Raw genomic sequence first — 72,089 nt, 5'->3', positions numbered from 1 at the left:
TATATTCAAGGTAATTTTGATAAGAATGTATTTATTGCCATTCTGTTACGTGTTTTGTAGTTGTTTTCATAGTTTAATTCCATTCCTTTCTTCTCTTACTCTCTTCTCTCATGATTAGTTGCCTTTCTTAGTGATATACTTGGATTCTGGGTTATTTCTGCATATCACTGGTTTTTATTTTTGAATTACCATTTGGTTTGTATATTACATTTGTTGTATATAGCAATCTATATTAAATTGATGGCCACTTAAGTTAGAACCCATTCTTTATTCTTCTCCTCCCACATTTTAGGTATACGGTTTTATTTTGTGAGTCCCTTGGGTGATTTTTACAAATATGCTTATTTTTACTCTTTTTGTGCTTCCTACTTTCCTTATTCTTGCTTATGGTGTTTCCTTTCCACTCAAAGAATCCCCTTTAACATTTCTGGTAGGGCTGGTTTAGTGGTCATAAATTTCTTTAACTTTTGTTTGGGAAGCTCTTTATCTCTTCCTGACCATGTCTCCTTCTCCGACCCTCTTCAATGTGGTCTCTTCTCTACATTTAGCTGTGATGTTTATTCTGCAAGTCTTTGGTCATTTTCTGGGTTATTTATGTTGATATGAGTGTTATCTCGTTTTATCCATGAGATGAAGTGAGCCTAGGGTCTTCTTACTCCACCATCTATCTGTACTCTCCAATTTTTTAATACAAATAGAATTACCCATGGCTATTTTATTATGTAAACAGCCAACCTAAAAATCTAACTACTGTTTATAACACCATGCTTCACCTCTGCCATTTAAAAAATTTGTGATCTACTACTCAGAAGCTGGACTAGCCCTCATGTTCCTACTGCTTTTAGTGCATACCTCTACCAGCATCTGTAACACATTGAATCTAAATGATCTCTTCATTCATCTGTGTCCCATACTGAGGAAACTTTCACAGGAAAAAGAGCACACCATATCTGTTTTTTGTTAAATTCCCATCACTTATAGTAAGTCTGACAAATGATAGCTACTGTCTAAATGGAATTGATGATTAAATGAATTATTCATTTGCAAAACTGTGTACATTTATTCTAAGTTCATCTTAAATACATTTGTGAGAGTTATACCTACAATAATCAATGTTTGAATGTAGAAATCTGTAGAAAATTAACTATGAAAGAGATGAAATAAGTTTCTTGTTACAATTACAAATTTAGAGAATTTTGCCCATAGTGTAAAGAAATTTATTGCTTTTATCTCAATTACACTGGACTCAGTTTGCCAATTAATAGTAGATTATAGGCATTCCTTCATTATATGATAACTTTTTGAGAAGTGTAATAATTATAAATTTAAGAAAACAAATTCTCTCAATATGTCAAAAGCTCTCAATATTTACATATTCACGATATGATTATTCTAAAGTAAGGAATCAACACCTTTTATAATTGTCTCCAATAAGTGAGGCATACTTTTACCTCTTCAAAATAACCAAAAAGTTTTATTTCTAAGTCCTGCCTGCATGTGCATAAAATTCTGAATTGGCTATTACAAGTACACACTTCAGAGAGACCTGGAAAACATAGCCTGAGTGTGTTGGCAGAATAATGCCCCCCTCACCCCAAGTATGTCTGTGTCTTAACTTCCAGACCTGTAAATATTTTATCTCACATGGCAAGTGGAACTCTGAAAAATGGAGTTTAGGTGAAGAGCCTTAAATATAGGGAAGATATCTTGGATAATACAGGTGGGCCCAATGTAATCACGGTGGCCATTAAAAGTGGAAAAGGGAGGCTGGTGAGTTAATCAGAGATGTGATGCAAGGATGGCAGGAGAGATTCAAAGTATAAGAAAGACTTAGTCCACTATTGCTGACCTTGAGGATGGAGGGATGAATCCACAAACCAAGGAATACTGGTAATCTATGGAAGCAGGAATGTCTCTAGGCTGATAGCCAGTGAAGAAACAGAATACTCAATACTCAGTCTTATAACCACAATGAACTGCATTTACCAATAATCTGAATGAAATTGGAAGAGAATTCTCCCTTAGAATCTTCAGAAGAGAACATAACCTTATCAATGCCTTGATTTTAGCCCAGTGAGACCCATGTCAGACTATAGAATTATAAGTAAATAAACTTGTGTTACTTTAAGTCACCCAATTTGTGGTTATTTGGTATGGTAGCAATATGACACTAATACAGATAGACTTTGTTGAGGGAAGAATAACAATAGCTACTACTTATTGAGTAATTACTCTGAGCAATAAACATTATACATATTGTCTCATGTAGTAATAATAATAATAATATATTCATTTGTTTAAATGAGTAAATTAAAGCACAAAAAGTTTAAATAATTGTCCAAAGTCATCCAGCTAATAAATGATAAATCCTAGATTGTTTAAACTGGCTTTCTAACTCTGGGCCATATTTTAACTAGTATGCTACTCTACTTCTCAACAGAACTACAGGAACTATACAAGAAAGTCATGCTGAGTTAATGCTGAAATTATAAAAATAGTCATTTATTGAAATTATGATCTATAATTATCTATATGCATATGCTCAAATGATCTAGTATATTGCTCTTTACTGAAGCTTGTATATTTTATGGAAATTAGTTTAGAAATAATATTTCACATACAAGTTTTGGTAAAAATATAAAATATATTATTTTCAGGTATTGAGCACTTATTATGAGCAAAGTGCTACATTTAGTATGTTACATGCATCATTTCTTTTATTCCTGATAATTCTGTGGTGTAGGCTTTATTATATATCTCTATTTTACAGATTAAGAACCTGAGTTTCAGAAAAGTTTTTTTTTTTTTTAAATCAAACCACCCTTGGCTGCAATAAGCGGCAGAAGAAAGCCTACTGTTTAGAAACGTGATGCTCCAAAGTATACTACCTTCTCATGGGTGAGTCAGTGTGAAGTGTTACCTAGTAAAAGTTTACCTGTTCTATAGAATGGGATAATAATAAAATGTTTGCCTAGTGTAGTCGGATAGATGACTAATGAGATAGTGGACCATATATAATGTCCTTAATGTAGCAGTGCAATCTCCACTGAGCTCTCATCATTGTTAACTCCCTCAGGTGTTTTTGGGGTTTTTTTGGGTTTTTTTTTTGGTTGCCTTTATATAGCTTCTCTTGGCAATATTTCTACCTACTGATAGCTATTTCTAATATTTACCCTCTTGGCTTTGAGTGGCCAGTTGTTTCTAGTCATTCATAACTAATAAGCTGTATCTCTTCCCTTGGCTCATCACTAAACTCAAAATAAAATGTTAGTTCCCTTCCCTTCTCCAACTGCATTATATTAGTTTTAAAAAACAGGCAGATAATCTCATTATGTACAATTCAGTTATAGGGGAACTAAAAATGCAAGCTCCATGCAAATCATTTGTTTTTTAAGGTCATTGGGTGAGCTGCATATCTAAATTATTCAAAACACAGAATATTATAGTAACCATATGTGTTTCAAAGGTATTCTGAATAATTTTACTTGAAGTTAAGAATTCTTTTTTTTTTTTAATTTTTTTTTCAACGTTTATTTATTTTTGGGACAGAGAGAGACAGAGCATGAACGGGGGAGGGGCAGAGAGAGAGGGAGACACAGAATCCGAAGCAGGCTCCAGGCTCTGAGCCATCAGCCCAGAGACTGACGCAGGGCTTGAACTCACGGACCGCGAGACCATGACCTGGTTGAAGTCGGACACTTAACCGACTGCGCCACCCAGGCACCCCTTGAAGTTAAGAATTCTTAAAATTTTTAACACACACCTAGTCTCTTAAAAGCATATGCTTGACAAAGTAGAAAGTTTTAAGTGAGAAGTTTCCTTCATCATTAATACTTTTGTTAGGTTTGTTTAAGGAAATGTTCTATGAATTTCCTCAGGAAAATTAAAATAGCAACTAATTATCTTGCTTGTAACCTTGCTTACCCTAAAGTTTAAAAGACAGAAAGTTTTACATATCTCACGTGCAGTTTTTTAAATTAAGCTATATACTATGATCCTTTTTATTGCTTTAATATACAGATAACTCCTTGGTCTTCTTTGGAAAAAGCGGGATTCTGTCAGGGTGTACATTACTTTTCCTCATGAGAATAACTCTCATGTAACGCAGACAGAAAGAAGAGTAGATTTCAACAGTTTTCCTCATCTACAAAACTGACCTACATTTTCAAGGTCAGACATAGATAAAACAAAAACAATAATCAAAAAGCACAATAGCTTCTTTTGTAGTCAGAGTTACAAGATAAAGTTTTAGTTCATTTCCCGATATAGATCATGGTATAACATTAAACAGCATCTGTTAGTCTACAATATCAGCCATAATATTATACAGTATACAGTGTACAATATCAGCCATGATATTACACATTCTAATATTATAAACTTTCTTGGGTTTCATTTTCTTATGTTCTTCACTAATAATCCAAAATACATTGATTTTATTTTACTATTACTCTATTAGGCCAGTATGATCATTTGAAAAGTGAAAATGTGGGGTGCCTGGGTGGCTCAGTCCAACTTCGGCTCAGGTCATGATCTCATGTTTCGCAAGTTCCAGCCCCACATTGGGCTCTGTGCTGACAGCTCAGAGCCTGGACCCTGCTTCAGATTCTGTGTCTCCCTCTTTCTCTGCCCCTCCCCTGCTCATGCTGTCTCTGTCTCTCAAAAATAAATAAATGTTGAAGAAAATTGAAAAATTAAAATGTTAGCTATGTTAGCCTAGTATCAAGCAACTTAGTTAGCCAACCACATTTCCTATTCACCCACCCCTCAAGACCACTGCATTAGCTGATTACATTGGTATTATGTGGAAATTGTTCAGATTTTGGTCTATAATTAGACATTAAATATTTACTTCATTTCACCTAATCAGTTGGGCTAATTTTTTCTAGTCATTGTAGAAGAAAGCTTGTAGAAAGTGGTTCCCCAGGAGATTGGGAAACTATTTCTCAGTAAGTTTGTTATATGCATTCACTTTTTTAGCTATGAATTAAGATAAGTATCTGATGTACTGATTTAAAGCAAGAATGCAATTATCCTAAGTAGCTATTTCATATAATTTATGGAAACAGCTAGATATAAATAATAATTTTTGCTTATATCTAAAGAATCAATATTATTTTTTTGTAATAACTGTATTCAGTAAAATTTTGGTATAATTTAATAGGTTCATTTAATATTTTCCAGATTTACTCAAGTATTATGGGCAAATAAAAATTACATATATATGTTTAGAGGGTATAATGTGGTAATTTAATATACATACACAAAGTTCAATGATCACCAAAGTAAAGCTAATTAACATATCCATCATCTCACAGAGTTACCTCTTTTTGTATGTGTGTGTGTGTGTGGTGACAACACTTAAGATCTACACGCTCAGCAAATTTCAAGTATACAGAATGATATAATTAAGTATAGTCACACATTGATTCTAATGTGTGGATATGTGTCAGGGTAAGGGGGCTCCTCAGACCAGCAAACAATCCTTTGATACCAGCTGAGTATCCTACAATTTAACTCAGTCCTTACACTACCTAACTGGATATTATACCATATCCCATATGTTAAGGAGTCAGCTTTACAAGATTCCCCCCACCCTCTGCCCAACTCCAGATGTCAAATCCAAGTCCAGGTCATCACCTCTCTTTCTGACTGACCAGTTATAGATTGGAAGTTCCAATAACTCCCTCCTTGGGTTTGATTAGGTTGTTAGAGCACCTCACAGAACTCGGAAAACATACTTACTAGTCACTGATTTATTGCAAAAATATAACTCAGGAACAGCCAGATGGAAAAGATACACAGGGCAAGGCATGGGAAAAAGGTACAGAGTTTCCATGCCCTCTCCAGGCACTTTACTCTTCTAGCACCTCCGTGTGTTCACCAACCTGGAAGTTCTCCAAACCCAGTTCTTTGGGGTGTTTATGGAGGCATCATTACATAGGCATGATTATTAAATCTTGGTCCATTGGCTATCAGTTAAACCTCCAGCACCTCTCTCTTCCCTGGGGACCAAAGGGTGGGACTGAAAGTTCCAACCCTCCAATCAGAAGGTTGGTTCCCTTGGCAACCAACCCCCATCTTTAGATGACCTAGAGGCATTCCAAATGCCACCTCATTAACATAACAAAAACCTATATCACCATAAACCAGTGTTTCACAATGAGCAATTCATGGATCACTTATTAAAATAAATATTCTTTTTTACTTTTTAATTTTTTAATGTTTATTTATTTTTGAGAGAGAGGGAGAAAGAGCATGAACAGGGGAGGGACAGAAAGACAGCAATACAAAGAATTCGAAGCAGGCTCCAGGCTCTGAGCTGTCAGCACAGAGGCCGACACAGGGCTCGAACTCATGAACTGTGAGATCATGACCTGAGCCAAAGTTGGAAGCTTAACTGACTGAACCACCCAGGTGCCTCAAAATAAATGTTCTTTTTCTCTCTCACCACCTAGACTATTCCAAGGGTTTTAGAAGCTCTGTGTTATAAACAGGGACAAAGATCAAGTATATATTTCTTATTATAAATCATAACATCACCGTCACCATGCTATACATTAGATCCTCAGAACTCATAATTGAAAGCTTGTATCCTTTGACCAATATCTATTTTCCCCATTCCCAGGCTCTGGCAATCACCATGCTACTTTCTGCTTCTATGAGTTCTACCTTTTTAGATTCCACATTAAAGTGAAATCATACCATAATTGTCTTTGGCATATTTCACTTAGCATGATGTTCTCCAGGTTCATCCATTTTGTCACAAAAGGCAAGATTTCCTTCTTTTTTTATGGCTGAATAACATTCCATTGTGTATATATCCCACATTTTCTTTATTCATTTATTCAACAATGGACACTTACAGTTATAAGATATGTTACCATATCTTAGTTATCGTGAATAATGCTGCAATGAACATGATAATGGAGATACCTCTTTGAGATATTTATTTCATTTCCTTTGGATATATTTTCCTAGAAGTGAAATTGCTGGATCACATGGTAGTTCTATTTTTAATTTTTGAAGGAATCTCCATACTGTTTTCCATAATGGCTGTACCAAGTTACATCCCTACCAACAGTGCCCAAGGGTTCCCTTTTCTCCACATCCTCTAATTAACATTTGTTATCTTTTGTCTTTTAGGTAACAGTCATCCTAATAGGTGTAAGGTGGAATTGCCTTGTAGTTTTTATTTGAATTTCCTTGATAATTAGTGATTAAGGAACTCATTCACACAACTCAATAGCAAAACAAAACAAAAACAACTAAATAACTCACAAATGGGCAAAGGACTTGAATAGATGTTTTTCCAAAGAAGACATACATAAAAATGGTCAACAGGTATATAAAAGGTGATCAACAGCAGTAATAATAAATTCAATAATGTTAAGCATAGTAAGCCTGTTTATTCAATTTTATTTTTTTTTTTTTATTTTTTTTAATTTTTTTTTCAATGTTTATTTATTTTTGGGACAGAGAGAGACAGAGCATGAACGGGGGAGGGGCAGAGAGAGAGGGAGACACAGAATCGGAAACAGGCTCCAGGCTCTGAGCCATCAGCCCAGAGCCTGACGCCGGGCTCAAACTCACGGACCGCGAGATCGTGACCTGGCTGAAGTCGGACGCTTAACCGACTGCGCCACCCAGGCGCCCTGTTTATTCAATTTTAAAAAGCACACAGTGTATATATAGAAAATTATTAAAATGTGTTCTCTTTAGCATAATCTATGTGTCCTTCAAGAAAAACAGTACTTACACAAAACCCAGTATGTATAGAATTAATCAAATTCCTTATTTGATTTCTCTTTCATTAACTTGGCAGCATTATAAAGTGATGACATTACAAATACCTGAATAATTACATTATTAAAAATGAGTTACATATTACTGCAAATGTTTTGGCAAGCAGTTTAGTTTTGGGATAAGCAGTACCATTTAATGAGCTAGGCCAGCATTTCTTAAAGCATGCTGTCTGAATCACTAATTTTGTGGGATAACGGGCCTTACATGGGAAAAAGTAGCTATACAGGGTTATCTGCTGTTTTAAACAGATTTCATTCCTACAAGATTGTGCAAAGTTTTTATTATGCTAATGTTCATTGTGAATCTCTAAGAATGTGGTATACTATGTAGCATTTCTCAAACTTATTTGGTTATAGGACCCTTTGTTACTCAGAGCACTTTTAAAAAAAAATAAGTGATTCATGAATTGCTTGTTGTGAAATACTGGTTTATGCATAGTTGAAAGGAAAGCTGAAAGTGGGAAGAAAAAAACATGAGAGTACTAAGATAGATCTGGCAGTAAGCAACAAACAAGTATCCTCAAAACAACTTGGTGCCTAACAGGGTGCTTTATATATATAGAGTATGTGTTTGTTAAATATTCATGAATTGAATGGAAAGGTGATACATGACTGTAATTACAGCATTACATTTAAGAAATCAAAGTCCAGTGTTAACCGTGAAACAAAAAGCATTAGTTTTGTAGTTAGATATACACAAGCCTGACTCTACAACTAGATGCCTCAAGCAAATTATTGAATGACCTCAATTAATCATTCTCAGCCTTAGTTTATCTGTGAACTGTAAATAATATCTAATTTGCAACTTTTCATAAAACATTAAATTTACTATTATACCTTAAAGTTTTTTGGTGCAGAGTAGGTATTCAGCCAATGTTTTCTTCCTTCCTTCCCAAGGAATTGAACTTTGATTCCAAATTACCATGGAGGAAAATCTGACAGGTATGGGAGCCACAGTGAATCTGATACCAATCTCCCTTCATGTACTTGCCAGCAGCTGTATAGCCCTGTGTAGTCCTTAATTTCTCTAGGTCTTGGTTCTTTTTACATAAAATGAGATAAAAATACCAAGCTTAAAGGGTTATTGTGATGATGAAAATATAAAGTGCTTAGCAAGCATGTTGCAAAAAGTATGCTCTCATAATTAACAGCCATTATTCCTGGTTTCTGAGTGACTTGGCAGTGTAAACCCTACTTAATAAGCAGCCAACCCACTGTAAAAATCTTTGGGGACTTTTGTAGCTCATGGCTTGCAGACAACAGGCTTTCAACCCATAAAGTCTATTCAAAGAAACAATAATAATAAAAAGATTATGACCACATAACCAGAGAAATATCAAACTATTTTCTAGATCTTGGAAAAACTTCACTACCATTGAGAATGTAGTCAAATTAGAATCCATTTCTCTCTTTTACTAACCTAAAAAACAATATAAAGTTTTGAAAATATAGTAATCATGATTAGCTTATCTGAGATTAGTAATGAGGACAGTTGGGTAAAAGGCAAGCTCAGAAACGTGATGATGATTATAAAGCTATAACTGATTTAGATAGCATTTTACTCTGTCATTTTTCCTTTACTTCCTAAACTTTCATGTCTTTAAAAATATTCATTATTTTCAAAGTAGGTCTTATAAGATAAAATCACATCCTTCTGTGTACACACACACACACACACACACACACACAACACACACACACACAAAATGTTTTACTATAGCATAATAGCCAAATAGATTTTATTTAGTATCTATCAGGTTTAAAACAAAATCTTTGAAAGACTGACACTTTCTCAGCTACTCTATTGACTGTAAGGCAAATTTTCTCCGTTGAGTTATAAAGTACAGGAAATAGACGTTTATAATGGCAAAGATGACAGACTTTTAACTAGAATGGCACCAGCACACCACTATAATTTTATTTTTTGTCTAATTCCGACAAGAGCCTCCATAGATCATGGTTAATGGCACTCTGAGGGCTTCAACATTTCCAAGAGGGGCCATATAATTCAGTGAGCGTCTGGTGAGTAACCAGTATACATGTCAGAGAAGGAGGAAAGGAAGCAGTTGGCATTTTCTTCAAATGCCACCAGTCAGATCTGTACTGAGAACAAGACAGAAACACTGAGAACAAAACAATGGTCAGTGGCACAGCACTCCATATGGAAAATATTTCTGGCAGGCTTGTCTCTTTAGCTCTAATGTCAATTGTGGGTTGTGATTGATTTATCTGAAATTTTCTCCTATTGGGTGCTTCAACTATTTTGGTCACACAGTTTTCCTAAATGCAGAGGACAATGGGCTCTAAGGGACAAAAAGAAAATATGGACTATTGATATTTGAGTTGTTGGATTCATTAGCCTCATTCCTCAAAGCTGTCCTTACCTTATCAATATAGTGCTGCGTCATACTTCTCCAGGAGAGGTAAGTAATGAAGCATAGGATGAGGGAATTGAATAGTTATCGATGTTGTTTTTCTCTTGAGTATGTCCCAAAGTAGAAAATATCTTCAAGTGAATATGTAAGTTTACTTGGCATTTTGCCCCCAAGAGAGACCGGCAAAGCTTTGAAGGTAACAAGTCTGGAAGCTTGGTATCCAGAAAAAATGAAGTTTGTTGGTATTGAAAGAATTTTTTATTTTACCTTCTTCTCTAACGAATAATCGAAGAATGGGTATGTTAGGGTTCCCTAAAGCCAATCATAAAAGATTTTTGGATTTTTATCAGTGGCTTATAAAGTACAATACATAATTTTTTGAAAGAGTATTTCCTTTAATGAAATTCAGCTTTTATTCAAAGACATGAATTGATACTTTGAATTCTTATAGAAGAGAGTGATAAAGATTGGGAGAGAGTATGGGAGGATTGAGAGGCTGATAATGTTCTATTTCTTATTACTGGATGGTAATTACATGCATAGGCTCACTTTCTGATCATTAATTGAGCTGTACATGTGTGATTTAGGCACTTCTATGAATATGTATTAGATATCAAAAAAGCTAATAATCTAATTGTATTGTAGAAATAACAATGAAAATTTAGTCTATAAATTGTGCCAAGGGAAACAAAACCATAGCCAATTGATAATACAAAAAGAACTTTGTTTCTTATATGTTGGTAGAAAAATTAATTTTAATTGGAGTTTTACTATTATAGGATGAATGAAAGTCAGTTCTTTCCTGATAGACCATTGTTTAAAAAATTTTTTTTTTCAAACGTTTATTTATTTTTGGGACAGAGAGAGACAGAGCATGAACGGGGGAGGGGCAGAGAGAGAGGGAGACACAGAATCAGAAACAGGCTCCAGGCTCTGAGCCATCAGCCCAGAGCCTGACGCGGGGCTCGAACTCCCGGACCGCGAGATCGTGACCTGGTTGAAGTTGGACGCTTAACCGACTGCGCCACCCAGGCGCCCCATAGACCATTGTTAATATATCTTTAATAACTAGCTATGTTTAAATTTTGTAAGAGTCTCATGAGTTGTGTGAATTTTTCAAGTAAAGTGTGAATGCAAGTTTTGGCACTGCCATTCCCTATAACAGCTAGAGGGCATAGGACATATAATTTAGACTAGCATTTCATTTCTCAACTTCTACACCATGGCATAGTTGTATGTTACAAGTAATTTGTATTGAGCAAAGTTAAAATACAAAGTTTTACAAATGTTTACTTTATATATATATTAACGGGTATGCTATCTTCTTTATTGCATATTCCCTCATGCTTTCCTGAGTGGAAGAGAAAGAGCTAGAACACACACTAGAAATAGCACATGACTGACAGGCCATTTTATGTATTTCATCACCCAAAACTGAAATCAGAATCTGTCTATGGAAATGTGTTTGGTATGCAATATTTACCCATTCTGTGAGACACAGAGAACAACAACAAATTTTGACAATTATTGCTTTAAATCGCAACCAGAGAATGTATTTGGGACCTGGCCTTGGGAAGTAGAACTGAGAGTTAACTTGGAATGTTGGCTCCAACTATGGTTTCCTTATTCATACTATCATTAAAGCCAAGTCCCACATTTTGATAGAAAACCCAGCTATGTTCTCATGTCATTAGTGAAGGCATAGAGATCCATTCCATAGTGATCTCTCATCCAAAATCTTTGACATATCTGAAGAAAAAGAATCAAGGTTAATAGATTACAAGAATAAATTAAGACATTCTAAATAAGCATATGTGTATGCCCAATTAAAATAGATAAATTCAATTCATGTATGAAAAAGGAAATAACAGAACAGTCAGTATTATGTTTATATTTCTATCATGAAAAATAAAGTTTAGCTTATATAATATAAGTGTGACTTGCATCTGGAATTCATTATGTCTGGATGCCTGCTCTGAAATCTCATCTATGCAAAAATCAGACATACCCACAGACATTCAAATATATTTTGAGTTTTCACAGCCTTCACCAGTTTCTGAGAATAGATGAGGTAACCTATTAGTAAGAATTAAAATTCCACTGGCTCTTGTCTCCACCTGCTTTCAGGACCTCAGCCTTCTGTAGAGTCCCTTAAGTATTTCTGGGAATTCTTGGGAAATGTATCCCATGTAGTTACAGAAAAAAATCTGATCCTGCTGGACTAACTGGCTCAAAAGTGTCTGCTAGCTTCACTATCTCTCACTAAAGCAAAACAGACTCTTGATAGTTCTCACTGATGCTCCAGTATCTTGCTAACCCTGCCATTGCTTAGTCAGGAACCAGGTCCCTGCTAGAGTCACTACCACCAATTCACTGGCATTCTCAGCATGCCAAAGTTGACCATTATTTTGTGGTGAAGTATGGCAGAAAGCTTCCCCAAGTCCCCATATGTCATCTTTTAGAAGTAGAGTGTAAATTATATGGAGGCAGGGACAATTGCTCTCTTTTTTTAACAGAGATTTTAGCGGACAACAATTTCAAATTTTCATTATAATTATTACAGAGGACTCTGACACAGTCCAAAGTAAATGTGAAAGCATCATAAGGAAAGTAACTATATCTGTTTCATTTATCATGATGTTCATTAAATATTTGGTTAAAAATAAATAAGATCTAGAACAGGGAATGATGAAGTCAAGACTGCCCTGCACTCAGTGTGCACTGCTCTTCCCTAAGATGACCAAAGCTTTATTGCAATGCCAATTTCATGCTGGGTTCTCTTTTGCCTTACAGTAAGTTCTGTCCCAGAAAGATTTCTCAGTAGTCATGCCAATAAATTCTGTCAAGTCTGCCTCATATTTCATCACATATTTCTGATTACCACATAGACTCAAGCTGAGATGTCTTTATACCCATATAATTTTAAAATATCACAGTTATAGGAAACGGATGTTTACTTTTATTATTTTTTTTTCTTTTTTTTTCGGATGTTTACTTTTAGATCACTTCATATGTAGTGTAAGAATATTACATTAGTATGCTTCAATCTCTCTCTTTCTGGCCTTTAAGGTATAGTTTTCAGTCATTTGATTATGGTGTGTCTTTTTTTGTTTGTTTTGTTTTTGTTTTTAATTTTTTTTAACGTTTATTCATTTCTGAGAGACAGAGACAGAGCATGTGCAGGGTAGGGGCAGAGAGAGACGGAGACACAGAATCCGAACAGGCTCCAGGCTCTGAGCTGTCAGCACAGAGCCCGACATGGGGCTCAAACCTACGAACCATGAGATCATGACCTGAAGCCGGATCCTTAACTGACTGAGCCACCCAGGGGCCCCATGGTGTGTCTTGGAATTTCAAAAATTTATCCTTTTATAGTTCACTGACCAAATCCTGTCAATTTATGTCTTCCACTAAATTTGAGAAATTTTCAGACATTATTTTTACAAATATTTTTGTACCAATATGTTTCTCCTTCCTTTAGAGACTTCAGTGACAAAATGTCAGACTATTTGATATTTTTCAGAGGAACTGTTCATTTTTTTCATTCTTTTTATATCTGTTCTTCAAATTAGATAATTTATCTTGATCTGTGTTCTATTTGCTAACTCTTTATCAATTCCATTCTGATAAGGAGCTCATCCAGCCAGTATTTTTATTTAACGTATTGTATCAATCAGTTCTAAAATTTACAGTTGGTTCTTTTTTCAATTTATGTTTTATGCTAAGAATTCTATCTTGACATTAGTTTCAGAGGTATGTACATCATAGAGGATGATTTTATTAGCTGCTTTACTGTCTTGTCTGGTAATTCCAACATGTTGGGGTTGGTATCTGTTCATTATTTTGTTTGCTTTTTCCCCCCGTTTTTTATCTAATATTTTTTTTTAAAAATTTTATCACAGGCATTTAAATTAGCAAGTTGTGGGACTCTGGGTCACATTAAATTCCTCTAGAGAAATTTTATTTGTTTTTGTTTTAGCAAGCAATATCTTTTGCTATGTTCTTTGGGTTTATCCCTTATATAAGCCACTGGTAGGGTTAATCTGGGACCTAGGTGGTGGTTTATATTACACATCCAATGTCAAAGACTTTGCTATGATTCTTTGGGTGTGTTCCACACATCTGCAGCTTAAGGTTGAGCCTGGAATTTGTGTCAGTTCATTCGCAAATTTAGGGGATCCACTTCAACTCTGTGAACTCTCCACATTCTGTGAATCCCAGGGACCCTTTAAATCTGTCTCTCTGAGTAGAAGAACAGAATTCTCTCAGTTTCAGCCACCTGTGTAGGTTCATAGTTATGTGATCTGAGGGAGAAGCATCAAGAGAACAAAGAGAAAAAAATCATGGGGATGCCCTCCACATGCAGAAGAGAGGCTTTGTGGTCCCTTTATCCAGAGAGATGGGTTATTCTTGGAGTTTCAGATACCTCTGCCTCTGTTGCAGGAACAGTGTTCAGCAGCTGGTGCTGGCCTCACGATGGGTACCAGAGAAAGAAGAAGAAAATGGGATTTTCCCTCTACTCTGTGGCTTGAAGGGGTCCCTTTTACCGGTATGGTGGTCAGAAAGAGAGATGTCTTTTGAAATTTCAGTTGCCTGTACCCACCGCACAATTCCCCTATATGACTTTGTCTGCTGATCAAAGCCTGGAGTTAAAAAGGAGAAAAGAAACAAAAAAGGAAATTTCTCACCATTGGTTTGTCTTCAGATTTTGACATGTTACCCCAATCTGCCTGTTAGTATTTACATTTCAGAGACCTCATATCTTTGTTTTTTGTGTTCTGTCCAGAGTTTTTAGTTATAATCGGCTGGAAAGTTAGGTTGTAGCAGGCTTATTTCACCTCAGCCAGCACCAGAAGTCTCCTCACTCTCTTTTGAAAAAGAGGCAATCAGATAACATTTAAGAGCTAATGTTTACCAGATTCTTTTGCAAGAACCCTAGGGGCTGCTATTCCAGTTTTACATGCTCCTAGACATGAGCATATCAACAGTTGGTAAGGAAACTTACTAGGGTTTAAACACAGGTCATTTGAATTCAAAAGGCTCTCCAATTTGCTCTTGGAGAGAAAGAATACCTCATAATGGCCAGCAGAACAAAGTACATCAAACTCATAATTTTTTTATAATTTCTCAAGTGAGTGGAAATGTTTTATGAATTGCAAATGACACATCACAATACTCAGTATCTAGGTGCACTTCATCAATTTGAAAATATTCTAATACATAAGATGCCATTAAGTTCTGAGTTTCTTGTTTAGTAATTTCACCAACTCTCTTTCTGTCCTTACTCAAATTATGGTTGGAGGAAATCTGCTTTGAGTTTTCTCTCTTCATAAAATAAAAATTTTCTTCTCAGCCTCCTCTTCTCCCTCTTTTCCCTTCCCCCACTTTCTACTGACCGAAATTCAGCCCAAAGGGAAATATAAGAGTCCTTGAGCTTCTTTCCAACTTTTAGAGTACATTTTATTGGCAGAAAACTATAACTCTTGTTTATATGGAAAATCATTTAGCCAAATGAATATTCCTGACCCATTCTATAAAAACAGGATTTGTTTTTTGCTTATATTTTTTTAAAGACTAATTTCTATAAGGTAAAATTGAGGAACAATCCCTGAAAGGGTTTCACAATTATAAATTGCAATTTACATAATTACAATCTTAGTAAGTATCTTATTTTTTAAATGAAGTAAAAAAGACATAAAAAAGTACACAAAATATTGTACAGTTCAATGAATTATCGCATAACTGAGCTCCCGTGTCCCTGCTACTCAGGTTAAGAAATAGAATGTTGCCAGGACACCAAGTAATTTGACTTATGTTTCTTTAGAGATTGTTCTAGTGTTTCAGTAGCCACCTAGTAGCAGACCATCATTTAAATTAAGTGCAATGAATTTACACACTTTAAAACTATCTACAGAAGAAGATGGAGCATCTACATGTGATTGTCCTTCATAGCTTTTATAGTCCAAGTTAATGCATGGGTGACTTGCTTTATCCCATAAATGTCTTCCTAAATACTGTGTGTAAGTGAATTTTACCAAATATAAAGCATTTAAATGCAATAAGCAAGGAAATGGGATTATTTTAAAGCTGTTGCAAATCTTTTGTAATAGGGCAATTCTCTTTACAAAATAACCACCACTAATGTATCTGTTTTAAAACTGGATTTGTGTACTTTAAGTTTCCTTAAAGTGGAATATATATATTTCTAATAAGGCAAGTTTAACAAACCTTCAGTAGCTTTGATGGAACTGGATGTTCTATATTATTAAAACCTGAGCTTGTTGTGGGTCTAATAGAGCATAGAACAGATATACTGGATTTGTTTAAAATTCTTGTCTATGCCACGCAAGAAGTTATTGTAGGTTTCCTCACTTAAGCCCACCTAAACAAAATGTCAAATTTAAATCCTATAGCAACCCTATTTTTTTCTAAGTTTATATTTATACATCTTAGTTAAGATTTGAACATGTAGTGTAATTTTGAATAGAAATACTTTTGAGGATTTTGTTTTAATTAATCTAAGTCCCACAGTATCTTGAAGTTTGCCTCATGCTTATGATTCCTACTGAGAATGTGGTAAATCACTGTAGGAGAAATATATTTAATTGCCTTATGCTTTTGTAAGCTCACGTATAAATCTGAATAAACAAAATCCCTCTCTAAGAATTAGCTATAGTACCCTGTATGCTACAAAAACCTTATTTTAAACACCAAAAATTCTTATCTGGTCTGAAAATTCTAGGTATGAAATATCCATCAAAGTTTTCTATTGTGAAAAAAAATCCTAATTTCTCTCTCTAAAGTTACATACAGCTCCACATAATGTTTTTTCTTTAATGCTGTGAAGATTCCTTCCCCCACCCCCTGCCAAAGGATTTTTAATTAGGCATTTATCTAAGACAAGATAAGCATAATTTTACACATCCATTAGCTAATATGCATTAAGAAATCTGTGATTAACAGCTTGAAATTGTGCCAGTTCTCTGTGCACCAATTAAATATTCACAAGTAAATGTGCAATAGCTTTCTTTAATTTTGATAACTTTTCCTTGAAGTTAAATTGTTATGACCTACTGAAACTAAAAATAGATCACCCCTTTTTATTGAAAATGGCAATCACTCCATATTCTTTTTTTTGGTAAAAGTCTTAGTCTAGCTAGAGTTCTCATTAGTCTAGATTATAGGATGCAAATTCAGTTAGCGTTAAGTTAATGTCAGTATGTTTCATGTGGTTAAGATGATCTTAACAAAATTATAAAGGCTGTCTTAGCTTAAAACAAAAGGTATCTTATTATTTTTAAAATGTATATTTTTACCATGAATACTAAAATTTGTAAAATGCAATTTATAGTATGCATATATCAAAATTATGTGAAAATAAATTTTTGAAATATATCTCTGCTCATTCTGTGAAAGGTGTTTTGTCTCATGCAAGTAATTCAGTTGTCATTTTCTATCTTAATCTTCACAAAAATATCAAGTTATGCATTTTTCATGATTTAAAAATAATTTCTTATGGGATCCTTATAGCTTTTGCATTAATTGATTTGTGTTTTCTTGATATCTGAATGTACTATCCTGTGTCATGGTAACTTATATCAAATATATTAGTGTGCCAGATTTGGGGAGCAATAATACCTTACAGAAATATACTACTTTAAAATTGTCAAAGTGTCTTCACATCCATTATTCATTTGATACTCATAACAGTACTGTGAAGTAGTTATGGCACATGTTACTTCCCACATTTCAAAGATGAGTAAACAAAAACCTAAAATTACTTGACAAGTTATCGTCAGAGCTTAGGGTTTCCAATCCTCAGGGTCCACCATCGAAATGCCAGAGTTTGCCCAGTGACTTGGAGGAGGCAATAAAGACTTTTTTAGATTGTCGCTTGCCTCCCATCACCTTTTTTCGATGCATCTTATCTTTTAGATTAGGACCACACTTTGTTTTATATTCTGCTAAATCACTGTTCAGTAAAATTCAAGTCCTAATCTACAAACATAAAGTATGTATACACATAATTATTAGTAATGTCTCAATTATTGTTAAACAGTGATTGGAGTTTATAAACAATTTCTTAGATGAGCCATTTAACTCCCCATCATCATTTTCCAAATTAATATTATTTTATCAAACATGAATAACCAGTGTAAACAATTACTCAGCAAAGCTGTTAAGAACAAAATTACCTTACTAAAATAAGCTCTAAATTATCAAGAATGCCAAGTCAAATTTTCACAATCCTTTTCAAATTTATTTTTTAAACTGCTAATTTAATAAGCTCACGGGCTACTGTATTCAAAACACATCTATCAAGGGGAGCCTGGGTGGCTTTGTCAGTTGAGCGTCCTACTTCGGCTCAGGTCATGATCTCATGGTTGACAAGTTCGAGCCCCCTGTCGGGCTCTGTGCTGACAGCTCAGAGCCTGCAGCCTGCTTTGGATCTGTGTCTCCCTCTCTCTCTGCCCCTCCCCAACACACTCTGTCTCTCTCTTAAAAATAAACATTAAAAAATTAAAAAAAATAATAAAACACATTTATCAATGGAAATCTTCATTTTGTCCTTATAAATGCTTTGGGGGGGGTGGAAACTAAACCTTATAATTACACAAAGTAAGAACTAAAATATGTCAGAAATCATGTAGTATCTTAGTGGCCTGGGAGTAAGGACATTACAAAAATGTGATTGGGAATAAAAAGCAACTGAAATAATGGACTCTTTTTTTTTTTTTATGAAATTTATTGACAAATTGGTTTCCATACAACACCCAGTGCTCATCCCAAAAGGTGCCCTCCTCAATACCCATCACCCACCCTCCCCTCCCTCCCACCCCCCATCAACCCTCAGTTTGTTCTCAGTTTTTAACAGTCTCTTATGCTTTGGCTCTCTCCCACTCTAACGTCCTTTTTTTTTTTTTTTTTTTCCTTCCCCTCCCCCATGGGTTCCTGTTAAGTTTCTCAGGATCCACATAAGAGTGAAACCATATGGTATCTGTCTTTCTCTGTATGGCTTATTTCACTTAGCATCACACTCTCCAGTTCCATCCACGTTGCTACAAAAGGCCATATTTCATTTTTTCTCATTGCCACGTAGTATTCCATTGTGTATATAAACCACAATTTCTTTATCCATTCATCAGTTGATGGACATTTAGGCTCTTTCCATAATTTGGCTATTGTTGAGAGTGCTGCTATGAACATTGGGGTACAAGTGCCCCTATGCATCAGTACTCCTGTATCCCTTGGGTAAATTCCTAGCAGTGCTATTGCTGGGTCATAAGGTAGGTCTATTTTTAATTTTCTGAGGAACCTCCACACTGCTTTCCAGAGCGGCTGCACCAATTTGCATTCCCACCAACAGTGCAAGAGGGTTCCCGTTTCCCCACATCCTCTCCAGCATCTATAGTCTCCTGATTTGTTCATTTTGGCCACTCTGACTGGCGTGAGGTGATACCTGAGTGTGGTTTTGATTTGTATTTCCCTGATAAGGAGCGACGCTGAACATCTTTTCATGTGCCTGTTAGCCATCTGGATGTCTTCTTTAGAGAAGTGTCTATTCATGTTTTCTGCCCATTTCTTCACTGGGTTATTTGTTTTTCGGGTGTGGAGTTTGGTGAGCTCTTTATAGATTTTAGATACTAGCCCTTTGTCCGATATGTCATTTGCAAATATCTTTTCCCATTCCGTTGGTTGCCTTTTAGTTTTGTTGGTTGTTTCCTTTGCTGTGCAGAAGCTTTTTATCTTCATAAGGTCCCAGTAATTCACTTTTGCTTTTAATTCCCTTGCCTTTGGGGATGTGTCGAGTAAGAGATTGCTACGGCTGAGGTCAGAGAGGTCTTTTCCTGCTTTCTCCCCTAAGGTTTTGATGGTTTCCTGTCTCACATTTAGGTCCTTTATCCATTTTGAGTTTATTTTTGTAAATGGTGTGAGAAAGTGGTCTAGTTTCAACCTTCTGCATGTTGCTGAATGGACTCTTTTTAAATAAAATCCTTTCGGTTCTTTGTTCTTGCATACTATTGTTCTTACCATCTTTTCTTTACTCTTGCATCTTCCTTTGTTTCTATATTCATCTTGGCTTGGATCATTTAAAGTAACCTATAGCTCACACTATACATTGACTCAGTGCCAATGTGCATTTGTGATGACTGGATTTACCCTTAATACCTGACAGTATACTCTTTATTTACCATTTATCCTTGTTATCTATTACCGATCTCATTCATCCTGGCCTCCCAAGTTTTATTTCCTACTATTCTCCCAGGGCTGCAAAGTTGACTGAAGAGGTGCTTACTCCTTTTCGATACCCACAATCTCTAAAACACCCTGACCTACTTGTAAACTAAAATAATAGACACATTTAAATTTTCCTGCATTCTATTTTAGAAGATTATAAACCATGATGTTTTTTAATTTATTTATTTAAGTTCATTTAGCTAAAATACAGTGTAGAACCTTCAGTGTAGAATTCCTTCAGTAGTAGAACCTATTGATTTATCACTTGCATATGACACCCAGTACCCATCCTAACAAGTGCCCTTCCCAATGCCCATCACCCACCTAGCTTATACCCTCACTAACCCACCCTCCAGCAACCCCCAGTCTGCTCTCTGAATTCAAGAGTTTCTTATGGTTTGTGTCCCTCTCTGTTTTTATCTTATTTTTTCCCCTCCCTTCCCCTATGTTCATCTGTTTTTTGTTTCTTAAATTCCACATATGAGTAAAATCATCTATTATTTGTCTTTCTCTGACTGACTTATTTTGCATAGCATAATACACTCTAGTTCCACCCACATTGTTGCAAATGGCAAGATTTCATTCTTTTTGATCACCAAATAATATTCCATTGTATATATACACTACATTTTCTTTAGCCATTCATCTGTTGATGGACATTTGGGATCTTTCCATAATTTGGCTATTGTTGATAGTACTGCTATAAACATTGGGGTGCATGTGCCCCTTTGAATCAGCATTTTTGTATCCTTTGTGTAAATACCTAATACAGCAACTGCTAGGTCATAAGGTAGTTCTATTTTTAATTTTTTGAGGAACCTCCATACTGTTCTCCACAGTGACAGCACCAGTCTGCATTCCCACCAACAGTGCAAAAATGTTCCCCCTTTTCTGTATCTTCACCAACATTTGTTGTTTCCTGAGTTCATTTTAGCAATTCTAATAGGTGTGATGTGGTGCTTCAGTGTGGTTTTATATTTTTCTCTTATGATGAGTAATGTTGAGCATCTTTTCATGTGTCTGTTAGCCATCTGGATGTCTTCTTTGGAAAAGTGTCTATTGATGTCTTCTGCCCATTTCTTCCCTGGATTATTTGTTTTTTGGGTGTTGAGTTTGATAAGTTCTTTATAGATTTTGGATACTAACCTTTTATCTATATGTCATTTGCAAATATCTTCTCCCATTTTGTGGATACCTTTTAGTTTTCTTGATTGTTTCCTTGCCTGTGCAGAAGCTTTTTTTTTACCTTAAAGTCCTAGCCTCAGTAATCAGATAACAAAAAGAAATAAAAGTCATTCAAATTGGCAAAGAAGTCAAACTTTCACTCTTCACAGAAGATATGATAATGTATGTGGAAAACCCTAAAGTCTCCACAAAAAACTGCTAGAACTGATACATGAATTCGGCAAAGTCACAAGATATAAAATTAACATATAGAAATCAGTTGCATTTCTATACACCAATAATGAAACAGCTTATAGAGAAATCAAGCAATCGATCCCATTTACAATTGCACCAAAAAACATAAGATACCTAGGAATAAACCTAATCAAAGAGGTAAAAGATCTGTACACTGAAAATTATAGAAAGCTTATGAAAGAAACTGAGGAAGACACAAAGAAATGGAATAACATTCTATGCTCATAGATTGGAAGAACAAATGTTGTTAAAATGTCTATACCACTCAAAGCAATCTCTACATTCAATGCAATCCTTATCAAAATAACACCAGCATTCTTCACAGAGCTAAAACAAACAATTCTAAAAGTTGTATGGAACCAGAAAAGACCCCAACTAGCCAAAGCAATGTTGAAAAAGAAAACCAAAGCTGGAGGCATCACAATTCCAGACTTCAAGCTGTGTAACAATGTTGTAATCATCAAGACATTATGGTATTGGAACAAAACAGGCACATAGATCAATGAAACAGAAGAGAAAACCCAGAAATGGACCCACAAATGTATAGCCAACTAATCTTTGACAAAGCAGGAAGGAGTATCCAAAGGAAAAAAGGCAGTCTTTCTAGCAAATGGTGCTGGGAAAACTGAACAGTGACATGCAGAAGAATGACACTGGACCACTTTCCTATACCATACACAAAAATAAATTCGAAATCACTTAAAGACCTCAATGTGAGGCAGGAAACCATCAAAATCCTACAGGAGAAAACAGGCAGCAATCTCTTTGACTTCGGCCATAGCAACTTCCTACTAGACTTGTATCTGGAGGCAAGGGAAATAAAAGGAGAAGTTAACTATTAGGAACTAATCCACCATCTTTTTACCTGAATGTGGTTCATTTTGGTTAAAGCTAAGTTGCTGATGAGGTCTCAGTTGCAGGTGGAATCCTCAAAAACCTATCAATTTCACTATTGGAAAAAAATATTTATCTTTGTTTAGGTACCATTGATCCCAGTTTATATTTTTTCTATAGAAGGACAAACAGAATAAAATTGAATCAATAAGATCTATCTCAATTTATAGAATTCAAGGTGTCATCTTCATATTGTTTAATAAGAAATTTAGCATTTCAAGCTCAACTTCTAAGGTAGCATAAATTAGGTACTATTCAAACTGAACACTTATATAAAGGAATAAGAGGAAAGGTTACTAGGCTGATACTTACAAAACAGATAATTATAAGAAGATGAACCCTAAAAAGCACACCAAAATTTGATTGCCACAAAAGAGAGGCAGAATACTTTGGAAGCTACCAATGAGCAAGTGCACAAACCCAAAATATCTTAACTAGAGAGAGACATGAAACATCTATAGAGAGAAAAGAATATAGGACTTTTAAGCATTGCCATATTTTGTTAGTTGGGAATCTTTTTGGAAACACATTTGGCAGGAGACATAAAATATTAAAATGCTTTTATCCAATAATCACATTTTCAGAAATTTACCATGGGGAAATGATGCACAAATACACCAAGATGATCATTGTATTTTAATTTATGTTTATGAAAAAAGTAATCAACAAAAATCTTCAATATTATAGGAATGGTTAAGTAAACGATATTTCACACATGTTATATAATCATTAAAATAATATTATAACCATTTAACAACAAAGGAAAATGTTAAATGAAAAATATATGTAATATTATGCACACAGTTGTTTGCTATTGAGCAGATATATATGATTATGAAAACTGGATTGGAATATCTCAAAAGCAGTTATTTCACTAGAGTTCTGGACTTGTAGGAAAAAATTTTTTTCTCCTTTCTTGATGAACTTTCTATAATATTCTGTGTATATTTTAACATAGGTTTTAAAAGCTGCCTGTACTATTGATGCCTCCACATGACCTTTACCTAGTCATAACTGCATTGCAAGCCAAACACATTTGCCACACTGCTTCTATAGGTCTTCAGTGTGCCAAAGAAAAGAAATACTGGAACCAATGAATTACCATAAAAATGCCTCAATATTATCTAAGAACTATGATATAGTCTATATACAATCTTCTTTTCTTGCCCAAATCCTTCCAAGAACATCAGTTATGCCCACTGACTCTGTTTCTGCTTGATAATGTTATGGAAACTTGTCATATTGAAAGTCACAACCTTTCCTTCAGTTATCCAGTAATGTAGCTGAACTCCTGTCTGTTAGCTATTTGTTAGGTCCTCATCATCCAATTCCATGAGAAACTCCACTCTGTATAGAATGCTATTAGGTATTTTACATTTATTACCATTTAACCCTCATAATAATTCTATGAAGACTAAAATACTGTCATTAATGGAAAGAAGTTAAAGCTCAAGTAAATAAAATAAATTATTTAAAATTACACAGTTTAGTAGAACTATTTTTTTTTTAAACCCAGATCTGCCCTACTTCCAAATCAGTTTTCTTTCTAATACAACTTGCTGGCTATCCCTTAAATCCCCTCCTCATCTTCATTCATTTACTAAGTATCTACTATGGTATAGACACTGGTGAACTCAGGATACATGAATAAATGAAACCGTCTTGTTTTCACGGAGGTTTAGTCTACCCTGTCCTTTGCCATTCATTCACTCTTTCATGTATTTGCACATTATTCAATAAGCAACTACTATGTGACAGGTACTTTTTGTAGGAAATATAACATAAACTATTGCTTCATTATAACAGAAGATAAAACAGTAAAAAGTATGCAGCCACAATAAAGACATAAACATGTGGATAAAGCTGTTCTAATGCCAGACAAATTCCTTCAAATGAATTAGAAATATCTAAAAGCAATAAAACATGTAATCACAAAGAAACATTCTTAAAAGACAATGTGAGGCAAGGTTAATAATAATCCCAAGTAGGAAAGCCTAACAGCAGAAAGCCCTACAACTTATATCATTGACATAGGATTTCATACATGTTTATTACAGCAAAACCCAGCTGACCAACCAATACACATGCAGTGACTTTAACTTTGCCTTGTGGTTTTTTTTTTTTTACCTTATGCTCCTTTCCTCACTTTCTTCAAACATTTGTCTTGACCTTTAAATTTTACTTTCTGCAAAATAATACAGTATTGGATCTTATAAAAAGAGAAGCCTAACTTTTCAACATATATGATCCTCTTACTGTATTTCATTATCACTAGAAAAAATGTGTATACTTTTTCATCTCCAGAAAAATATATAAATAATAATTTCTCAGCAGAGTGGTTGAGTTGTGATTTTTATGCTTCTTGTCTGCTTACAAGTGAAAAAGAAAAGTAGAAAAAAAAAGAAAAAGAAAAATAGGCTGAACAGTATGCGTTAAAATCTCTCATTTGCACACAGCTGGCTATAGGTGGAAAATCTCATCAGTAGCAGTGGGCCATAATGTTTTTTATTATCATATAGGAAACATAAAATTTTTAAATTTCTTCACAAGTTTTGCAACAAGTGTATCATCATGGTTCTGAATAACAGAAGCTGTACACTAATCTGATTCTCCTGTATGTGAAGGTTCAAAAATGAATCTTTCTCTTCCTCACTCTCTCTTACTCTCCTGTTCCCCAATATTATGGCTAATTTAGAAGACAAGGTCAAGATGAACCATCAGAAGCAATAACTAGGTTAAATATATGGGTAATGTGATAAAGATCTTTAAAAGTGAGGGCTATTCCAACTCTTAAGATAAGGTAGGACCATTTGTTATGATGTTTATTTCTCACAATTTAATTGTTACCAGATCTACTAATAAGACTCCATCACAATTAGATTATTCTGCTTACTTTCTCTAGATTATTGTTTTTAAATCAGCTATAAGTCTTCATGTTGTTCAGGTGTAACCACCTCATATTGCTCTGAAGGAGTGTCTATACTGATCTGACATAGTTAGCACTGATAGCTTGGTGCATTGGAAAGAGCTTCAGATTTCGGGACAGTTTTGGCCAAATCCTGCGTCTACCGTCATCAGCTGTATTCTCTTAAGCAAGTGTGTCAGAGATGGATAGAGTGTCTCCCAAAGTTGGATGCAATGGCTGCTGTTACTTCTTGTTTCCTCAACAAGGGGAATATGAAATCATCTTTGATTTTATAAAAATTAGTTGCATCATGTTAGTGCTAGAAAGAGAGCTGTTTTTTTTTTCAGTGTATATAAGTTTAAATATGTGTACAAGCGTATTTATAGATGCCAAGTAACTAAAAAGGGGGCTGGGGCAGTAATTAAGCTATTATCTCTCAGCTTTAAATCACCCTTCTGTACTCTGTAATGCTCACACCAGGACTCTGCACACATTTCTGCTTTGCTAGCTGTTTATATGTTGAGTTTTGCCAATATGGGCATGACTGGGAGACTACAAGGCTGACAGAAAAAGAAGTGATATGCTCCCTCCTGCTTAATTTCTGTTGGTTTCATGTTGATTCCTGTTCCTTTGAGTCTCACACCTCTCCCCAGCAAGCTTCTGCACCTCAGAAGCAGCAGGTCTTTTCCAAAGTCATAGATAAATCCAGTATGCCATTTTTTCCAATACTTACAGAATCAGCCTCATCCCATCTGCTTCCCTTTCCCCCAAGTAACCAGTACACTGCATACTCTTCAGAGGTCTGAGAATCAGCACCATGGGGCCCTTCCTCTAGGTTTGTAGATTTAATAATCCCAACCTCTTCTACATGTGGTAGCTGTTTCCTGTAGTTGCTAAGTCCACAATAATTTAGTATTATCTTTTTACTTTTTATACCTGTCATTATTCCTTATATTCAATTGACTCTGCTCAAATAACTAGTGTGGTTTTTGTCCCTTTTTTGGACTCTGAATGCTACAGCAAGGTACTATATTTTCTGGAAATTCAGTTTCCTCATATAAACATAGGGATAATAATGCAGGAAGTCCTCATTGTGCAAGAGTAATTAGCACCAGAAAAATCCACTCAAGTGAATGCACTTTAAAAGAGGACCAAGAGATTCTGGGAAGATGGCGGTGTAGGAGGACGCTGGGCTCACCGCGCGTCCTGCTGATCACTTAGATTCCACCTACACCTGCCTAAATAACCCAGAAAACCGCCAGAGGATTAGCAGAACGGAGTCACCAGACCCAAGTGCAGACGAGAGGCCCACGGAAGAGGGTAGGAAGGGTGGCGAGGCGGTGCGCGCTCCACGGACTGGTGGGAGGGAGCCGGGGCGGAGGGGCGGCTCACCAGCCAAGCAGAGCCCCCAAGTCCGGCTTGCAAAAGCGGAGGGGCCTGACGGACTGTGTTCCGACAGCAAGCGCTACTTAGCCTCTGGGAGGTCATAAGTTAACAGCTCTGCTCGGAAAGCGGGAAGGCTGGAGGACAAAGGGAGGGTGAGCTGTGGAGCCCCCGGACTACAGAGCTCAGTTTGGCGGGGAACAAAGGCGCTCGCCAGCGCCATCTCCCCCGCCCATCCCCCAGCCAAAATCCCAAAAGGAACCGGTTCCGGCCAGGGAAATTGCTCGCTCCGCGCAAACACCCAACTCTGTGCTTCTGCGGAGCCAAACCTCCTGCAGTGGATCTGACTCCCTCTGGCTGCCACAGGGCCCCTCCTGAAGTGGATCACCTAAGGAGAAGTGAGCTAAGCCTGCCCCCCCTGCCGCCGTGCACCTTGCCTACCCACCCCAGATAATACGCCAGATCCCCAGCATCACAAACCTGGCAGTGTGCAAGTAGCCCAGACGGGCCACGCCACCCCACAGTGAATCCCGCCCCTAGGAAAGGGGAAGAGAAGGCACACACCAGTCTGACTGTGGCCCCAGCGGTGGGCTGGGGGCAGACATCAGGACTGACTGCGGCCCCGCCCACCAACTCCAGTTATACACCACAGCACAGGGGAAGTGCCCTGCAGGCCCTCACCACACCAGGGACTATCCAAAATGACCAAGCGGAAGAATTCCCCTCAGAAGAATCTCCAGGAAATAACAACAGCTAATGAGCTGATCAAAAAGGATTTAAATAATATAACAGAAAGTGAATTTAGAATAAGAGTCATAAAATTAATCGCTGGGCTGGAAAACAGCATACAGGACAGCAGAGAATCTCTTGCTACAGACATCAGGGGACTAAGGAACAGTCACGAGGAGCTGAAAAACGCTTTAAAGGAAATGCAAAACAAAATGCAAACCACCACCGCTCGGATGGAAGAGGCAGAGGAGAGAATAGGTGAACTAGAAGATAAAGTTATGGAAAAAGAGGAAGCTGAGAAAAAGAGAGATAAAAAAATCCAGGAGTATGAGGGGAAAATTAGAGAACTAAGTGATACACTAAAAAGAAATAATATACGCATAATTGGTATCCCAGAGGAGGAAGAGAGAGGGAAAGGTGCTGAAGGGGTACTTGAAGAAATAATAGCTGAGAACTTCCCTGAACTGGGGAAGGAAAAAGGCATTGAAATCCAAGAGGCACAGAGAACTCCCTTCAGACGTAACTTGAATCGATCTTCTGCACGACATATCATAGTGAAACTGGCAAAATACAAGGATAAAGAGAAAATTCTGAAAGCAGCAAGGGGTAAACGTGCCCTCACATATAAAGGGAGACCTATAAGACTCGTGACTGATCTCTCTTTTGAAACTTGGCAGGCCAGAAAGAATTGGCACGAGATTTTCAGTGTGCTAGACAGAAAAAATATGCAGCCGAGAATCCTTTATCCAGCAAGTCTGTCATTTAGAATAGAAGGAGAGATAAAGGTCTTCCCAAACAAACAAAAACTGAAGGAATTTGTCACCACTAAACCAGCCCTACAAGAGATCCTAAGGGGGACCCTGTGAGACAAAGTACCAGAGACATCACTACAAGCATAAAACATACAGACACCACAATGACTCTAAACCCGTATCTTTCTATAATAACACTGAATGTAAATGGATTAAATGCGCCAACCAAAAGACATAGGGTATCAGAATGGATAAAAAAACAAGACCCATCTATTTGCTGTCTACAAGAGACTCATTTTAGACCTGAGGACACCTTTAGATTCAGAGTGAGGGGATGGAGAATTATTTATCATGCTACTGGAAGCCAGAAGAAAGCTGGAGTAGCCATACTTATATCAGACAAACTAGACTTTAAATTAAAGGCTGTAACAAGAGATGAAGAAGGACATTATATAATAGTTACAGGGTCTATCCATCAGGAAGAGCTAACAATTATAAATGTCTATGCGCCGAATACGGGAGCCCCCAAATATATAAAACAATTACTCATAAACAGAAGCAACCTTATTGATAAGAATGTGGTAATTGCTGGGGACTTTAACACCCCACTTACAGAAATGGATAGATCATCTAGACACACGGTCAATAAAGAAACAAGGGCCCTGAATGAGACACTGGATCAGATGGACTTGACAGATATATTTAGAACTCTGCATCCCAAAGCAACAGAATATACTTTCTTCTCGAGTGCACATGGAACATTCTCCAAGATAGATCATATACTGGGTCACAAAACAGCCCTTCATAAGTTTACAAGAATTGAAATTATACCATGCATACTTTCAGACCACAATGCTATGAAGCTTGAAATCAACCACAGGAAAAAGTCTGGAAAACCTCCAAAAGCATGGAGGTTAAAGAACACCCTACTAACGAATGAGTGGGTCAACCAGGCAATTAGAGAAGAAATCAAAAAATATATGGAAACAAACGAAAATGAAAATACAACAATCCAAACACTTTGGGACGCAGCGAAGGCAGTCCTGAGAGGAAAATACATTGCAATCCAGGCCTATCTCAAGAAACAAGAAAAATCCCAAATACAAAATCTAACAGCACACCTAAAGGAACTAGAAGCAGAACAGCAAAGGCAGCCTAAACCCAGCAGAAGAAGAGAAATAATAAAGATCAGAGCAGAAATAAACAATATAGAATCTAAAAAATCTGTAGAGCAGATCAACGAAACCAAGAGTTGGTTTTTTGAAAAAATAAACAAAATTGACAAACCTCTAGCCAGGCTTCTCAAAAAGAAAAGGGAGATGACCCAAATAGATAAAATCATGAATGAAAATGGAATGATTACAACCAATCCCTCAGAGATACAAACAATTATCAGGGAATACTATGAAAAATTATATGCCAACAAATTGGACAACCTGGAAGAAATGGACAAATTCCTGAACACCCACACTCTTCCAAAACTCAATCAGGAGGAAATAGAAAGCTTGAACAGACCCATAACCAGCGAAGAAATTGAATCGGTTATCAAAAATCTCCCAACAAATAAGAGTCCAGGACCAGATGGCTTCCCAGGGGAGTTCTACCAGACGTTTAAAGCAGAGATAATACCTATCCTTCTCAAGCTATTCCAAGAAATAGAAAGGGAAGGAAAACTTCCAGACTCATTCTATGAAGCCAGTATTACTTTGATTCCTAAACCAGACAGAGACCCAGTAAAAAAAGAGAACTACAGGCCAATATCCCTGATGAATATGGATGCCAAAATTCTCAATAAGATACTAGCAAATCGAATTCAACGGCATATAAAAAGAATTATTCACCATGATCAAGTGGGATTCATTCCTGGGATGCAGGGCTGGTTCAACATTCGCAAATCAATCAACGTGATACATTACATTAACAAAAAAAAAGAGAAGAACCATATGATCCTGTCAATCGATGCAGAAAAGGCCTTTGACAAAACCCAGCACCTTTCTTAATAAAAACCCTTGAGAAAGTCGGGATAGAAGGAACATACTTAAAGATCATAAAAGCCATTTATGAAAAGCCCACAGCTAACATCATCCTCAACGGGGAAAAACTGAGAGCTTTTTCCCTGAGATCAGGAACACGACAGAGATGCCCACTCTCACCGCTGTTGTTTAACATAGTGCTGGAAGTTCTAGCATCAGCAATCAGACAACAAAAGGAAATCAAAGGCATCAAAATTGGCAAAGATGAAGTCAAGCTTTCGCTTTTTGCAGATGACATGATATTATACATGGAAAATCCGATAGACTCCACCAAAAGTCTGCTAGAACTGATACATGAATTCAGCAAAGTTGCAGGATACAAAATCAATGTACAGAAATCAGTTGCATTCTTATACACTAACAACGAAGCAACAGAAAGACAAATAAAGAAACTGATCCCATTCACAATTGCACCAAGAAGCATAAAATACCTAGGAATAAATCTAACCAAAGATGTAAAGGATCTGTATGCTGAAAACTACAGAAAACTTATGAAGGTAATTGAAGAAGATTTAAAGAAATGGAAAGACATTCCCTGCTCATGGATTGGAAAAATAAATATTGTCAAAATGTCAATACTACCCAAAGCTATCTACACATTCAATGCAATCCCAATCAAAATTGCACCAGCATTCTTCTCGAAACTAGAACAAGCAATCCTAAAATTCATATGGAACCACAAAAGGCCCCGAATAGCCAAAGGAATTTTGAAGAAGAAGACCAAAGCAGGAGGCATCCCAATCCCAGACTTCAGCCTCTACTACAAAGCTGTAATCATCAAGACAGCATGGTATTGGCACAAAAACAGACACACGGACCAATGGAATAGAATAGAAACCCCAGAACTAGACCCACAAACGTATGGCCAACTCATCTTTGACAAAGCAGGAAAGAACATCCAATGGAAAAAAGACAGCCTCTTTAACAAATGGTGCTGGGAGAACTGGACAGCAACATGCAGAAGGTTGAAACTAGACCACTTTCTCACACCATTTACAAAAATAAACTCAAAATGGATAAAGGACCTAAATGTGAGACAGGAAACCATCAAAACCTTAGAGGAGAAAGCAGGAAAAGACCTCTCTGACCTCAGCCGTAGCCATCTCTTACTCGACACATCCCCAAAGGCAAGGGAATTAAAAGCAAAAGTGAATTACTGGGACCTTATGAAGATAAAAAGCTTCTGCACAGCAAAGGAAACAACCAACAAAACTAAAAGGCAACCAACGGAATGGGAAAAGATATTTGCAAATGACATATCGGACAAAGGGCTAGTATCTAAAATCTATAAAGAGCTCACCAAACTCCACACCCGAAAAACAAATAACCCAGTGAAGAAATGGGCAGAAAACATGAATAGACACTTCTCTAAAGAAGACATCCAGATGGCCAACAGGCACATGAAAAGATGTTCAGCGTCGCTCCTTATCAGAGAAATACAAATCAAAACCACACTCAGGTATCACCTCATGCCAGTCAGAGTGGCCAAAATGAACAAATCAGGAGACTATAGATGCTGGAGAGGATGTGGAGAAACGGGAACCCTCTTGCACTGTTGGTGGGAATGCAAATTGGTGCAGCCGCTCTGGAAAGCAGTGTGGAGGTTCCTCAGAAAATTAAAAATAGACCTACCCTATGACCCAGCAATAGCACTGCTAGGAATTTACCCAAGGGATACAGGAGTACTGATGCATAGGGGCACTTGTACCCCAATGTTCATAGCAGCACTCTCAACAATAGCCAAATTATGGAAAGAGCCTAAATGCCCATCAACTGATGAATGGATAAAGAAATTGTGGTTTATATACACAATGGAATACTACGTGGCAATGAGAAAAAATGAAATATGGCCTTTTGTAGCAACGTGGATGGAACTGGAGAGTGTGATGCTAAGTGAAATAAGCCATACAGAGAAAGACAGATACCATATGGTTTCACTCTTATGTGGATCCTGAGAAACTTAACAGGAACCCATGGGGGAGGGGAAGGAAAAAAAAAAAAAAAAAAAAGGACGTTAGAGTGGGAGAGAGCCAAAGCATAAGAGACTGTTAAAAACTGAGAACAAACTGAGGGTTGATGGGGGGTGGGAGGGAGGGGTGGGTGGGTGATGGGTATTGAGGAGGGCACCTTTTGGGATGAGCACTGGGTGTTGTATGGAAACCAATTTGTCAATAAATTTCATATATAAAAAAAAATAAAATAAAAGAGGACCAAAAATACATTGCAAATTGTGAATAAAATGTTTGCTTGGGACTAACCTTGAAAAAGTAATCGAAATTATATAAAGCATTTACCTTACATTTAACAAAGTTGCATTTATAATTAGAACTGGGTACTACTTCTCAGAACAAAGATTTATTTGATGCTGATTTTTACTTTTCTTGTACGTACATGCAATTTTTCTGAAAAATTGTATAGTAACATATTATACCCTGATTTTTTTTTTATTTAAATTCAAGTTAGTCAACATATTGTGTTGTCTTGGTTTCAGGAGTAGAACCCAGTGATTCATAACTTACATATGACACCAGTGCTCATCCCAGCAAGTGCCTTCCTTAGTGCCCATCACCCAGTTTCTTATGGTTTGCCGCCATCTCTGTTTTTATCTTATTTTTCCTTCCCTTTCCCTGTGTTCATCTGCTGTGTCTCTTAATCTCCACATATGAGTGAAATCACATATTATTTATCTTTTTCTGACTGATTTATTTCACTTAGCATAATACACTCCAGTCCCACCCACATTGTTACAAATGGCAAGATTTCATTCTTTTTGATCACCAAGTAATATTATATATATATAATATATATTATATATATAATATATAATTATATATATAATATCATATATATGTATATGTGTATATATATATATATATATATCACATCTTCTTTATCCATTCATCAGTTAATTGGCATTTGGGATCTTTCCATAATTTGGCTATTGTTGATAGTACTGCTATAAACATTGGAGTGCATGTGTCCCTTCGAGCCAGCATTTTTGTATCCTTTGGATAAATACCTAATATAGCAGCTGCTAGGTCATAGGGTAGTTGTATTTTTAATTTTGTGAGGAACCTCCATACTGTTCTCCACAGTGGCTGTACCAGTCTGCATTCCCACCGACGGTGCAAAAGTGTTCCCCTTTTCCGTATCTTCACCATTTGTTGTTTCCTGGGTTGTTCATTTTAGCCATTCTAATAGGTGTGAGGTGGTACCTCACTGTGGTTTTGATTTATATTTCTCTGATGAGGAGTGACGTTGAGCATCTTTTCATGTGTCTGTTAGCCACCTGGATGTCTTCTCTGGAAAAGTATCTATTCATGTCTTTTGCCCATTTCTTCACTGAATTATTTGTTTTTTGGGTGTTGAGTTTGATAAGTTCTTTATAGATTTTGAATACTAACCCTTTATACTATATGTCATTGCAAATATCTTCTCCCATTCTATTGGTTGCCTTTTAGTCTTCTTGTCTGTGCAGAAGCTTTTTATCTTGATGAGGTCCCAATAGGTCAGAGTAACATATTATACCCTGAACTTTTAAAAACTTTTTCTGTGTACTCATTAATAGGGTCATTCTGAAAAAAATATTCAAGGATTTTATCAGTTTTCCATAGGACTCTATCTTCATTGTTCTGGTCAATGTTCCCTTAATCAACAGTTAACTGGTATATCTCTGCAAGATTCCCACTTGTCATTGATTTTACAAGTAACTGCCAATATCATTTTCATTCACTTCATGAAATTTTGCATCTTTTGTACAATTTAAATTTTATTTTTTTAACGGTTATTCATTTTTGAGAGTGTGAGTGGGGGAGGGGCAGCGAGAGAGGGAGACCCAGAATCCAAAGCAGGCTCCAGCCTCTGAGCTGTCAGCACAAAGCCTGATGTGGGGATCGATCTCATGAACCATGAGGTCACAACCTGAGCCTAAGTCGGACGCCTAATTGACTGAGCCACCCAGGTGCCCCTTAAGTTTTACATTGTGATAAATTTGAATGTGTCTGCATTAATATAATGGATTATGACTAGGATATAATGGAAAGAGAGGGATGCTACTATTTTTCATAGAGGGATAATTAAGTGGGTGTTAATTTTGTACAGTTAATTAGTGAATATTTTTGCATTTTTGTTATGTTTGATTCTCAAGAAACCTTGAATTCTTGGCTAGCAAGGATTACCTATATATAATTGGTAGGATTGTTGTGTCAAAAGAAATCATACATAAAATTATGTATCACAGTGCCTGAACCACAGTTGGTCATAATAGTTGCCATTATTACATTTTAACAATTGTAATAACATATATTTTATATTATTTCATATTTATGCCTTATTATACCTGACTTGATCTGATTCTTTAATGAGAAAAGGTTTAGATAAGAAGACAGAAAAAAAACGTGGGTTTACCAACCTCCATCAAGAAATAGAAAGTACACTTTTATTGGAGATATGCTATGGTTACTTCTTCACCTTTAAAATAAAATAAGACCTTTATTGAAAAGCCAGTTTGAGACAGAAACAGTGTCCATGTATTCAGCTGTAAAGATATATCAGTTTTTGGAAACTGAAACTCCTATAAGGGGACTTAAGATTATGTTTTCAGTGCTCGCTGCGGCAGCACATATACTAAAAAAAGATTATGTTTTCAATTCATGGACAGAGTTAAAGAGAAGTAGCAAGGTAATAAAATGGAGTTAGAAACATATTTCCCAATGTTCTAAGAGAAACTAACATGAGCCATAATGTTTTTACTTTGTTTTAAATGGAAACAGGTCTGCTTGAACTTTTGACATAAAAACACTTACTATCCTTACTGCAATTCTAGGGGTTTGCTCATGGCCTGCTGCTACCTAATAAGAAGAGGTTGAAGAAAATTGAAACATGAATCTCAGGAGATGAGTATATATGTCAGGTGTTTTGAGTTAAATTTGTATTTCTGTCAATAAAAATACGTTAGCACATGTGAATGATTTCTTATATCTAAAATTTTTCTTTACTTTTTTTTAAACACAGAGCTGATGATTTCTGTAACAGCTTCAGCCTTATATTTCAAAAAAAACTCAATACAATAAAATACTGTGTGTTACTAACATCAGTTTGTAATCATTGTGGTTTGGTTTGCCTCCATTTTATAATAGAAATGTGCAAATCAGGTTTACTAAGGACAGACATTAAGCTTTGACAATATAGCATATTTATCATTTATTGTCTTCTAAATTATTATATTTTTCCTAATTTAAGTGGGTTGTTATCAAGATCAGACTTAACAACTGAGGCTGCATCTATATGATTAAAGTGCCACATGACAAATAAGTTCAGTCAAATATGTCATATATACAACAAGAACATAAAATAAACCATCAGCTGAACCACACTTAATATTATAAAAGTATCAACACAATACCAAAGACATTCCACAAAACTGTTGCATAATGACACTCAAAATAACTGGAAAATATAATGAGTTGAATTGTTTCTTCAAAATCAGTTTCCCTCCTGGACACAAGTATTTCTTTATGAAATTATCCCTTCTGTCTGTCCTCAGGCCTATATATTCAAATCATTCTGGATTCTTTTCTTTCTCGAGAGGCTCAACGATAATCTGGCTATGAAATTCATGACTTTGCTTATCATAAATGTTGATTTGCACCATCTCTCCTTCGCATTCCATCAGTCACCAAGTCCTCTTTTATTCCCCTTGTCACAGCCTTGTTCAGACCCTCACCACTGCCTCCTTGGATAGTTGTCATGATCACATGATCTCTTAACTAGTTTTTTTGCCTTCAGTCTTTCCCCATTTACTAGCCAGTAAACTTCATAAAACACTATTTTGTACACGTTACCCTCTCTTTAAGTCCTTCAGTGGCCCCTAATTGCCTAACAAATAAACCTGTAATTCTTCAGTTTCACATATAAGGTCTCTCACAATCTGGTCAAAATCTTCCTATACGCCTCTGCTTTGCAGAAGTGCTCTTCTCTGCTGTCTTATTTAACTTCTTACCCTAGCCTGAAACCTCTAATGAAACTACAAAGATTCTATGAAGGCTAACATGTTTGTACCACTGCTTAGTGTTTCCCCCAGTTACCTTTCAGCAACTAAGGGTAGTGCTGTCAAATCCTATTGTAAAATTAACATTTACTACCTAGCACATTTGTGGACCTTTGTATGATACTTAATTCAATATATCATTTCAATACAAGTATTTACTATAGATGCACAAGTAGTTTAGACTGCAGCTGTCAATAGCAACTGTCATACCGTTGGTTATTTTGACCTCTCTAAAACCTTAATACACTGGGTGCCCTTTGATTCAAGGAAATATACTGAAGTTCAGAAATGTTTTTCATGGCACTGTAGCAAATGCATTTCATGGCACTGTGTCAAATGTATCTCTCTTATGTTTTGTTCTGTCATTTCTAGTGCCAAGTTGGAAAGCCAAAACATTATTTTACAGATTTCTTACTACCAAGCAATGCCATAACCTTTTTTTCTTTATGTCTTATGCTGCATCTTTCTTGCAGGCAAAATTAGCATGAGTTTTGAGGTTTACCAATGGTATCAATACAGTCTAATCAAAGTTGTATTTCCTCTGATGCATAGTCGTCTTTATAGCAATCCAGCTCTGCAACAGTCTTATAAATAGTAGTGATTGTGTTTTATTATAATTTCTCCAGTCCAGATTGATTATTTAATATCCAAAATTTACAATGAAAGTGAATCATTTAAAAGTAAGCTGACTGTTCAATGCATGTTCACCATTTTCTTTAAATATAGCTTGGTGTAAATTTTTCCACGAACTGTCAAATAAAAATATTGCAGTGAAAAAAAATCACTTTGTGCTGTTAAGATATTGTTTCCTCAAACTAAAACACTAGAAACCTGACTTTTTTTCTTCTTTCACTTCATAAACAGTGAGAACAAAAACAGGATAAAGCCCATAGCAACAAGATATTTCTTTTACCATCTGTTTGATTTGTGTTGAGTTTAAATTGCTTGTATTTTAGAAAGGAATCTGTTTTCTATCTTCAAAAGGATGCAATCCAACATCCCTCAGCTGCTAATTTTTAGCACTTAGAGGTCCCCTTGGGCTGCTGTCAACTACAACTTATTGCACAGGTACTTTTCACTAAACTCATTATAAAGTGATTAGCCTCCAGCAAGATAGTGCAAGGCTACAGCCTGCTTGCATTATATGTGGCTTTGCAACTGAATTTTGTACTATCAAATCTCATCAGATAGTGAGTAGAGAATGACTCTTGGGATTCAACACATGGAATTTGGAGAGGGATCTTGTCACTTTTCCTTTAAAACATAACTTTCCCCAAAGATACGCGCACACATACACAAATACACAGGCACGCACATGTGTGCACACATGCACGTAATGTACATCATTAGTTTAAAATAGATGCCATTCTCAGCTAGCATCAAACACACTTTTAAAACCCAGGAATTATTTTTCAGTTTACTCTTTATTTTTTTAAGTGTTTTTATTTTTATTTTAAAAATTTTAATGTTATTTTCTAATTTATTTTTTGGGGACAGAGAGGCAGACAGACAATGAGTCGGGGAGGGACAGAGAGTGGGAGACACAGAATCTGAAGCAGGCTGCAGGCTCTGAGCTGTCAGCACAGACCCACAAACCGCGAGATCATGACCTTAACTGAAGTCGGACACTGAACCGACTGAACCACCCCCAAACACCCCTCAGTTTAATCTTTAAATCCAAAAGCTAATTAAGTAGTTCTACCTTGATTCTATGAATAGTTATTAATTTATGTAAGGGTGCTGCTTTTTTTTAGCACATTTAAGTTGACAGTGCTTCTTACCTTAAGGTTCCAGTGTTAGTCAATATTTGGGTCTGATAGGCTGTCTCAGTCTCTCCATTGAAACTAAAATTAGTTATGCAGAGGCAAGGATTATTAGAAGTAGAAGGTTTAGTTGGTTATTCATTTCCAAGCCTCCCAAATGAGGTAGGTGTAATCCCAGCTCTCATATTCACCATGGCCTGAAACTAGTGCTACAATGTAGTACTGAACAGTCTACTAGAAGCTACCTCAACTACATTGTCCAGTTTATATTCTTTAATTCCTGTCCAGCTCATATGGTAAGGTTAAGCTCATAAGGCACCTGTAGAAGTTTCCAAACATAAGAAGGAAGCTTGTACAGTTATTGGAAAAAAACACATAACTTCACATTCCAAATTTTCTCATGATATGACAACTTCAAGTATAAAGGCTAACTCAAAACAAATGATCTACTTTACATATAAAAATCTAAAGTTATTTCCTTATTTGCTATTTTGTCTGTGGCTTAAGCTGAACTATTTATTTTATAGATGGGACTGATTTTTTTAAATGCATAGATTATTTGCATATGGGTTTCATTTTGCAATAAAATTCTTTTGCATATGGAATTCATTTTGCAATGAATGGGTTGCATTTTGCAATCTCTCACCCTTGCTCAAAGATTCTGACTCACTAGAAAGTTCTTATACATTGTCTTTTCACAAGGTACTATGTGAAGAAAGCAGGATGTGGTAGATTAAGCACAAAGATTTTAGTATCAGATTCCTGTGGGCCGTTGTTCCTTTATTTTCAATATGAAGGTAATGCAACTAACACAGGTTGTTATTGTGAGGTTTTATTTTATATATATATATATATATATATATTTCAACATCTATTAGTATGTATACCCATGTGTATATTTTTTCCTGGTACACAGGAAACACAAAAACTGTTATTATTACATGTTAATTTTATAATTATTGGACTATATTTATTTATTAATATTTGCATTTGTTATGAAATATATTAATCCAAAAACAAATGATTAGTGATGTAATTTAATGTGTAAAAAATGCATCCTAGATACAATATATATTTTTATTCTCTACACTTCTGATATACATATCAATATAGATATATAGATATACATATGCCACTAATAATGTTTTGATACTTATAAAAAGTGAATTATGGGAGTAATTACTTTCTCAAATGAAATAGAATATTACTCCCTTCTAATATAAAAAATGAAATAAAAGTATTCTTTAACTCTCCTGTTAGAATCACAGATATTTTTGGCATTCACTATGTATAAATTCTTTCATTTTTTCATAGGTTTCCAATCTATCTTGCCAACCTCATCATGTACCACCTCCCAATGAACCCTAGGCTCCAGCCACACTTTTATAATTACTGTTCCCTGTGTACTGTTAACAGCAAATTATTTCAACTATTTTCTTATACTGAACCATCCTTGTATTTTTAAAATGAACCCTGGGTTTGATGACTAACTCATAATTGACTTAATTTGATTTTTAGTTAATGCTTTTGCTTCAATATTTGTGAGTCAGACAAAGCTATTGTTTTCATTACCAAGCTCTCCTTGTTAGTTTTCAGGTATTAACATGTGTTGTTTAAAAGAAGAGGAAGAAAAGAATGTGGAAGCTTTTCTTCTCACTTTATTTTTGGGGGCAGTTGAATAATACTGGAATTATCTTTTGCTTATAGTGTTAATAGAATTTACCATGTGAAGCTATCTTGGCTGACTTTGTGGGGGGGGGGATAGGTAATCTGACAATATTCTCCATTTATTACAACATTATACTTCACTCTTTTTAGTAGGGATTTATAAGTATATCATTTGAAGTTAAAATGGAAAGTTCAAAAGTATTAAAAGCCAGAAATTATTCATAATTTTGACTCTGCCAAGTGGAATTAGAGGTAGAGGTTTGGACAGTAGGATGAATTTTTTACTTTTTCTTTAAATCTTTTTCTGTTATGTATTGTTTTTATATAAAAAGTAAAAACCACTGTTTTAATTTTAATAAAACTAGTTTAAATATCTTTAAAAGATATTTTCACCAGCTGTATGAACATAGTTACGAAATTGGACGTACTTACTTCATATGTTCTATATATCTGTATTATTTGAATGTTTATGGTGAATTTGCATTACATTAGCTGTCCAAAAAAGCTACAATATGTGGATTAAAAATGCAAACTCCTTAGAATACAAAATTCTTTGTTATCTGGCACTGCACTGCCTCCCTTATTTTTATCTCTTACCTATACCCACCCTCATTCGAGTCATGTTTACCTATGTACATGCAGTTTAACAAAGCATATCTTCACAACCTCACACAATATGTTTCTTTTATCTGCAGTACCTTCCCTAGTCTCCCTGCTTTTTATTCTAGCTAACTCTTACTCAGCCTTGAAACTTCAGCTTTTGAAATACACCGTTTAGAAACTGGGGTCCTGTACACCTCTGTGTTCCCATAGAATGTGATATCCTAACAGATTATCAGACTCTACTGCAATTCTCTATTTACTTCTCTGACACTCATTTGATTTTGAATTGTATGTAGTCTGGTTCTAGAGCACAGAGATAAATGTTTGGTTAATCAATGATATATGTTTGTTTTATACACATACCTACATGTATGTATATATATTTCCAAACCTCATTCCAGTAGAATCTTTGCTTTTAAATTGTTACATGTTTATTTTATACACTAGCCAATAACAAAAGCAATGTCTTAGGTAGCTTTGTGTGTTCTAATCCCATAACACAATTACTTTCACATGTTAAAAATTTCGTTGACATACATATAGTATTTTTAACCATTATTTCATGCCTTGATTCCCCACTGTATATTCATATCTCATAAATAAATAAAAATTTATCATTTTACTGTGAAAAAGACCCTAATATTCACCATTAATGACTATTTAGTTTGTCCTTCTACCAAGTCCTTATAGGAATGTTATAGTATTGTAAATTATATCTTGGCCTTCACCCAGGAAGTAATTATAGAGGGAGTTTTGAGAAGGTTCAATGTTTCCCCAGAGAGAAGAAAAAAACATAATGACTTTGTAACTCTGTGAATTGATTCTCCAGAAGTGGAGACTAGTTTCCATTGAATTTTCAACATTTCCCTATTGTTTCTCATGTTAACAAAGAACACATTGATTTATTCAATTTACATTGAGCACGAACTATGTGTCAGGCTACACTAAGCCTTGGGAATACATTATTGCACATTAAAGATCATTTATAAAATACAGATCAGCATTATTGACACAATATTTTGCTATAAGTTGCATAGCAACAGCAGCAGAAATATTAGCAGCCAAAACATATTGAGTACTTAATACATACAATGTGCCATTTATAGCAGTCTAAAGATAAAGTTGGCCCTACCTTCACCGAAACACAGGGAAGGAGGTCCATCCAGAGTCTCTGCCATCTTCCCCATCCCATACAAACTCTCAGGTACTATCTTTGACATGTTTAGGCTCCTTACATTTAAAACACAATTAGTCCTTATTTCTCAAGTCACTTAATTTTGAATACATAGTTTCCTTGAACTGTTAGAAATGTTAGGACCAAGAGATGGGGACCAGATTTAAATATTCCAATTATATGGGATAAGCCAAAGAGAACTCAGACATTTATCCAAGATTAGCTTCCTATTTCAACCTCAAGTAACATATTGCCCAAGGCAAGGCAAATCTTGCAAGTACAGTAAAACCTTGGATTGCGAGTAACTTGTTCTGCAAGTGTTCTGCAAGATGAGCATACATTTCTAATAAATTTTAACTTGATAAACAAGCAATGTCTTGCAGTATGAGGAGTAAGTGATGCCAAACATTGCATGATCACAGCTAAGCCACTTTTACATAGTGCTTCTATCTCTCTCTTGCTGAGGGATTCTGGGTATTCATCTCCCATGCTCAGGTGCTCAGTCTCAGGCCGTAGTGTTTGGTAGAAATCAGTGATTTTTGCTTTTCCATACAAGAGTAAGGTTAAGAATGCTTTGCTTCATTCTAGGTAAAGCTGCCTGCAGATATAGACCCTTTCCTCTGCTGCCTTATTGCCAGTTACTTAAATACAGTATATGACAAGAGTTTATTAATACTGTACTGTAGTCAACATCTGTGTGAGGTCCCAATAGTTAATTTTTGCTTTTAATTCCCTTGCCTTTGGGGATGTGTCAAGTAAGAAATTGCTACAGCTGAGGTCAGAGAGGTCTTTTCCTGTTTTCTCCTCTAGGGTTTTGATGGTTTCCTGCCTCACATTCAGGTCCTTTATCCATTTTGAGCTTATTTTTGTGAATGGTGTGAGAAAGTGGTCTAGTTTCAACCTTCTGCATGTTGCTGTCCAGTTCTCCCAGCACCATTTGTTAAAGAGACTGTCTTTTTTCCATTGGATAAAAAGCTTCTGCACAGCAAAGGAAACAATCAACAAAACTAAAAGGCAACAAATGGAATGGGAAAAGATATTTGCAAATGATATATCGGACAAAGGGCTAGTATCCAAAATCTATAAAGAGTTCACCAAACTCCACACCCGAAAAACAAAGAATCCAGTGAAGAAGTGGGCAGAAAACATGAATAGACACTTCTCTAAAGAAGACATCCGGATGGCCAACAGGCACATGAAAAGATGCTCAACGTCGCTCCTCAGCAGGGAAATACAAATCAAAACCACACTCAGATATCACCTCACACCAGTCAGAGTGGCCAAAATGAACAAATCAGGAGACTATAGATGCTGGAGAAGATGTGGAGAAACAGGAACCCTCGTGCACTGTTGGTAGGAATGCAAATTGGTGCAGCCACTCTGGAAAGCAGTGTGGAGGTTCTTCAAAAAGTTAAAAATAGACCTACCCTATGACCCAGCAATAGCACTGCTAGGAATTTACCCAAGGGATACAGGAGTACTGATGCATAGGGGCACTTGTACCCCAATGTTCATAGCAGCACTCTCAACAATAGCCAAATTATGGAAAGAGCCTAAATGTTCATCAACTCATGAATGGATAAAGAAATTGTGGTTTATATACACAATGGAGTACTATGTGGCAATGAGAAATAATGAAATATGGCCCTCTGTAGCAACGTGGATGGAACTGGAGAGTGTTATGCTAAGTGAAATAAGCCATACAGAGAAAGTCAGATACCATATGTTTTCACTCTTATGTGGATCCTGAGAAACTAAACAGGAACCAATGGGGGAGGGGAAGGAAAAAAAAAAGGTTAGAGTGGGAGAGAGCCAAAGCATAAGAGACTCTTAAAAAATGAGAACAAACTGAGGGTTGATGGGAGGTGGGAGGGAGGAGAGGGTGGGTGATGGGTATTGAAGAGGGCATCTTTTGGGACGAGCACTGGGTGTTGTATGGAAACCAAATTGACAATAAATTTCATATATTTAAAAAAATAAACATAACATTTTTCCATAGTATAAAAAATGATGTTTCAAGGAATAAGATACAACTAAAACGTAAGACATTTAGGGAGAAATAGAACAAAAATTGAGGAAAACATTGAAAACAATTTTAAAGTATTTTTTAAAAACCTAAAGAAATAAAGTAATACCATCTTTATGGAAAAAAGAAAAACATTTGTGTGAGCATATACAATAGCCCCCTGCAGAAAAAGGTTGAAAAGAAAAGCAGTAAGAAGGAGATGATTATGGTGGAAGTTAAGAAGGAAATCATTGAGAAATATGAACGAGGTATATGAGTGGCCAAAATTACAAGATTTTGTAAGAAGTCTATGTTGACCATTTGCACACTATTAAAGAAGAAAGAAGAAATAAGGGGGCTAGATGCAGCAAAAGGAGTCACAAGAATATCAAAGCAACCACCATGTCTTCTGGACGATGTAGAAAAGTTGCTTTTGGTTTGGATAAATGAGAAGCAACTAGCAGGTGATACTGTGACCGAGAACTTTATCTGCAAGAAGGCAAATGCCTTGTACACCAACTTTGTAAGTAAACTGCCAAGTATGTCAACAGAAAATGAAGAAGTCTTCAAGGCAAGAAGGGGATGGCTTGATAACTTTAAGAGGAGAGGTGGCATCCATAGTGTTGTGAGACACGGACAAGCTGCGAGTTCGCATGCTAAGACAGCTGAGGCATTCGCTGAGTTCCAGAATATCATCATTTCCAAGTTTTACCTGCCAGAGCAAGTCTTTAACTGTGATGAGATGGGGCTTTTTTGGAAAAAAAGATGCCTAAGAGGACATACATTACAGAAGAAGAGAACGCAATGCCTGGTCACAAGCCCACAAAAGACCGTCTCACCCTCTTGTGCTAATGCAGGCAGGGATTTCAAAGACAAGCCCCTGCTCCTGTATCATTCCAAGAATTCATGAGCCTTCAAGAAATGCAAGGTGCAGAAGAGTCAGTTAAATGTTATGTGGAGGTCCAACAGCAAGCTTGGGTCACTCATATCTTATTCATTGAGTGGATCAATGAGGTCTTCAGTCCTGCAGTGAAGAAATACCTTTTAAGAAAGAATCTGCCCCTCAAAGCCTTGCCGGTTATGGATAATGCTCCTTCTCATGCTCCAGGCCTTGAGGATGACTTACTGGAGGAATTTGAGTTCATTAAGGTCAGGTTCCTTCCTCCCAACACCACTCCAGTCCTCCAATCCATGGATCAGCCGGTCATTTTGAATTTTAAAAAGCTTTACACCAAAGCACTATTTCAGCAATGCTTCGAGGTGACTGAAGGAACAAACCTTACCTTCCGAGAGTTTTGGAAAAATCATTTCCACATCGTGAACTTCCTCAAGATGATCGATAAAGCCTAGGATGGGATCACCAAGAGAACCGTCATCTGCTTGGAGAAAACTGAGGCCTGATTGCGTTCTCGGACATGACTTAGAGAGGCCTGCTCAATAACAGGAGCTGCCAGTTGTCAGTGAAATCATAACCTTGGGGAAGACCATGGGACTGGAGGTGAAAGAGGATAAGATTCAAGAGCTGGTGGAGGAACATGGCCAGGAGCTGACCACTGACAAACTTATGGATCTGCATCGCAAGCAACAGCAAGAGGCTATGGAGGAGATCTTGTGTGCAGAGGAGGAGGAGGAAAGGTGGAGGAATCCCTCACTCCAAATGAGATTAGGGAGATGTGTAAAATGTGGGAAACAGTACAAAATTTGTAGAAAAGCACCACCCAAATAAGGCTGTAGCACTGCGAGCGATGAATCTGTTTAATGACAATGCAATGTCACACTTCTGCAAAATCCTCAAAAGGAAGCAAAAGCATGTGTCATTGGATAGGTTCCTTTTTAAAGTGGCATGAACAGAAAAAGATTCCATTGAGCCAATAGATAGCAGTGATCCGTTAGTGATAGTAAAAGTCGTCTTACACAATAACCCCCTTCTCTTGTCTCCCTCACACCAGCCACGAAGGTTTTCAAAGGTAAATGCAAGTTATTTATCTTTTTTTTATATTTTACATTTTCTTTATTATTTTGTATTATATTACAGTATTGTAATCATTTTATATGAATATTTTTGGGTTGTGGAGCAAATCATCTGAGTTTCTATTATTTCTTATGGGAAAATTCGCTTAGATATACAAGTGCTTTGGATTACAAGCATATTTCCTGAATGAATTATACTTTGCAAACAAGGTTTTACTGTATTTTCTGTGATCTGTATAACAGAAGATACCACACTTGAAGGGAGAACAAGAAAGTAAAAAACAAAATTACAGTGGAAGATAAAACAGACTCTCCTCAATCTAGTAGGATATGGAAAGGGAGAGGCAATGTTTAAAATGATTTCAGGGGCGCCTGGGTGGCTCAGTCAGTTGAGCATCTGACTTCAGTTCAGGTCATGATCTCGTGGTTGACAAGTTTGACCTTGCATAGGGCTCTGTGCGGGCAGCTCAGAGCCTGGAGCCTGCTTCAGATTCTGTGTCTCCCTCTCTCTCTGCCCCTCCTCCACTCATGCTCTGTCTCAAAAATAAATATAAACATTAAATTTTTTTTTACTAGGCAAAGAACTTTATTAATCTTGTTTCAAACTTTATTCCCAGGCTTCTTCAGCTTAATTAGCTGTAAAGAATGAATTGTATATAAGCAAAACTGAAAAGAGCTGCAGTGTCCAAGGGGCTTGGGCTTAAAATATTAGAGATCTAGATTTTATCAGATTCATGAACAAAATTTTTAAAAAGCAGTCATAATATAAAATAGCAGCTCCCAGTAACTTCTTCAAGTTTTATCATCTTGAGAAGTTGACTCAATTCAGTTTGCTTCATTCTTGGAAGCTTCACCAAAATTCTCCTCAAGATCTGGAACTTCATCATCACCATCCTCTCTGTTAGAAGGTGGTGCCTTTCCATCCACAGATTGGGCAGAGCTTCAGCCAGCTTTCTTAAACTTTTCAGACTGTCTGCACCAAGTTGGTTTAAGATACTGGGAAGCATTTCTGTCAGCTGCTTTGTCTCAGCATGGCCTGTAATGGTGAAAGTGTTTGCTGCCAGGGACGCCTAAACTTTAGGGTTGTTAAAGTGGACCACTGTTCCTTGGTTTGTGCACATATTCACTTCTTCAATACCAGAGATATTGTTTACCCCTAACTTCTTTAAGGAGAACTGAAGTTTTTTATCATCTGCTGTAGCTGTTCTATGAACCACCTTCTTTCAGCAAGCAGTTCCTTTCCCACCAATGTGTACTTGTGCTTGCAGTTGGCGAGTTTCTCTTGGTTCATGATAGTTTCTTTCATCTTGTTGGAGCAGAAATGGGACCGCGTGAGAGACTAGGGTTGGTGCTCAGGGGGTCTCGGGTGGACCAGCTGAGATTCAACATTAAAAAAAATTTTAATGATTTCAGTAGTCACTTTTTCTTTAACCTTGCTAATAATTACCAGGAACATGTGATGACATTTTAAAATATTTAAAGAACTAGTCTTTTTCCACTTAACTTTATTTTTGTTGTTCAGAAGTTTCCAGGTTCCCTGAATTTTTATTCAGAACTTTGAATATATATTATGTAATGTTATATTAATAATATATGAGATCATTGTTACCAAAACCTGAGTTCAGCTGCCCATCACTCCAAAGACCAATACTCAAGAGATAAGTTTTGGTTGGAAAGAAATATGAGTTTTATTCAGGAGGTTGGCCACCTGGGGAGAAGGTGACTCTTGTCCAAAGGCCAACTCCAAGGTTTCTGCCTGGCCCATGGGTTTTTCTTTTTAAATGTTTATTTATTCATTTATTTATTTATTCATTTTTAAGAGAAAGAGATAGCGAGCAGGTGGGGAATGGGAGAGAAGAGGGAGAGAGAGAATCCAAGCAGGCTCCATGCTGTCCGCACAGAGCCCGATACAGGGCTGGAATCCAGGAGCCTTGAGGTTTTGACCTGAGCTGAAACCGAGTCAGACGCTTAACTGACTGAGCCACCCAGGCACCACTGGCCCAAGGGTTTTTAAAGGCATTTAGGGTAGTTAATCAATAAAGGGAGTACAGGAATACCTAACATTTCTTGATTATGTGCAGACTCAATGGTGCCAGCTACAGATGTTATCTCAGTGCTTGGAGCAAGGTGATCTGGTTCCTTAGTGCCTGAGGGTTGTACAGAGGTGCTCTGTTCTTTCTAGGAAAGAATGCAGGATCTATAAATATGAAAAGAAAGGTTAATCAACCATGTGGGCTAAAGGTGCTTGCTAAAGCTTAAAAGACTACTAAGTTGGCCAGAGGGTCCTAGGAGGTTTCATCATTATATACCATTAAATATAATTTTAAATCTATCTATCTATTAACAAAGTGGTTCCTCCACAGCCCCTTAGGCAGGAGCAGGATCAACACCTGTTTCAGGGTTCCAAGCAGTCTGCATAAGGCACCCGTTGATAACAGGTTCAAGATCCAGGCAGTCACTCAGAGACTGGGCACTGTGCAGAGGCCTCAGATCCAGCAAGTGTCCGCACTGCAGGCTTCATCCAGAAGCAGTCAACCACTATGTCATTCCCGCCAGGGTTCCCAACCAGGTCTGAGCTCTGGGGAGGTTTGCTCAGAAAGCAATGGACCAGGCTTGGTGCCCAGGGCCTTTGTTGAGGCCTCTGTTCACAGTCCGAATGAAAGCTCCCGCCCTTTGAGACCACCTGGAACAAATGTGGGGCTACCTGGAGCTAAGTCACCAGGAAAACCTGGGTCCTGGAGAAGGGCCTCTGACCCCTCTCCCATGGCTCCACTGGTCCTCCAGTGATTTGGGATATTTTGCTAACAGTTTTCAAATTAGCTCTCAGTGGCATGAAGCTGGAGATAGCTACTTCATAGCTACTTCTGGAAGATTATGAAGATAGAAACAAACATTATTTTGCCATGAAGTGGAATTACAGATTCAACACTGGACTGGATCAAACACAATGAGTAGTAACATTTCAGCGCAGAGGGGAAAAACTTACAAACAAGCAAAAAATCTTGACTGAAATGAAAAGAAAAATAACTTCAAAGGCACCTGGGTGGCTCAGTCTGTTGAGCTTCTGACTCTTGATTTCAGCTAAGGTCATGAACTCAGGGTTTGTGAGTTTGAGCCCTGCATGGGGCTCTGTGCTGGCAGCGCTGAGCCTGCTTGGGTCTCTCCACCTCTCTCTTTGTCTTTCTCTCAAATAATATTAATAAATAAACTTTAAAAAAAACTTCACTTCAAACTTGAGCTTTCTGCTGGGCTATAGTGATCTCATTAGCTGAGCAGTTGCACTTTAAAGTAGATGAAAATGCAAAAAGTCTACAGCCTGGTTACTTGCTGACTGAGAAATAACACTGATACTTGAAGACAATTGAATTGACATACATATGTAATTTTATTTAAATAACGATGAGGCTGGTAATTCCCAGGGAGCCCATTTTGTCTGGGTAAGAAAGTTGCTATTCTGGAATTTAATGAAAGTGAAAGTGTCAGGAGTATGGAGATAGAGAGAGAAAATGTACTTTGTGTGACTTTGCAGGACAAAGAGAAGGAAAACGTCTGCACCAAAGAATCAAACAGTGTTGCAATTTTTACTTTTTATCAGACAGAATTCCCAAGGGAGACTTGGGAAAACAATGATAAAATATGTGTTGTAATTGGTACTCTGTTGGACCAAATGGTCTCTATTGTCCAGGGGGAAGATCCCAAGTTCATCTCCTATCAGATCTCTGTGGTAAGATCAATATTTGACTGTATTTTTAGAGCGAGAGACTAAAAGGCTAAAATTATTTTGGACAATCTGTTTCCTGAAAATTAAAGAATAAGAAACAATCCAATAGCAGTTGTTACCTATATTTCTTAAGAGTAATGCTGAGTTAACCAAATATACAGAGAATGTGACTCTCTTCAGGGCATGATTTTAGAAGCACCAGATATGCCTCTTTTGTAAAACAATCCCTCAGTTTTCTTTTGAGGTAATCGTTTTGAATGTTTTTTCTAGTATTATTTTTCTGATTCTAAAGTTAAAAGTTTCTCAGTATACATAATTTAGAAGATACACAACATTTTAAAAGGCAAATAATCATTCATCACCACATGCAATCTGCTAATTTCCTTTAAGATTTCCTTTGTTGTCTCATTAAGAGGTGTTCCTCACTCCAATATTGCACAACTAGTTCCTTATATTTTCTTTTTAAGATTACTTATTAAACATTTGTCTTTAATCTGTATTTTGGTGACTGGTGATAAGTAACTATGTAAAATTTGGTAAATAACCAATTGCTCTAGCACTGTTTATTGGCTTATCTTTTCCTTTCCTAATATAATATAATGCCACCTGTATAAATTAGTGTTTGTACTTACATTGGAGGTCATTGGGAACTATTTTTTCCCATTAAACTATATTCTTGCATTAGTAATAAGCTATTATACTTTTTTAAGCATTGTAGTGTATCTTCTCAGCTATTCCAAAAGTTTATTCTTTTACATGGATGTTAACATCACATTCTCACACCCTCTTCACCCTCCAAAATAATCATTGTTATTCACGTTATTTTCATAGCAATTATCCATAAACTAGAGAATAATTGATATCTTTACAATATTTAGTTTTGTGTTTTTTTCCCGTCTATATAAAGGGTACAACCCTCCCTTGCCCAAGTCTTTGTTGCTGCTTCAGCTGAAAACATCTTTTCTTCTGCTTTTCTATAGCTCATTTTAAAGTCTCAGTTTAAATGTTTCACTGTAAATGTTCAAGTCTCAGTTTAAATGCCACCTCTTCAGAGAGGAAATCATTCTTTGAACACTCAATTTAAGTAACTCTACCCCCAACTACACACTGAATCACATTGCCTTGACTTGTTTCTTTTGTAGCACATGTAACTTGTAAAAATTATCTTATTTCTATATTTGTTTACCTGTTTGTTTCCCCAGCCAAATAAATAAAAATCATAAAGGATTTTATCTGTCTTTTTCACTGCTTTGCCCCCATCATCTAGGTGTTCAAGTCAAATTCAAAATATTTCTAGGTGTTAAGTCTGTTTTACCTCTCTGTCCCCCTTTCTTTTCTCTCCTCCCATCCCACAATAAATTTGACTATTAGGCCATCTCTTATTCTTTTTAATGTCTATTTTTGAGAGAGAGAGAGAAAGAGAGAGAGAGTGAGAGAGCGTGTGCACACAAGTAGGGGAAGAGGGGGGAAAGGGAGAATCTCAAGCAAGGGCTTGAACTCACAAACCACGAGATTATGACCTGAGCGGAAATCGGACACTTAACTGCCATCCAGGCACTCTTAGTCATCTCTTTTAAACAAAAGTGTCAAATATTAGTTCAGCTCAGGAAATTTTCTCTCCACTGTTCTTTGATTTTTGCTTCTGTTACATCATGTCTATTCTCTTCTTCTAAAATTTCTATTTTGTGTGTATTGGATTCCTTGAATTTGTCCACAACATCTGCCATATTTTTTCTTACTCTTTTTCACCAATTTGCCATTTCTTCAGAGTTCCGGATGAATTTCTCGAATCTGTGTGCTACTTTTAAAATTCAATTATTACCTTATTATATGGCAGTTTCGTTAAAGTTTTAAGTTTAATAATCCTACAATAAAAAAATCTGTGTGTGTATTTAACTCCAATTCATCTCTCATGATTACTTGCTCTAGCATTGTTTGATTTTTGGACCAATCATATTCTTAAATCTTGTTGAAAAATATCATAAAACCTCCCTAGTATTCTTCTGTTACTTAGAATACCTGTGTTTCCAGTGAGGTATCTCTTCTGATTCTTGATAATTTCCTTTGTTTGAATTGAAGTATATCTTCACACATTGGGTGATTGTTCTCCCTTTTTAAAAATTCTCATATCAGAGTATCTATGGTTGCTCATTACTTTGCCATAGTTAAGTAGAGATAGGTTCTATAAGAAATTGGCATAGATCTTTGCATGAATCTTTGAGATCAAGATGCAAAGAAGGGGGACATTTTATAATGTATCGTAAATTTATATTGTTAGTGACTTCATAGTCTAGAGGGATTGAGAAAGGATTCAGAGTTCTAAATAGACCAAGTAGGAAACTTTGCCACTGTGTTATTTCTTCATTTGTAAGAGCAAATAGTGCAAACAAGCCTAGAAGCAAGCCCACAATAATCAGTTTCCCTGTACCAAGAACAATGGCAATCCTCAGCTTCCTTCTTAGTGAGCTGCCTGTAGCATTGACCTTTGGCTTCTAGTAGCCTTCACTGTCAGTTAAGTTACTCTCACTTCTCCACAGGTCTAATTATAGGTGTAGATGCTGTGCATGAACAGAGGTCAGGCAGTATTAATGTGATATGCCCTTTAAAGTACTTTGGCCCTCTCTAGCAATTAATTCAGCCTCCTTTAAACTTTAAGAAGCACTATTCAAGTTACCTCAATTTACTTCTCAGACATTATTTTTTCACAGGAGGCATTTTTCTGTTCAGGGCTCTAATCTTTCCTTCACTTGGCCTCTTCTTATTTAAGCTAACAGGAAATCCTCAAAGTTTGTGGTACATCAATTGGCAGGTTTCCACCCTGTTTTTATATCTTCTAGCCTTCCCAGTGGAAATATGGAGAACTTTGGTGCTATCACTGCAAGTTTACTGAAAAGCATTTCCTTCATTTCTTCTAGGATTCCCTTCTACTTAATTTCTTTTGAAATCTTAACTTGTTTAAAAAATGGGAACTATGCAACAAATACAGTATTGACATTCTGACTTGTTAAAATAAAATAATCCTGGTAAGGTAATCCATTAAGGCATTATCAGACATTATACTTTTTAAAATTCAACAAATATTTATTCATAAAAGTAAATGAGATACAACCCCTCTTTTAAAGGTGCCCAGAAAAATGAATATATTTGTTGTCATTTAACAGGAAGGGGGGATTAGGCAAGGAAAAATAGTTTTATTTAAGGATTATTAATAAGAAACATGTGATACCATGAGCAACTATATAAGCAAAAAAAAAAAAAATTCAGAACAACTCTAGTGACAGATTTCTTACCAAGCTGCAGCATAAGGATTCGGAAGCCCTAAATTGAGACAAAAAGCAAAAAGCAAAAATAGGGTTACCGAAATGAGGACTGGAAAACAAAAATTGGAAGGGAACTGGGAAGACATTGTGCTGAATCACAGTATCACCTAGGATTGGATGAACTTTTTTTTTTTCTTTTTGGCATGCATCTTTATGTTATAGTATTTCCAGGACTCTAAGATTAGGATGTTTTCTTAAAGGTTTTCTAGTTAGTATTTGTACATATACACAAAGGTGAATGCTGAATGACAAGAAATCAATGCAGGTCAAACCTAGTTATTTACTTGCTGAATAAGGATTTTCTATTGCTTTCCATATGGCTGTCCTCCAGCAACGGTAGGTCAAGTCTTTCCTACACTTCAAATCTTCTCTGACTTCAACTTCTGCCCCATATTTCTGACTGAATTTTTGTCTTTTTCTTCTGCTTTTAAGGGTCCATCTGTATATTCTAAGATTCATGATATTATTCCCATTTTAAATTCAGCTGATTAGCAACCTTAATTACATTAGCAAAGTCCCTTATTAACAGTACTGTTCATGGGGATATCAGGTAAAGGACATCTTTAGGATTCTGCCTTTAGAATTCATACTGACAAATGTATACAGGATAGACTTTCATAAGGAAGAGACCTATGCTTCATAGCTTTGCTAGCTTTCTTCTTTATTCACAGCTATTGTTTGTTTTTATACATTTTTACATTAATAAATGTTATAGATTTCCAAGTCTTACTTCTTAACTTTGACTTGGCCACACACACAAAAAAGGAGAAATTCTCTTTTTTTTCCTCCAAAAGTTTGAATCATTGACCAAAATGAAGTCCTGGAATTTATCAGCCTTTCAGTTTTAGATAATTTTTTTATGATATGAAATGCACAAAATGTTCTATTAAAATACAACTGCAAGTTAATCATGAACAGACCCTTTAGAATTCTTAGAGATGCTAATTTTGTAGAGAAATGGGGAAACAAATGTCAGCACTGGCAGCTGAAAGGGTACAGATCTCCTGGTAATAAGAGAGGCAGCTGTTTCAATACAAAATTTTTTTTGAAGTAAAATGCCCCATTGTGCCCTGGAATCCCTAATTAATTATAGTGAAGAACCAGAGTTTGCTATTTTGTACCATCTGGAAAAAAATGATCTTAAACAATAAGGTGTGATCTAAGGAGACTTCTCACTAGAGATTTAAAGTGATCTAAGGTACAGATCAAACCACATGACAAATTAGTAGTTTCCAAAATAGAAAGTCAGACAATGGTTTATTTTTTTTAATGTTTTATTTATTTATTTTGAGAGAGAGAGAGAGAGGGAGAGACTGAGTTCATGCGGGGGAGGTGCAGAGGGAGAGAATCGCAAGCAGGCTCCTCACTGTCAGCACAGAGCCCAAGGCAGTTGTGAGATCAGGACCCAAGCCAAAATCAAGAGTTGAACGCTTAACCAACTGAGCCACCCAGGCACCCTATGAATTTATTTTTTAATTTTAGATCTCTAGAAATGTAAGTAAACCATTGAAACATTCCCTCTTTTAAATGTTTAAAATTCAGGGGCGCCTGGGTGGCTCAGTCAGTTAAGCGTTCAACTCTTGATTTTGGCTCAGGTCATGATCTCATGATTCATGGGATTGAGCCCCATATCAGGCTCTGTGCTGATAGCATGGAACCTGCTTGGGATTCTCTCTCTCCCTCTCTCTCTGCCCCTCCTCTGTGCACTCTCTCTTTCTCTCAAAATAAATAAATAAACTTAATTTTTTTAATGTTTAAGATTCATAATAAGTTCCTGGATGCTTTAGACAGTATAATATAAATAATAGAGCATCAGTTTTGGAGATAGATAAAACTAGGGCCAAACCTTGGCTTTCTCACTTAGTAAATGTAGGCATATGAGCAATTTACCTAATCTTTCTGTTTCAATTTTCTTCACATTTGAGATAGAAATAGTGTTACCTTCTTTGAAGTATGTTGTAAGGATTAAACAATATGTTAATTTTCTTCTCAGTAGCAGGCACATAGTAAGTGCTGAAATGGTAGCTTGCATTTATTTGCCTAAACCTATGCAACATAAATCTTGGTTGCTACTGAGAAACACATGAGGCAAATGTTGAAGGTGGTATTATGATGTGATAATCTTTATCATGAATAAACCCCTTTCCTTCTTCTCTACTTTCATGTCCTCTCCCTCTTCCTCTTCTTTGGTCTCTTCTTTGTCTCTTTTCTCTCTCTTTTGAGCTTTCTTTCACTCCCTTGCTTTTTCTTCTATTTTTTCCCACAGTGGTTGGAGAAACAGGAGTAAAATAAGTACTGTGTAAAGACCAAAGGGAAAAAATATTTCATGGGGTAATTTGTTATTAGTGTCAAATACAACAGAGAGATCAAGGAGAATGAGAACAGAGAAGATAATTCTGCAGATTTGGCAGGAAGACAGTCTGGTGATGACTTTCATAAGAACAATCACACTCCAATGGGGATATTAATCTGATGAATCACTAATTTTCTAGTTTCAAGGGGATATAAAATACAATAAGTGGACTCATATACAGACACAGGCTCACCAAATAATATTAAAAACTCAAACCAGCTTTATTCCAGTCACCTATTCCTCCTGAGACATAATGGGGAAGAAAGAAGAGTCCTTGCTAAGGAAGCAAATTAAGGGTTAATAATTTTACACATCTTCAGGCAAGGCCTTCAGAAAGGTTAGAGAAGAACAATACTCAAATGAGAGGTTCCCAGAGGTACACCATCTTCATCTACTCTGGGCTAGTTTATGGTCTGTTGTGTAGAGCTGTCTCAGAGACTTCAGCTGACTTTCATCAGCTGACTTACTCCAAATGCTACCTCTAGACCCAAAAACTTGTACACATTTATTGAGTTAACTGGGTGTAATCAGAAATGGTGAGGAAATGATGGACTAAACATTTACTCCTTTTCATCTTCCTTTGAATTGCCTTCCTTCTCTTTGAAGTCCCAGACCACTTCCTCTTACTCCTTAGTTCAGAATGACATATACCATATTTTGCCTGTCATTAGAATCTCATGTCTATGTGGATTCCCTGTACATATATAATTAAATTTTATTTCCTTCTGTTAATGTGTCTTTGTTAATTTGATTCTTAGACCAGTTGGAAGCCCCTTGAAGGGTAGAAAAAATTGTTTCTCCCCAACACTTGAAAAACAAAGGGTTAAATTTTCAGCATGTGAAATGGGAGGTTTGGTGAAAGAAATAATTTCATGACCATGAGAAATGTACTCAATATTTGAATTGAGCTAATATATGGGATGTGGTGAAAAATAGAAAAGAAACCCTTCATTAACCTTGAATTCCTTGAATTTGGTTCTGTCTGAAATCAGAGTAACAAATTGTAATCAGTTAGGATTTTTGCCACTCTATGAATTTACCCTTTAATTTTTGTTCTTATCGAAAATAAGGTGGCGGGGGGGCGCTCAGTCAGTTAAGCATCTGACTTTGGCTCAGGTCATGATCTCATGGTTCGTGAGTTCGAGCCCTGCATCAGGCTCTGTGCTGACAGCTCAGAGCCTGGAGCCTGCTTCAGATTCTGTGTCTCCCCCTCTCTCTCTCTCTGCCCCTTCCCCACTCATGCTTCATCTCTCTCTCTCTCTCTCTCCCTCTCTCTCTCTCTCTCTCAGAAATAAACATTAAAAATTTTTTTAAAAAAGAAAATAAGGAACAAAACAGCAGAAAAACACATTAGTGCAGAGTAGTATGGGGACTCTGATCTTGTCTCATCCTTAAAACACAGCTAGATCAGCATCAAACAATTTTGAACACCTAAGAAAATGATATGAAGATTAATGCAGCAATCTGCATAACTTGAGGAAGAGAAATTGGAAGGTATGCCATGCAGAGAGGTGAATTGGGGAAGAGAAAAGCCATGGTGTCCTGGATGATAGGGAGCCCTTTTCACAGAGAGACAGAGAGAGAAAGAGAAAGAAGGATAGTGTGCAGGACATCAGGATTGTGCAAGAAAGGCACTTCTCCTGAAAGTAGCTGGAGATACAGAGAGAGAGAAAGAGTGAAAACATTTGCAGGGGACTGGACAAGAAATCTGTTCCATAAAATCATTGACAAGGAAAAAGGACAAGGTTTCTATACCACCAGTTTTCTATAAACAGTGGAATACAGAGTTTGACATTTCAGAACTCAGTGCCTGATGGTGCTTGGCAAGGAAGCAGGGAGCAGGCAGTGCAGTCTCGGGGGTCTGAGTGACATACAGGGAGAAGCAGTTCCTCTGTTGGACTAAATTTGGTACAGGCGATATGGCTTTCCCTTGGGCAAAAGTCCCACCAACACCAGAGAGCTGCCATGTTTACTGATATTGGGACAAAGATGCCAGCTGAGTGCAGCAAAACCTGGTGCTGGCTATGTGTTGTGATTCACTATATACTTTGAGCCTCTGCTCAATCACACCAACGTTTTCTGGGACAAGTCTGTACCTGGCCATTGCTTGGGGAGACCCTCCCCCAGAGAATTAACACAGGCCCAAGCCTCTGAGGTCTCTGACGTGTGAGGTTTTGAAAAACAGCTCCATCAGAGATAAAACTCTTGAGGGAGGCATTTCCTAGCAGGTATAGAGACAGCTTGTAAAAACATAGGGTAGAGGAAGGGAGCAATGAAGCCTGAGACAAAAGGTGGGGGGTTGATTGATTGTGTCTGTGAGGGCATAAAATTCCCACACTAGAGACTAGAGAGTGGAAGTGAAGCCATTTTCACCTCTAGCACACCCACATCAATCAACCCCAGTGAGCTAAGCAGTGCCACCAAATAGGGAACAGAGCTTTTACACCAAGCCCTGCCCACTAGCACCTTTCAGGCACATTCCCCAGAAGACCAGCACAAATCCTTTCTACCTGCTTAGTCTATGGACCATAGTGTGCTGCAAAATTTCAGTTTTAAAGTAAATGGAACTAGCTTCATTCAGGTTTCATTTTGTTTGCTTATTCATTTGTTCATTTTCTTTGTTTCTGTTTTTATTTGTTTTCTTTTTTCTTTATTTCTTTCCTTTTTCTTTCCTTCTTGGATACAGAGAGAAAGTTTTTTATTCTATTTAATTTTCCTTATTTTGTTTTTAATTCTATTTTATTATTTACAATAATTTTTAAATATTTTCTTCTCTTTTTTTTGTCAAGCTTCTCTTTACAAGCAAACTGAAGCACACCTAGGAACTAGATTCCTTTATTTGGTTTTGTTTTGTTTTTAATTTTTAATTTTAATTTTTAATTTTATTTTATTAATTTTTTCTTCCTCCAAAATGACAAGACAGAGGAATTATCCCCAAAAGAAAGAACAGGGAGAAATGACGGCCATGGATTTAATCAACACAGATATAAGCAAAATGTCTGAACTAGAATTTTAACCAAGAGTATAAGAATACTAGCTGGGGATGACAAAAGCATAGACACACCAGAGAATCTCTTTCTGCAAAGATAAAAGAATTAAAATCTAGTCAGGCCAAAATTAAAAATGTAATTGAGATGCAATCTCAAATGGCTGCCATGACAGTGAGGATGGATGAAGCAGAAGAACGAATTAGTGATATAGAACATAAAATTATGGAAAATAATGAAGCTGAAAAGAAGAGGGAAACAAAGGTAATGGATCATAAGGGTAGAATTAGAAAACTCAGTGACTTTTTAAGGGGAATAACATTCATATCATAGGAGCACCAAAAGATAAAAAGAGATAGAAAGGTAGAAGGTTTATATGATCATATTATAGCTGAAAACTTCCCTAATAGAGGGAAGGATAAGACATCAAAATCCAAGAACAGAGAATTCCCATTAGATTCAACAAAAGCTGCCCATCACCAAGGCATATCATAGTAAAAGTCACAAAACACAGACAAGAAAGAATCATGATAGCAGCAAGAGAAAAAACGTCCTTAAACTACAAGGGAAGATAGATAAGGTTTGCAGCAGATCTGTCAACAGAAACACAGCAAGCAAGAAAGGAGGGGCAGGATATATTTAACATGCTGAATGTGAAAAATATGCAACCAAGAATTCCTTATCCAGCAAGGCCGTCATTCAAAATAGATGAAGAGATAAAGAGTTTCCCAGACAAACAAAAACTAAAGGAGTTCATACCACCAAACCAGCCCTGCAAGAATTTTTAAGAGGAACTCTTTGAGTGGAGAAAACAAAACAAAACAAAACAACCAAAAGCAATGGGTACAAAAAAGAACCAGAGAACATGACCAGAAAACCAATGCTATGAGTAACAAAATGGCACTAAATTCATATCTTTCAATAATCTATCTGAATGTAAATGGACTAAATGCTCCAATCAAAAACTACTGGGTATCAGAGTAGATAAAAAATAAAATCTATCTATATGCTGCATACAAGAGACTCATTTTAGATCTAAAGACACCTGCAGATTGAAAGTGAGGGGATGGAGAATCATTTATCATGCACATGGATGTCAAAGGAAAGCTGGAGTAGCCATACTTATATCAGACAAACTAGACTTAGAAGAAAGACTGTGATAAGAGATGAAGGACATCATATTATAATTAAGGGGTCTTTTTGGGATGAGCACTGGGTGTTGTATGGAAACCAATTTGACAATAAGTTTCATATATTGAAAAAAAAAGAATAAAAAGTATACAATTCAAAAAAAATAATTAAGGGGTCTATCAACCACAAAGATCTAATAATTATAAATATGTATGCCCCTAAATTGGAAGCACAGAAATATATAAATAAAATACTAATAAACATAAAGAAACTTATTGATAATAATATAATAATAGTAGGGGACTTTAACACCTCATTTATAGCAATGGACAGGTCATCAAAGCAGAAAACCAACAAGGAAACAACGGCTTTGAATGACAAACTGGACCAGATTGACTTAACAGATATATTCAGAACATTTCATCCTAAAGCATCAGAATACACATTCTTCTTGAGTGCACATTTAACATTCTCCAGAGTAGATCACATACTTTGTCACAAATCAGCACTCAACAAGTACAAAAGGATTGAGATCATTTCATGCATATATTTAGAACACAATGCTATGAAACTTAAAAACAACCACAAGAAAAAATTTGGGGAAACAACAAATACTTGAGGTTAAAGAACATCCTACTAAAGAATAACCAGTTAACCAAGAAATTAAAGAGGAAATTAAAAGGTACACAGAAGCCAATGAAAATGAAAACATGACAGTACAAACCCTTTGGGATGCAACAAGGTCAGTCATATGAGGTAAGTATATAGCAATCCAGGCCTTCCTAAAGAAGGAAGAAATGTCTCAAATGCACAACCTAACTGTACACCCAAAACAGCTGGAGAAAGAACAGCAAAAAAGCCCAAAACCAGAAGAAGGGAAATAATAAAGTTTAGAGAAGAAATCAACGATACCAAAATTAGAAAAAAACAGTAGATCAGATCAATGAAACTAGGAGCTAGTTCTTTGAAAGAATAAAAAAACTGATAAACTCCTAGACAGATTTATCAAAAAGAAAAAAGAATGGACCCAAATAAATAAAATCAACAATGGAAGGTGAAAGATCACAACCAACACTGGAAAAATTAAAACAATAATAAGAGAATATTATGAGCAATTATATGCCAACAAATTGGGCAATCTGGAAGAAATGGATAAATTCCTAGAAACAAATGAACTAACAAATGGAAACAGAAAGAAATAGAAAATTTGAACAAACCCAAACCCAGTAAAGAAACTGAAACAGTAATCAAAAATCTTCCAAAAAACAAGAATCCAGGGGCAAATGGCTTCCCAGGAGAATTCTACCAAACATTTAAAGAAGAATTAATAACTATTCCTTTGATGCTGTTCCAAAAAATAGAAATGGAAGGATAACTTCCAAACTCCTTCTATGAGGCCAGCATTACCTTGATTCCAAAACCAGACAAAGACCCCACTTAAATGGAGCACTACAGACCAATTTCGCTGATGAACATGGATGCAAAAATACCCAACAAGATACTAGCAAATCAAATCCAACAATACATTAAAAAAATTATTCACCATGATCAAGTGGGATTTATTCCTGGGCTGCCAGGCATGGTTCAATATCCACAAATCAATCAATGTGATACATAACATTATTAAAAGAATAAGAACAACACGATCCTCTCAACAGATGCATAAAAAGCATTTGACAAAATATAGTATCCTTAATTGATAAAAACCCTCAAGTAAGTAGGGATAGAAGGAGCATACCTCAACATCATGAAGGCCATATATGAGAGACCCATAGCTAATATCATCATCAATGGGGAAAAACTGAGAGCTTTCACCCCAAGGTCAGGAACACAAAAGGGACGTCAAATTTCACCAGTGTCATTCAAAATACTATTAGAAGTCCTAGCCTTAGCCATGAAACCACAAAGAGAAATAAAAGGCATACAAATTGGCAAAGAAGAAGTCAAACTTTCACTCTTCACAATTAACATGAAACTCTACCTGGAAATCCCAAAAGACCCCACCAAAAAACTGCTAGAACTGATACATGAATTCAGCAAAGTTGCAGGATATAAAATCAATGTACAGAAATCACTCATATTTCTATACACCAATAATGAAGCAGCATAAAGAGAAATCAAGGAATCAATACCATTTATAATTACACCAAAAACCACAAGATACCTAGGAATAAACCTAGCCAAAGAGGTAAAAGATGTCTATGCTGTGGGGCGCCTGGGTGGCGCAGTCGGTTGGGCGTCCGACTTCAGCCAGGTCGCGATCTCGCGGTCCGTGAGTTCGAGCCCCGCGTCGGGCTCTGGGCTGATGGCTCAGAGCCTGGAGCCTGTTTCCGATTCTGTGTCTCCCTCTCTCTCTGCCCCTCCCCCGTTCATGCTCTGTCTCTCTCTGTCCCAAAAATAAATAAACGTTGAAAAAAAAAATTAAAAAAAAAAGATGTCTATGCTGAAAAATATAGAAAGCTTTTGAAAGAAATTAAGGAAGACAAAAAGAAATGGGAAAACATTCCACCCTCATGGATTGGAAGAACAAATATTGTTAAATATGGATACTACCCAAAGAAATCTATATATTCAAAGCAATCCCTATCAAAATAACACCAGCATTCTTCTCAAAGCTATAACAAAAATTATAAAAATTCTTTGGAGCCAGAAAAGACCCTGAATAGCCAAAGCAATGTTGAAAAAGAAAACCAAAGCTAGAGGCATCACAATTCCAGACTTCAAGCTATATTACAAAGTTGTAATCATCAAGACAGTATGGTACTGACACAAAAACAAACAACATAGATTAATGGAACAGAATAGAAAACCCAGAAATGGACCTGCAAATGTATGACCAAACAATCTTCAACAAAACAAGAAATAATATCCAATGGAAAAAAAAAGACACTCCCTTCAGCAAATGGTGTTGGGAAAACTGGACAGTGACATGCAGAAGAATGAACCTGGATCAGTTTCTTACACCACACACAAAACTAAATTCAAAATCAGTGAAAGACCTAAATGTAAGATAGGAAACCATCAAAATCCTAAAGGAGAAAACATACAGCAACTTCTTTGACCTAGGTCACAGCAACTTCCTACTAGACATGACTCCAGAGTCAAGCAAAAGCAAAACTAAACTTTTGGGACCTCATCAAAATAAACGATCAACAAAACTAAAAAGCAACTGATGGCATGTGAGAAGATATTTGCAAATTACATATCCAAAATCTATAAAGAACTTATCAAACTCAATACCCAAAAAACAAATAATCCAGTGAAGAAATTGGCAGAAAACATGAACTAGACACTTTTCCAATGAGGACATCCTGATGGCTAATGACACATGAAAAGATGCTCAATGTCACTCATCATCAGACAAATATAAATTAAAACCACAGTGAGATACCACCTCACTCCTGTCAGAATGGCTAAAATGAACAACTCAGGAAACAACAGATGTTGGTGAAGATACAAAAAAAGGGGAACACTTTTGCACTGTTGATGGGAATGCACACTGGTGCAGTCACTGTGGAGAACAGTATGGAAGTTCCTCAAAAACTTAAAGTTAGAACTACCCTAGGCCCCAGCAATTGCACTACTAGGTATTTACCCAAAGGATACAAAAATGCTGATTCAAAGGGGCACTTGCATCCCAATGTTATAGCAGCACTATCAACAATGACCAAATTATGGAAAGAGCCCAATGTCCATCAACTGAGGAATGGATAAAGAAGATGTGGTATACAATTGAATATCAAAAAAGAATGAAATCTTGCCCAAATCCGTATCAAAAAGAATCAAATAAAAAAGAATGAAATCTTGGAATTGGCAACAATGTGGATGGAACTAGAGCACATAATGTAAGCGAAATAAGTCATTCAGAGTAAGACATAAATATCATGTGATTTTACTCATATGTGGAATTTAAGAAATAAAACAGATGAACACAAGGGAAGGGAAGAAAAAAAAAACAAGATAAAAGCAGAGAGGGAGGCAAACCAGAAGAGACCCTTAAATACAGAGAACAAACCGAGGGTTGTTGGAGGGGAGGTGGGCAGTGGGTGGGATAAATGGGTGATGGGCATTGAAGAGGGCACCTGTTGGGATTAGCAGTGGGTGTTATATATAAGTGATGAGTCACTGGGTTCTACTCCTGAAACCAGTACTGCCCTGTATGTTAACTGACTTGAATTTAAATAAAATCAAATACAATGAAAAAATAAAAATATTTGGTACATAACTTTTAAAATAGTTGGTAAATGTTTAAGGAATAAATCACTTGAAATTTAAAAAAAATAAGTAAACTTGGAAACAATTTCAAAAATTAGATGTAACTGCAGTATTGGGGAAGACCATTATCTTTATTTGTCAGTGATATGCAAAAAAACATTGGGGTGGAGGATGGTTGGTGGATATGGCCATTTAACTTGAATTCTGGGACCTCAGCTAGCTGGTTTATTGCAGATATCCAGGCATAAGTTGATATTGGTTTGGGCAATTTTGATAGTGGCAAAAATGGAAGGAGAAGAATAAATACCACTGATGCCTCACAGACTAATTGGGAAGACTCATGACAAAGTATAAGAGATAAATGAGCAATTAAACAAAACATAAGTACAGGAACTTAATTCTGTTGGTTCTATTATTCTTTTTTTTTTTAATTTTTTTAACATTTATTTATTTTTGAGACAGAGAGAGACAGAGCATGAACGGGGGAGGGGCAGAGAGAGAGGAAGACACAGAATCGGAAGCAGGCTCCAGGCTCTGAGCCATCAGCCCAGAGCCTAATGCGGGGCCCGAACTCACAGACCGTGAGATCGTGACCTGAGCTGAAGTCGGACGCTCAACCGACTGAGCCACCCAGGCGCCCCTGTTGGTTCTATTATTAAGGCTGTCACTAACAGGAGAAAAACTCATATATGTCTAACATATTTTATATATTGTTTATATTTTATGTTATATAATATGTTATCTGCCATGTTTTGGCTATCCTTATATAATAAAAAAACATGGGAAGGATGTTTACAAGGAATGACTTCAACATATAAAAAGCTGCATTTGTTCTTCTAGAGATAGTAGAAAGTATATTTGGGTACAAACTGGTTGAAGTTAATACAGCACTGAGCAACCAAACCTATACGTATTTTATGCCTGTTTTTGTGTTGCCAAAATAAAATAACATTACCACCAGAACTGAAAAAGAAAAAGAATACGTTATCATGGAAACTATATATGTAAGTCAAGTAATAATGTGTGTTGGAGAACTAAGAATTAGAAGATTCTTCATTTTTAGGGCTTGTTTCTATGGGGTTTGTACCTTTGGATAACTTGAGTATGACGAATCTGTTTTCTCAACCAGAAAATAGAAGATATCCCTACCCCCACTTAATTCATAAGCCAGTTTTTTAAAGATCAAATGATTTAACAGTTTGTGAAACTGTTTTGTAAGCTATAAAATTCTAAATAATACAAGCTGTCATTGTGAAAATCAGTACTTTTCCTAATATTTTAATTGAATGCAGTCCTATAACTGTGTAGATCCCTTGTGCTCATATTTTGGGTTAGACCCTTAGGATATCTTAAAAAGTGAGATAAGAAAAAGTCTATAATTTTTTAAATCCATCTTAAAAATCTAGATTAATTAGGGGTGCCTGGGTGGCTCAGTCAGTTAAGCGTCCGACTTCGGCCTAGGTCATGTTCTCGTGGTCCGTGAGTTCGAGCCCTGGTCGGGCTCTGTGCCGACCGCTCAGAGCCTGGAGCCTGTTTCAGATTCTGTGTCTCCCTCTCTCTCTGACCCTCCCCCGTTCATGCTCTGTCTCTTTCTGTTTCAAAAATAAACGTTAAAAAAAATAAAATAAATAAAAATCTAGATTAATTAGAAATATATAAGAATAGAATACAGGGGTGCCTGGGTGGCTTAGTCAGTTAAGCTTCAGACTTCAGCTCAGGTATTGATCTCCCTCTCTCTGTCCCTCCTTGGCTCCTGCTTTCTCTCTCTCTCTCAAACTAAATGGCTGAACATTAAAAAAAGAAAAAGAAAAAGAATACATATCCATATACCAGTGAAGCATTCTAAAAGCAAGAAATATGTTCACCTTAAAAACTTTAGCTTTCTGGGGCGCCTGGGTGGCGCAGCCGGTTAAGCGTCCGACTTCAGCCAGGTCACGATCTCGCGGTCCGGGAGTTCGAGCCCCGCGTCAGGCTCTGGGCTGATGGCTCAGAGCCTGGAGCCTGTTTCCGATTCTGTGTCTCCCTCTCTCTCTGCCCCCTCCCCCATTCATGCTCTGTCTCTCTCTGTCCCAAAAATAAATAAACGTTGAAAAAAACTTTAGCTTTCTGATTTTAATAACATTTGGAGGCTGTTTTATTATCATCTAATGCAGATATAGCTGTGCAAAGGATTTGATTCAGCTGATTAAATATCTACCTAGACATCAATTTCCCCCTCTAACTCTTTAGTTGAATCTAGTTTTTTGCTACACTAAAGAGTAAATGATAACTGGATCTTGCATCAAAAAAAAGAGGGAAAATTTTCAAGGGAAGACCTTAACGTTGTCACTGACCAGCAAACTCAGTGTTCTACTTTAATATTTTCTCACAAACAGGAACAGAATTGTGCTCTTCTAATGCTATGTGACTCCAGATTTGTTTGGCTCACAAAAAGTATTTCTGTAGAATTAAGAATGCTTACTGTATAAATATATGAATTGATGAAATGTGATACTGTAAACATCGTCTTTTTGTTTGCTTTTATAAATGTGTTTACGTGTACTGTCTTAACAACTAAGTTAAAAATCACAGTTCAGTTTAGTACAAAAGTATCTATTTAACATGACTAAGCCACTTGGCAGATGAATACTATGGTGCAGGTTTTATAAAATTGCTCAACTTCCTTTACACTCTAAATGGTTCATATGCATTTAGGAAAAATTAATCTAAACCACATTTGAATGACTGGCTCTGAAATATCCATCAAACTCCAGAATGAGGATTTGAAAGTTATTGTTGACTATTTCATATACAGAGGAGACCAACACATATCCTGTGTTGCAAAACTAGAGAACATCTGTACCTGGAATACTGCATCCAGTTATAATCACTGGATCAAAAGGAAGACACAGAATTGGGGCGGGGGAGGGGGAAACTTAAATCATCACAGGAGAGAGACATTGCCATAGAACAACCTTAAACAAGGACTTTCCACTAAAGTGTTACTGTCTAGGTTCTTGCTTTATAGAGCGAGAGACAATATTTAAAATTATAAAACAGGTCTTTTAATAGGACCATGATAAAAATAAAACTATTTTCCACAGGAGATTGCATGGTTTAATAAAAGAATATAGATGTCAGAGTAAGACAGGTTTGAGTGAAAATCCCAGCTCCAACACTTATCTGCTGTATGACTCAGGGCAAGTTACTTTGCCCCTGAATCTCAATCTCTTCATTTATAGAATAAAGAGAATTATAACTGGTTTGGGGAATTAAATGAGATAGTATTATTTCTAGTCCCAGATGTTTAATGGGAGTTCACTAAATGTTACTTCACCATTTAACACATTTAAAAAAGTGGAATTACTATTCCAAATAAAGTGGAATTACTATTTAAATAAAGGGAATATTCTAAATAGTTGAAAGAAGCATAATTATGAGAGTGATACATCTATAGTAGATTTTTAAACAGAAATTAAGGATATTTAGAAAGGCTACAGATTTTCAGTTATATGAAGAATATGTTCTGAGGATCTACTGTAGAGCATGGTGGCTATAGTGAATGACACAGTATGAAACTTGCTGAGAGTAAATCCTCAACATTTTCGCCACGCACACACACACACACACACACACACACACACACACACAAAGTTAACCATGTGAGGTGATGGACATTAATTATCTTGATGTTGGTAATCATTTTACAATGCATACATATACCAAATCATCACATTGTATACTTTAAATGTATACAATTATATTTGTCAGTTATTCCTCAACAAAGTTAATAAAGAAAAGAAAAAATATCCCAAGCCTTTTGAGGTAAATGTTTAAGGTGTTTTAGAAGAAATTTTGACCAAAACGTTAGCAGAAAAGGCTTTTTTTCCCTCCCTCTACAGCTGGCCCTAATAAACAGATAATTTTATAAAGCAGTGAATGAGAATTTCAGAGATAGACATTGGTCAGAAGAGATTTACACAAAGCTCTTTTATTTTCTATTTAGGATAATATTTAGCAAGAATTAGATATGATTTCTCAGCCCTTTAATGATGAGTTTTCTCTACTATATGTTTAACGGTTTCAGATATCTAAATAGAGAATGAAAACAGTCTTCTGTCTTAGCCTAAAAGTTTGTCCATGCTCCGTCATTATGGACATGGCCTGGTCTCTGCTCCTCTCCCTCTATAAAACCTACCTCCCTTTGTTTAGAGCCTAAATTGACGTCAGTGGAGACAATTATATTTTTTCCTTAATTAGGGCATTGATACATTGCCTTAATTAGGGCATTGATACATTGGTTTCCTACAATTACAGAGATGTTTACAAATTAACATGTATGTAAAAGTTCTCATGGTATTTTAGGGGCCAAGGGCAGACCTTCCCAAGATGAGTCACTTTGACATGCAGATTATTTTAAGTTAAAAGAAATCAAAACCTAGAAGATTGAAGAAAAGCTCTTTCCCTCCCCCTCAAATGCCTAAAAAGGATTTGGATGGAGGGCCTGCTCCATGAAGAGAGCTATCATCATAGATAACTACATTATAATATGAACTAGGTATGGTAAAGAGGAAGGAACCTAGCAAGGCATGTTTGTCAAAGTCCTCTATGTTTCATTGTTTTTGAATTGCCCAGCAAACATTTGTTTACCATACGTTTACTCTTTTTCATCTTCCTGTGAATTGTATTCCTTCCCTTTGAAGTCCCAGACCCCTACCCCCTTCTCCTTAGTTCAGGATGACATATACCCCTCATTTTGCCTGATTGTCTTTGGAATTTCTTTGGAACTAGATTTGATTTTTTCCCTGTTAATCTGTCTGACATCAATTTGATTCTTAGTACAGCTAGGACCTTGAAGCGCAAAGGAGATCCTTCCTTCCTGACAGTATAATATAAACCATAAAGACTACAAAATACCCCATGATCTCTTCCAGTTCTTGTTTATAACATAAATAAGTTATGTCTTAGGTATGAAAAGGCCTAAACCTTGCTATACTATTCCAGCCTGGTATATTTTCAAATCCTTATGCTCCCAGATGAAGAATTCACTGTCTTGTGGAAAACAGCCAAGAAAGGCCTTGATTTTGTAGGATTGTCCAAGAGTCCCTGGAACAAAAGACAGTCAGTCATGCTTCTCTTTGGACTTCTCTTGTTTTACGGGTTGTATTGATGAAGGAGTGTGGAGCAAGCTGAGGGCAAAATATAGGCTGACACACACACCCACCCCAGGTGGAATATGTATGATATTCCTTGGACACTCATGGCTACCCAATCACAAAAGAAAGGGGTTTAAGTGCTTGCCATGGTGATGTGGGAAAGTAAGGCAAATGAAAAATTAAGTTCCTTTACTGCCTACAGCCCATTGACAAGTCCTTGAAACACACAGAGTGACTTCCCTCTAGGAGCTCAGCTGCCTCCATGATGACACATTACTAGGGGCAAAAGGGAATCTTGGCTTAACATTATCCAACCTTGAGGATCCTGTAAGTCTACTTCCTTTATCTCCCCTGTCCCAAAATACATGCCGGCAATCATACTCCAAGCTTATGCCCCCCACCATATACATCTGAAGGGTCTCATGACTGCGGTTTTATTAAATGATAATAAGTGGTGTTTCCCTAGCAACAGCTAGCCCCTCAAGGTCCTGGAAACCTTGTTTCCAAAATACCTTAGAGACTTACTCTATCCCTGACTCCCTCCCAACCTAAGGGTATATAATGAGTTACCTGTCACAACTCCAATGCAGCTCTTCCTGCCCCTGGGTCCTGTCCCCATGCTTTAATAAAATTACCGTTTTGCACCAAAGATGTCTTCAAGAATTCTTTCTTGGCCATCAGCTCCGGACCTCCCCACCATCACCCCAAATCATAATCAGTATGAAACATTATTCCAACCCAGTTTGCTATTTGCTCTTCTTAGATAACTATTACAGAGTTAGTTTGCTCTCTTACAGAGCAAATAAAGCCTTAGTGTTCCATTCAAGAGTGGTTGTAGTGAACAAAAACAGAGTGGCTTATTACTAATTTTGGTTCTGTCTTTCTACTTGTAACTTTTGATGAAAAATCTTTTGTACATAGTGCTAAGTAAAGAAAGAACAATATGCAAAATTGAATGTATAGCATGATCGCAATCTTAGAATATTCATAAGAAAATGTAATAAGGAAAATTGTTCATAAGAAAATGTAATAAGGAAAATATCCTCAAATACATTGATTGAAAAGGTAAGCTTCATCTGGTTTTAAACTTCTTTTCAGGACATAATCCACTTATAATTAACAAATAAGAGATACACGTTGAAGGGAAAGTCTGTACAATCAATCCCAAGAATTGTGAAACATTGTGGATGCCATGACATCTGCTGTGTCTGAAAGGGGCTGTGTAGGAAGTAAGTCACTTCTTAATTGTGATTTGAAAGTAATGTGGGGATGTCCCTCTGCTTCAAATTAACTCCTCCACAAACTTACATATAAATGCCTGAATCCCTGCAATTAGGACATTACCTTTCTGGACTGTAGATATTTTCCTTTGTTAAAAAAAAAAGTACACACTTTGAAAGGGGAAAGCTATCCAACGTATCTTAATAAAGGTTTAAATTGAAACCTCAAAAACAAAAAAATACAAACCCACAAGACCAAGTACACAAAACGATTTAGTTAAGGTTTTTAATTGCAGGCAACCAAAACTGTTTTAGGATAATTTAGGAAAAACATATTTTATTGAATCTATTTGATATCTCATGAAATCACAACAAAAATTTAAAAAACAGGCTTGGGTAATGAGCAGGAAAAAATGAGCTAGGGTATAATGGTGAATGCACTCTATTGATGAATGACACAAACAGTGGGAATAACATCAAATTCAAAACTATGGTGGGTGACAAACCTATCATATGCATATCCCCTAGCTAAAAGGTCGGTTGGAGGAGGAGGCAAACTTTCTCAGTTTCTATAGTGTGAGGTGTGCTCTCTCTCCTGCCAAAATTCATAAGGCAAGAAATTCATCGACCTGGGAATTCAGGTAAGTACCCAAAAGTAATGACAAATGTTCACAGCAAATGCAGTGAGGGCAGATAATAACATAGTGATGTAATAGGGAGATTTATGTGGGAGGGTACAATATATTTATCTTCCTTGTATGTGGTATCAAAATAAATTGAAGTAATAGATATGATATAGAGGGGAAATTTAAGTCAAATCTGAGGAATTTAGTGTGAAGTTCATCTGTAGATGTTTACGCAAGTATAATCTGATAAAAGCAATGTTTGAAAAGATTATCCTTGCTACAGTGAGAAAAAGATGTAGGAAACAGAGACAGGAAGTGGGATATTGAAGTTTCAATTATCAACGTTCCATCTGTTAATATTTCACCAGGCACAATTTGAAAAGAGCAAAAACTTCTGATCCTTAGTTGCTCCTCTTACTTATTCTTACCTTATTGCTTCCCCCACTTGTTATGTCATTCTGAAAAGGCTTATTTCCTGCCTCCTATGATTAGTAGCAAGGTAATGAAGTTCCTACAACACCATTTCACATGATTCTAAATTCTCGATATGTGTAGCTGTTGAATAAAATACAACCTTCTACACACCACATATACGTTCTGAAACACCTGCTTTTTTGAAAAAAAAAAGAAATCCAATTTTCTATTGACCTACTTTAGAATTTTCTTGGCAACTCATTTTCATATCAGAAGAATCTTTAATAAACTATTAATGTTAACTGCTTCCCATAAGCATATCTCTAAGCAATGCCTTATATAACTTCATTTCACTACTGAAAGGAGCTTTACAGCAAATCTTTATGTATTTACTCCACAGCTTATATATTTTACAAACTCTTATTTTGGAATGTTTGTTCATAAGGAGAGAAACACCTATAACGTCAAAGCTTGTTATTCTTAGTACATTGATATAGGACCTTTAGTCCTTCACATTTATCAAATTATCATATTGACTTTAATATGCCAGACCCAGTGCATTCTGGGAAGATTTGGGGATGGCAAAGTTAAAAATATTTTTATTAAATACCACTTTCCCATCTAGTCCAATCACAGATCCTTTAAATTTTACCAGCTCAATATTTTACTCAATCAAAATCATCAATATCATCCTTTCCTTGTTTTGCACAGTTAAAACATATTAATTTCACCTTCTGTAGAAAATCTAGGTTGGCATGCCTTAATATGTCAGTGCACCTTTTAAGAACAGTATTTCATTTTATTTTATTATTTCATTTCATTTCATTTCATTTCATTTCATTTCATTTCATTTCATTTTACTTTATTTTATTATTTCTTAAATATTTATTTACTTAGAGCAGGGGAGGGGCAGAGAGGAAGACAGAATCCCAAGCAGGATCCACACTGTCAGTGCAGAACCCAACATGGGGCTCAATCTCACAAACCATGAGATCATGACCTAAGCCAAAATCCAGAGTCCTATGCTTAACCGACTGAGCTACCCAAATGTCCCAGGAATGGTATTTTAAACACTATATTGAGATATGTGCATTAAAAACTCAAGTTACAGACAATATGAATTGCTACTGGTCAGGAATATCAAAAATATTTAAAAACAAAATGCCAGAAACAAAAACAAAACAAAAAAATAGCAACAAC

General features: G+C 36.3%; 1 pseudogene; it reads right to left on the bottom strand.

Moving 5' to 3' along the window:
- Positions 1–46,456: 46,456 nt before the first annotated feature.
- On the bottom strand, positions 46,457–47,058 carry LOC124514008 (transcription factor BTF3-like; annotated as a pseudogene).
- Positions 47,059–72,089: the final 25,031 nt, after the last annotated feature.

This window comes from Lynx rufus, unplaced genomic scaffold (genome assembly GCF_022079265.1).
Source record: "Lynx rufus isolate CCGP_SWC_20201006 ecotype Redwood Valley unplaced genomic scaffold, mLynRuf1.p SCAF_19, whole genome shotgun sequence".
NCBI lineage: Eukaryota > Metazoa > Chordata > Mammalia > Carnivora > Felidae > Lynx > Lynx rufus.
Note: the sequence above shows the minus strand (reverse complement) of the source record. Positions and strands in the feature narration are given on the sequence as shown.